Source organism: Calonectris borealis, chromosome 23, assembly GCF_964195595.1.
Source record: "Calonectris borealis chromosome 23, bCalBor7.hap1.2, whole genome shotgun sequence".
Taxonomy (NCBI): domain Eukaryota; kingdom Metazoa; phylum Chordata; class Aves; order Procellariiformes; family Procellariidae; genus Calonectris; species Calonectris borealis.
The window spans coordinates 4,112,420-4,182,399 of record NC_134334.1 but is presented as its reverse complement, the minus strand read 5'-3'; the positions used below and the strand labels follow the sequence as shown (position 1 = coordinate 4,182,399).

At 51.8% G+C, this 69,980-nt stretch overlaps 1 protein-coding gene and 1 long non-coding RNA gene across 3 annotated transcripts; one reads left to right on the top strand and one right to left on the bottom strand.

The window, feature by feature from the left end:
- Positions 1-55,788: 55,788 nt before the first annotated feature.
- Positions 55,789-57,512, bottom strand: HES4 (hes family bHLH transcription factor 4). 2 transcript variants are annotated; one of them, XM_075172400.1, is made up of 4 exons: positions 57,331-57,512; positions 57,074-57,169; positions 56,899-56,986; positions 55,789-56,771 (listed from the first exon to the last, which is right to left on the bottom strand). In XM_075172400.1, the coding sequence occupies exons 1-4, from the start codon at positions 57,439-57,441 to the stop codon at positions 56,185-56,187; spliced, it is 882 nt and encodes a 293-aa protein (XP_075028501.1). In that variant the 5' UTR covers positions 57,442-57,512; the 3' UTR covers positions 55,789-56,184. The 2 variants fall into 2 exon arrangements, with proteins under 2 accessions (XP_075028501.1, XP_075028500.1); XM_075172399.1 differs by having other exon boundaries at positions 57,253-57,502.
- An 844-nt stretch (positions 57,513-58,356) lies between these two features.
- Positions 58,357-61,102, top strand: LOC142092258 (uncharacterized). The gene is made up of 2 exons (XR_012676988.1): positions 58,357-58,597; positions 60,572-61,102. It is a non-coding gene; the product is annotated as an uncharacterized LOC142092258 (long non-coding RNA).
- The last annotated feature ends 8,878 nt before the right edge of the window (positions 61,103-69,980 follow it).

Below are 69,980 nucleotides of genomic sequence, written 5' to 3'. Positions count from 1 at the left end.
AATCCAGACACTTGAATTTGCTCTCTGTTACAAATTACACACACCCAAACGAGGCAGGGCCTCTGCTCTTTGAAAATCTATCCCCGAGTGTTTATTATAGAAACCAGTTGCCCTCTTTGTTGACAGCCAAATTGCAAAGGCCTGTTGGAACTGTAAGGTCCGTGCAGAGCCGTGGCCTCAGCCGAAACACCCACAAAACTCCCTCTCTGCATCTAGCAACACGAAGCTCTCATTAGGTCCTGCTGGGATTTGAACCTAACGCTTGAGAAAGTCTAGCTGTTTCGGGCGTGAGGCTAAAACTACCCCCTCCAGCACCACAGAATACTCTCACTGTAGAGAAAACACTTTGTATTAATATGGGCAGTAAGCCGCCAAGTTCCCAAACGTTTGCAATGCCAGAAAGAACACAGACGGTAATAATTAAATAAGAGAGGCGATGTGAGTTCCCTTTTATCCCAGCAATGCTAGCTAGCCACATTTTTCTATGCCTCTATTGCCTTCAGCTACCTGACTGCCAAGGCTAAGAGATTCGTGTCTCCCTGGCTGCCGAGCGCAAGACTGAAGGTTATCTTGGGAAGGATTTTCCTTGAAGCATTTTTTGTTAAAACAGCAACAATGGCCCTCCCGAGGTAAGGGTTGCGTTGCGCTGCACGAAAGGCCCTGGGCTCTGCCATTAAATAGCTTTGCACCCCGGTAAAACCGGAGCGGAGCCTCTCAGGGCTTGCAGAAGTGGAGTCCTAATGCCGTGTTCCTTACATGCACATATCGCATAGCTGCTTGCTGGGCCGAACGTACGTGCGGGCACACAAAGCCCACGGGTTATCACGGGCAGAGAGTCAGAAAGGTTGGTTCCTGGCTGTGCCTCTGCCTCGCTGTGTGAGTCACTTCCCTTCTATCTCGTGCATTTCCCACTGGGAAAACGGGCTTGATAACCACAGGTGTGTTTACGGGATTTAACTCCAGAGTGACCACAAAGTGCTGTGGGATAGTAGGAAAGTGCAAAGTGCCTCGCTGGAACTGCTGGCCTTTCTCACGGGCGCTTAGCCCTCGGCTCTTCCTTGCTTTTATCTGCCAGGGTTTTGTTAAAGAAAACAGTAAGGGAAACCAACACTTGGCCTGACTGGGCCAGTGAATGGCCAGTGAAATGGTACTGCTAGTGGCACAGAGCTCTCTCACGGGGCATTTTCTTTATCCCTGGGCACCACAAGCTGGGCTGCGTGACCTAGACCAGCAGCAATGCCTTTAAGCAAGCCTTCATGGCCATCACCTTCCTCCCGCCTTTCCACGAAGAATAGAACTTCTCCCAGTGCATCCAGTGCAGTCTGCGAGAAATGCCCCAGAGCAGCGCAAGCAGCAAGCCCGTCTCAGCTTAGCGTTTGCTAGGCTGGAGAATTACCCAGAGCTAAACAGTCAAAGGGCGGTGGCGGAGAGGGAGGTGAAGCAACTTGCCCAGCGGGCCAGGGGCCGAGTGCGGCACAGCCCCCCCGGAGGCGGCCAGCTCAGCCGGGGCGCTGCACCCCGGACGCTGTCTCCCTGAGGGACGGGTGCCACGGCCACATCCCTGACCTCTCCGGGGCCGGGCGAGGAAGCATGCCGACTTTGCTCTCCGGCAATTCCCACACCGAGGGAGTCCTGCACACCTGCAAGGCACACCCTCCGCTCCGCCTGGCAGGGCTGCATGCTCGGGCACCTGGCGAAAGGGGCCCGAAAGCCCGGCTCTAGCCCTTCTTGTGAGGTGGAGGTGGAGACCCCAGCCTGCCCCCGGGAAACGCAGAGCCCCTGCCCCGTCCAGGCAAGGCGCTGGGATCCCTCTTCCCTCCTCTGCGACTTGGGAGTCTCTCTCCCCCTCTCCCCCGCTTTGCTGGTGTCTGCCTGCTGACTGAAGCTGTCATTATCAGCTCAATAAATCTCTGGCGCGGGTTTTATTGAATCACTGCCTGAGGGGGAACAAGCCTGTAAAGGTTGAGGAGAGCAGAGCTTTCCCACGCCTAAGACACGCTGCCGGAGCTCTTGCACACATTCCGGGCCTGCCAGCGCTCCGCAAATGTTTGGACAGCCTTGAACAAATAACACACCTTTAAAGAGGCCAGCATGAAATTTTTCCTCACCACCCAGTCACCCTCCCACCGCCGCTTCCCCCTCCGCCTCCCCCGAACATCGTAGCGCTGTGTGTGTGCATGCGTGTGTGCGCTTGTGTGCGTGCGTGTTTATTTTAGGCTTGTCTTCCCCTTTGTGTTTAGGTTGAGCAGTTCGTGGCTGCGTTCCAGCCGTATTTTGTGGGAGGAATTCTGGCCTCCGCTGGGTTGCTTGCGAGCGCTGACTCCGGGCGGTGGGGGAGGCGGGGGCCGGGATGGGACAGAGCGTGGAAAAGGGAGGAGGTTTGGCTTTTCTCCTGCCCAGATTTCCTTCAGCAGGTAGAAACCAGCCAGCAGGGATTTTCTGCTGACAGCGTGCCAGGCTGCAGTGGTAACCTCTGGATGCCAAGATTTTTCCACCGAGGCCCGTCTGCCTTGCACGCTGGTGTAACGTTCCAGTGACAGTCTGCTGGGCCTGGCACGCTCCGCTTACCCACAGAACTCCTCTAATTAATGCAGTGGCTTCCTTCGCACAGCCCTGCTGATGTGTCTTGACCCTGACCTGAAAGGAACTTCCCCAGGGCACGAGGGTCTGCGGGTGGAGGTGGAGGCAGTTTCTCTGCAATGTGCTGATGCTTGGGCTGTCCGAATGGCCTCTGGAGGGGTGCTGTGCTCCAAAGCCTTCTTGGAGACAGCCCCTGGGATGCACGCAGCTAGCTTTCGCATGGGGCAAGGAGAGAGTCCTGCGAAGTATCCAAGTTTGCTCGGGGGGTCTGGAAAGCAGCTTCAGCAGCTGGGCCAAGGAGGAAGAAAAACACGGATGTAACAGCAACATCCAGCTGAGAAAAGCGCAGCGCAGCTTGCTCCGACTCAGTCGGGGGGGCTTTCCTGTGCCTTCCTGAGGAAAAATGGCATCTCTCTCCGAGCTTTTCCCTTCTGCTCCGCACAGCCTGCTGCCACGGGAAATCCAGCTGGGAGCAGGGAACCCTGAAACCACTCAGGCTTAATCCAAGTCTGTGGTAGGCAAGCACAACAGGCGCACAGGTCCCGTTTTGCCTTTCAGCGAGATGGAACACAGCTGCTGGTGTTTCCCCATCGCGGTGTGCAAGGGGATAACGTCAGGACGGGCCCATGCCTTGCATGTTCCATGGGCATAATAGGAATGCATTCGTGGGACAAAAGAGAAACTTGGAAAGGATTAATAGACCAGACAGCTGCCTGCCTGCTGAGTTCTGGGAATGTAAAACACTGCAGCCATCTCAACAGCTCCTAAAATTCCCCCTGACTCGTTTCCTGTTGCTGCTTTCCCAATGCTGAAAGGCTTGGGCTCCCGTGGATAAAAAATTGGAGAGAATCCAGAATTTAGATTTCTGCCTACTCGATCTTTCCTGTCAACGGATCGTTAAATAAGAAGCAGAAACATTGTATTCACCATACGCTCATCACCAAAAAGCTAAGTGAAAATCCTGCTTTAGGAAACAAGTGACAATTAGTTTGATGGTTCCATGCTCCTTAGGTTATGCCGACTTACCCGAGTCACTGCACACACTAGGTAGCGAGGCACCAAGGTCATGCCTGCTTTGAAGGGAACAGTGTGAGCAGAGGGTAGAAGGAGCTGGAAAGATAAAGGTCTAGTTCTCTTTGGGGAAATAAAGACACAAAATTCATCCACACACGAAACACGGATGCTGCAGGTCACAGTGGCAAAAAGCAAGCTGTTGCATGTACCAGTTGACAGCCCCACCTTGGACCCGCTGGTGAAGGAGCCGAAAAGGTAACAGGTTAAACACCGAAGTGCAGAAGTACATTAGCTGACACATGGAAAGAGCCAGTCGGCAGGGGCAAAGCAGATGAGGAGAGAGTCGTGCGGGAGGCCGGGGTATCTGCTCCGCAGAGGCACGGGGAGCAGAGGGCTGGCCGGGAGCTGTAGGGTCGGGGCACCGTCAGGTGGGAACGAAGGTTGAGGTATGTCGGCACAGCACAACGCAGAGCTCAGTACAAAGTTCATTGCCACCACGCTCATAAACGGCGGATAAGGAAGCTCAGAAAATCTCTGAAATGGATTTAGGTTCCACTGAAATGTCCCCGATTTGCCCCGTGCTGGCCTTTACGGCCCGGCCACTTCAGGTTGCTGTTACAACCCAGTCAGGTCCTGCCACGGCGGATGGTATCAACCTGCGCTGTCTTGATACGCTGTGAATTTTCTCGCTGGCCTTTACAGTCCCTCTGAGTTGCGCCAGGCACACCGGCGACGCGCGGCGATGGGAACATACGCGCGTGGCTGCTATTATTAGCATTAAACAAGAAGTGCTAACGCCATCGGGCAGGAGCTGTTGCCCAAACAACCTGCAGCCGAGCAGAGGAAGCCGCGAGTTCCTGCGGCCCCGGCAGGGCTGGGGGCACAGCACGAGGGGGACGAGAGGGGCGCAGGGTGACCCTGGCCCAACCTTTCCCGAGGCTGCACCCACGCAGCCCTGTCGCGGACAGAAGGACTCGTGGCTCCGGGCTCGGCACCCCAGCCCGCCACGCCCCGCCAGCGGCACGCAGGCACACGCCCGGCACGGGGCCACCGGCCGCACACCGTGCTGCGGGCTGCGTGTGCCCTGGCCTGAGCTGCGTGTGCCCCAGTGTGGGCTGCCTATGCTCCGGCGTGGGCTGTATGTGCCCCGGTGTGGGCTGCGTGTGCCCCAGACTGGGCTGTGTGTGCCCTGACTGGGCTGCGTGTGCCCCGGCGTGGGCTGCATGTGCCCCGGTGTGGGCTGCGTGTGCCCCAGCGTGGGCTGTGTGTGCCCCGGTGTGGGCTGCGTGTGCCCCAACTGGGCTGCGTGTGCCCCGGTGTGGGCTGCGTGTGCCCCGGTGTGGGCTGTGTGTGCCCCAACTGGGCTGTGTGTGCCCCGGCGTGGGCTGTGTGTGCCCCGGCGTGGGCTGCGTGTGCCCCGGTGTGGGCTGTGTGTGCCCCAGTGTGGGCTGCGTGTGCCCCGGTGTGGGCTGTGTGTGCCCCAACTGGGCTGTGTGTGCCCCGGCGTGGGCTGCGTGTGCCCCGGTGTGGGCTGCGTGTGCCCCGGCGTGGGCTGCGTGTGCCCCGGTGTGGGCTGCGTGTGCCCCGGCGTGGGCTGCCTCCTCTGTGTGTGTCACCCCCGCGGCACACCAGAGCTGTGCGTGCCTTGCACCGCTCCACGCCACCTCACGTGTGTGCATCACCGCAGCCGTGCACGTATGGGTGCTGCCATGCGTGCGTCCCCCTGCATCACGCCCGGGCTGTGCTCACAGCCCCCGGCATGGCACCCCTGAGGAATTGCATCCTTGTCCCCTGCCCCACACTGGAGGGACCCTGGGTAAAACAGGAGGCACGAGAAAGCCCCCGGTTCTGTGTCCTGTGAGCTACAGAGCCCGTGCTGGGGCAGACAGGCTGCGTGGCCAGAGCCGGAGGGCTGCAGGCTCTTCTCCACGCTCACTTGTAAGAGATTTGCCTGAAGTAAACTGATGCCAAGAGCCGGGACCCCGAGGAACATGCCCGCTGCGGGGGGTTGTGCCACTGGCCATGCCCACGCTGGACCAGGAGTGCCCTCACTGCGGCGGCTCCCTAGACAAGGACCAGGAGTGATGTGCTGCCAGGCAAGGGCTGGCTGCAGGGCTTCCAGAGGAGTTGGCCTTCTCTCTTGGTGAGCCACGGTACCCGGCTGCGCTCTGCTTTGCTCTGTTTTAACATTGCGTGCCGGTCTGACTCCCAGATTGTTTTTTGCAGAGCAGGGAACAGACTGCCCACTCCTTCTCCTTTCCAGATCAAGTCTAGTGGACACTGGCCTTCACTCGCAAGTGCTGAGATTCTGCCATAGGTCTGGTTTCACCTTTTAAGCCTCTGTAGAGGACAAGGCACGTGTCTTATGGGGACGAGGGGGTTAATACTTCCTTCCTCTGCCGGCATGCGGAGGGACCAGCACATGCAGCTTTTAAGCTGCTTTTGAGTGATGATGCTGGGTGGAGGTTGGGCTGCTTCCTTCAGAGCCTGGGGTTTGGAGCATCCCAGAACCCACCCTGGGCTGAGACTCGCAAGGTTCAGGCAAGGTCTCAGTCTGGTTAACTGGTGCAGCTGCCCCCAAAAAAGCACAGGAACCACTAATTTACAACAGGAGGCAGACAAAATCGTCTGTTTACTTTCAAGCCTTAAATTGTCTGTTAGCAAAGTGCAGACCACAAAATGGGTGGCCCCTTTCCTGGAGAAACTGTGAAAACCTGCTTAGTTCCTGCGCTAGTAAAGCAAACAAACAAACATGACGCGGAGTTGGGTTTCAGCGTGCCTTGCCGCTCACCAGTACACCAGAGCATCTGAAAACAAAACTGAGAAAACCCTGCCTTGCTGATAAGAACCAGCCATGACAACAACTGATGGGAGAACCCAGAGATGCAATTAGGAATTTGAAATGTTTTAAACAAAGGGCAAAAGCAATCAGCAAAAGGTAATTAAAATGGATTAAATGAAGCAAAATCATCTGAGCAAAATGCTGGGAACCAGTCCAGCCAGGCAGGGTAGATAACTATGTGAAATGTGTGCTCTGAGTTTGTGCATTAATATTACTTTGCGCTTCTGCAAATCTTTGAGGACCTCAGAGCAGTCTGCAAGCAATTAAACCTCACAACACCCTAGGGAAGCAGAGGTTATTGTACGCACTTACAAGGTGGCTGTACAGAGAGGGTAGAAGTGATTTATGCTGGGCCCACATGGCAAGTTAGAGACGGAGTGGGAAATAAACCTAGGAGTCCCGAGTCCTAGCAGTTTATTTTACCAGCGAGGTGGGGGGATGCTGCCGTCTGAAGAGAGTATTTTGGCTTCCACAGTAGGCATGGTGTGAGTTCATTCCTCTAAGCTGTCTTGTTTATTTTTAGCACCTAAGTTTATATCAGGAATGACAAATTTGGCATTCATGCTCGGATGTGGCTAGGACAGGAGCAGCTTGCAACAATAAAGTCTTGAACACGCTGTGGCTGCCTCTTCCTCTCCCCCTCAGTGAGCTCTGTGCATTGCACACTTCTGGAAGAGGGCTGGCGTGGCCACGGGGAGCCAGGCCCTGCTTGCCTGTGCTTAAGAGTAGTGGGAAATCCACTGGAGACACTTGCACGGAAGGCTTTGACATTCAACAGTAACAAACAGATATAAGTGAAGGGAGGTACGTTTCGCTTGTCCTTGGGGAAAAAAAAATCTGTCTTATATCTGTACTTAAAAAGCAAACTCATGTTGTTGGAAAATGAATCAGGTTTCTGGGATACTGGCTGATGCATTCACTCCAAGGGCTTAACTCTGGAAAATAAAAGAAGGGATAGAAAAAGAAAAAAAAAACCCCGAGGCTTCCCTTTTCCCATGGGACAGCATTGAAGCAAAGCATAAAGAGCTCTGCATGCCAAGGTTCTCTGACTCCGTATGCTTTGGGCTTTATTTCTTCAGGCGGCAAGCTCTTCGAACGGAGGGCAAAGAGGCATCGCCGCAGAGCCTCTCCTGTCACTCAGGCCAGCTCGCTGGCTTCTTTTTAAAAGTAATTTGTTTAATTGGTTGTCATTTTTATTTCAACACACCTGCTGAAATGGAGGGCTGGGCAGTGTCCTGTCTGTTGTGGAGGGAAGATTAGACAGCAATTAAAGGGGGAGTCCTACTTCGACCTCTTCAGAGTGCAGCGGTCGATCAGTCACTCGGGGCTGAGGCTGCCAGCCTGTAGCTGACCGTGCATGAGCTGATCCTTGTGCTGTGTCAGATCAGGGCCGATGAGTTTCAGTTCTCCATTCTTTAAGTACCTTGAGGGACACAGAGATCTGAATCTCCCCTCCCTTTGAAGATAGCTACCGCTATTTGCATCCAGCTCTTCTAAGAACTAGCCTCCCCTGCCTAGACCTATTACGCCTCATGTTCTCAGTGTGAGACTTGTGCATTTGGCCTCCATTTCTTGTTCTCCAGGCTGCAGCATATGCAGCCGAGCATGTCCTGGGTTGCACAAGGTGTTTAAAATCCCACAGTTGGACGGGCACCGTGGCAGCCATCGCTGCACTGCAAGAAAGCAGACTGAACAGTTAGCATCCTCATCCTGCATCCCACGGATGCCTCCATGAGTTTTAAGACTGCAGAGTCTCAGTTGCACAGGTCTGTACAGTGCCTCCAATGAGCGGATCCTGGGGAACACATCATCCAACATCTAGGAATACCCTGAAGTAGCCGAGCAGGGCCCATACAGGATGCACTTCACTTACGCTTAGGTGATTCTCTGGCTTTGGTTTCCACGTAAGATGCTCCATGGGGGATTGTTGAGCACAAGGCAGGCAGTGAGCAGTTGGGATTAGGTGGAGCAAGGATTAGGTACTCATATGCAATCGCCAGGATTAGGCATTTGCTTGAATAACAAGGAAACATCCAGTTACAGTAAGCAGCATGAAGCATCATGCTTGGGGCATGAACTAATCCAGCATTGTCTGTGTGTAGGAAGACTTTTTGCTCAAGGGCAGTAGGTTATCCAGTAGAAGGCTGCTGTTCTGAAAGGGTATTTTAGGGGCACTCCATCCTCAGTAGTGACTTGTGCTGCTCACTGTCAGAGATAGGAGACTGCACTGAACAGACCATTAGTCTTATCCAGCCTAGCAGCTCCCTGTGTTTTGGCTAGAGCATGCAGATAGGAATTAGCGACTGTGCAATGTTTGTTCTCACAAAGCAGGAGGGGAGGCTGACAGAGAAAGAAATACAGAGCGAGAGAAAAAATAGCAAGGGAGAGAAGGAAGGAAGGGGAGGGAATGTGTGCAAACATATAAATATACATCGCGCTTTCAGGACGAGCTGGGCACGATGGAGAAGTCCCCCCGACTCCATGCCACACTGAAATTTCAGCGCGGTTTTGGGAAGGAGGATGTGCCTGGCTGTGCGGACCTTGGCAGGTCGAAGTGCCAAGTAGATGCTGCACCCCCGGCGTGTGCTGCACGAGTGACAGCGATGGCGAGGGAGGAGAGCGGGAGGCGCAGCGCCGAGCGAGGAGCGAGCGGAGGAGGAGGTGGGGTAAGCGGGGAGGTTGACGAGGTGCTCCTCTGACACACGACAGCAGCTCCAGTCCCGGGCTGCGTGGGTGGCAGCACAGGCTGCGTGCCTGGCTTGCCTTTCCCAGGCACGAAGCAGACAGCCTACTGCACAAAGAAAGTGGTCATTATGTGACTGGTGCTCCCACCTCGCTCTCCCCGCTCGGCTCCCCTCCCTGCTGGAGCAGTCACAGTTCCTCTTTCAGTGCCTTTTCAAAGCACTCGAGCCACCCAATTCATTACTGCGTTTGCACCGGGATGGGATGGGATGGGCTGGGATGGTGGCTGGGCAGCCAGACAAGGAACATATCATTAATTCCCAACACACGGACAGGAGCCAGGCCTGCTCAGGAAAAGGTATCAGGGCAGAGCACACTTTGCTTGGAGCATCAGTGATTCGGGCAAAAGTTGTGCTGAGGGATACTTCTTCCCAGTCAATATACAAACCAGTATAACCTTGCCACCTTGGCACTAAGGTGAGGACGAGAAGTCCAAGCCAGGGGTAAACAGCGTGTCTGGCTTACAGGACACTGAATACAAATGTTTTCTGGATGGCAGGGTGAGGTTGGAGTCTCTATGGTTAGTTTAGTGTGTGGGTTCTAAATAAACTTCACCCTCCAGATTACAGCCTATCTGTAACTGCCAGGTGTGGGTTCACTTTGGGTAATGCATTTTTCATGTTCGTCCTCAAGTCCCCTGCTTGCCAGACGCACCTCATCGAAAGTGGGGTGCGGGATTGTCCGAGCGGTAGCTCGGTGGCTCTGAAAGCTTTGGCCGTCTTTGCCAGCCTTGGGAGAGAGCCTGTTCAAGGTATCGATTCGATAATATAGGTCAGCTTTAGTCATTATGCAGAAGGATCAATCACACCAACCAGGCGCAGTGCAACTTTAATCAGTGTGACAAAATCAGAGGTGAGAGGGAGTTTGAGGTTGGTTTTGCCCTAAATTTTTTTCCCTTTATCTCCACGTCTGCTCCCATCAGTTGGTGAAACAGGATCTAAGCTGAAGCAGCAAAATGCTTTGGGTTTCTTAATGCTATAGCACTGGATGGGCAGGAAAGGTCCAATGATTCCTCCACAGCCTCTGAAATGAATCCCAGTTAGGGCATGAGGAGACTTCGATTCTTAAAATAAAGGGTTTGTTCAAATTCTCATCTTTGTGGTGCTTGAGGATGGGAATGCCACCTCTTTGTCCTCTGAAGGATCAGATCTGAGAATCTGGGGTTTTGGGAGGGCGCTGTAAAAACTGTTACATCACGCATATTCCTTTGGCAGACGTGGAGCGATTTTTTCAAACCGCGGTTCCTGGAAGCAGCTTGCGCTGTAGGGTCTTTCCCTCTTTCTCTGTTGCGCTAGCCAGCAGCATATATCCTATAGGGCCTCTGTGAGTGAGCTCCGAGCCAGGCAGACACGAGCTAGCTCCAAACCGCAAGCTTTGTGGTCTCAGTTAGCACAGCGCCAAGCAAAAGACCATGCAGATGTGCTCTCGGAGGGACATGTGCTTCTCTCATGTAGTTCACACTCTGCCCTGAGTGCTCCTGGAGCAAACAATAACTCTTAAAGTTGCACAAGGAGCAACTGAATTCCCCTTCCATCTCCCCTTCACGCTTTTCTGTAATCTGCTCCAGCTCTGCCAGGCTGACGGGTGAAAAGCAGAAAAAAACCTGCTCCTGCACATAGACCAGTATGTGCAGCTGTAGAGACACATAATTTCCAGGCTTCTTGAGGAGAAAGGTCCTGTTTCCACATAGTCCCTGTGCAGAAGAGAACTGGTGGGAGACAGCGTGTTTCCTTTGCACGGGGCTTATCGTTCCCATTGCCTTTCTGCCCCTCCCTGTCTGTCTGGCAGGCTACCTGGACTGCAAGCAGAGATGGTATCACACAAGAGGCTGATAAGGGCAATGGGGATGTGGCAATCAATGGTCAGAACCTCCCCTTTAATTGGAGCTGCTAGGACTGCCCATCGGTAAACAGATTGACGCGTTTCGCAGGCTTCCCCTGCACCCTGTCTGCATTGCTTTCTGTACTGAAATATGGTATTTGAACCATGCATTTCCTTTGGAAAGCTCCAAGCAGGTGACTCATGCCATGTACCTTGACTTCTCTTTTGCACTGCCAACACCGGTGCTCTCTTTTTTTTTTTTTTTATGGCTGGAATTTGTCCCCTTCGCTTTGACCCTGACCCGGACAAACACCACCCCCATGACACTGGCTTACCAGTGATTTTATGGGAAGTCAGATCTTTTCTTGGTACATGGCTAAGGGGCATGGTGGCAGGGGAGTCCACCCGTATGATTTCAAGAAGAAACTGGCTGTCTCCGAGGAGCAGTCATACAACAGAGCAGCTCACCCTGCTCTCACCCTCCTGGGCCAGAGCTTGCCGGGAGGCTCTTGCTGGCTGATGCCTGTTTGGTGGCAGGTCGGGAGTGGGCAGACGGCTGTGGTCCATTTCCCAGTGGACACGTGTCTTTCTGATGGAGAAGGATGATTTCAGGAGTTGCTAATGGGCGCCGTGATGGTCAGTCCCAACAGAGGAGCCAAAGGCAGAGAGGGACAGAGAGCCTGAGACCCCACTTTCATCCCTGGAGGTGGCCTCTTTCACAGCAGGGCTTCAGCTGGAAAAGCTTCTCCTCTGCCTTTGTTACTTGTTCTGCATACAAAGGGACAGCTTGGGTATGTAGCGCTGTCAACCCAACACATCTCCCCAGTCCTTAAACAACACTTTTTCTTTTTCTTACAGTCTTTACAGTACTTTTGGAAATAAACACATCCTCCTGTTTTAGATCTGCAGCCTGGCAAACGGTAGCCTGTAGAAAGCTCTGCTAATGCCACTGCTGTCAGGCTTGTTTCACTGTATTTAATGTGACTTAACCAAGGAGCACTAGAAGACAGAGGGGCAAAATGTGGCTGGGATGGGCAAATAACTATTTTTGAGGCATCTCACCTTCAGCAACAGCTTGGTGATGGCCATGGTTGTCATGGGGCACATTTACTAACTCCGAGAAATCAGTTTGATATTCATTGAAAGAGCATATGCAGAACTAAAAAGCACTGCAGTGGAAGTCTGTCTCAGATTTACGGTGCCTCTTACATTAGCTAGTTAAAAAAGTAGTACAAACATTTAAACACCAGTGGCAGTAAAGATAAAAATGTAAGCTTGATTAGATAAAGAATAAAGATATGTGTTTTATGTTTACACCTGGACCATAACCTTTGTTTGCTTCAAGTTAAGGCTACTCAAGTGCACAAGTATTAAGCAGAGATTTCCTGGAGGCCCAAACACCTCCTAGTGTAAATGAACTTTCGGGGTGTGGGTGCGCAATCACTTTGAAAACAACCTAAGCGCTTGAGACTTCCCTCCTGCAGCAGAAGAGGGGCAGAAAGGAGGATGGGAGCTCTCTTTGGGACAGAGGCGTTCGAGGAAGCCCCTCTCGGTGGGGAATTCAACCAAGCTGTGGGGATAGTGTCCTCCAGCAGAGGGGCAGCTTGGGGACGGGGACACTTTTAGCCGGTGCAGCTAGCTCTGACTGGTGCAAAGCGATGGGGTCGTTAATGAAGGCTGTGGACTCTTTTGGCTGAGAATTGCTCAGGAAGAAGCAAGACGCAGGCTGCTGTGCTGCTGGGTCTCTGCCGCTGGGATGGCAGTGATCTGGTGTCACCGCTCCCCACGGGCCCGGGAGGGTGATAAGAGGCACAGGACCTCCCAGGGAGAAGGCGTGGGTTATCACATGCCTGGAGCCGTGGCAAGGTGGGTGCAAAGAGCACTTCCCCTCGCATCCACATCACAGCCCGCCGGGTGCGAAGCTGAGGTCGTATCAGACTCCTCACCCACGTAGCAATCTCCTGCGTGCGCTGATGTGCAATTAGCGGTGTCCTCCTCACTGTCATCACCACAGCTACTGGAACAACCAGCCAAGCCCAGCTTAGACCCACGGTCTGACAGGTCTGGTGTCCCTCCTATCTGCCAGGACCAGGTGTTGTAGGAGGGACAGACCCTTGTATCTGCTTTCACAATGGATGCAATTGCCACTTCCACTGCACAAGTCCTGATTTTTTGGCTGTGTCCTCTGTTGACATCGAGGTTAAATTAGTGCAGCTCCGTGGACTTGGTGGCACTGCCCGCCTCTAAGACACGTGTCAAGGGCACAGAGAAGCAGGCCTTGGGGACACGGTGGCACATGCCTCTCTTTTTTTTGCACACGTCAACCGAGCAGATTCCATTTTAATGTCACGCCTGTGCGGTGGTGGTGCATTCCTTTGAGCGTTGCCATGTGAGGCCAGGATGGTGTTTGGCTGCGGTTAAAGTGCTTTATCAGTTTCTGAAGTCACTCTGTAAATAGCGGCAGCCAAGAAGCCGGAGGGGGGGGAAGAAGGGAGAAAAATAAAAGCAGGAAGAAAAAGGGCTTTGTTAATTTTAATAGGGTGTGTTATGTTCCTCCTTCATCTCCCAGATATGCCACACTTGGCGATGACAACCCTGCTTTATGGAGACCTCGGTCTCCCCTAGCCCCCCCCCCCAGCCTAGTTAAAAATCCCACACCGCATAGCAGAGAAGAACTTGCATTGCGCTTCTGGCAGGCGAGGGTAAAACGCGGCTCTGTTTTCATCACGGAAAAGCCTCCGGGCGCATATTTTTGTAATTAGGCTTTTCTGCTCAGCAGTTTTTGCAGCTGTGATGACACTTGGGTGTCGCCCCCTGGTTTCTCACGCTCTCCCTGCCAAGGCGCGGAGCGGCTGGGTCGCAGCCAGCCCCGAGGTCGGCCGGCCTGGCGGCCCCCGCGCCGCCTGCACGCGCTGAGGAGAAGGCGCTTTTGCTCTGCCACTCGTGGAAATGGGCCACGGTTCCTCCTCGAGGTCACTGCTAACGCCTTCGCTCGCTCGACTCCGTCTGGGAACGGCAGCGGGGCGGCAAGCTGGGGGGCTTCGGGGCTGGGGGCTCTGCTCCCTCCTCTGCCTCGGGGTATGCTGCCATTTCTCCCCTTCCTTCCAGCAAAGAAGAGGTTTCCTCTTCCCCTTCCACTGACTTCCCCCCAGCGCCTGGCTTTTAAGCAGGCTTTTCTTAGCCCGCGGAGCCCCTGGGGAGCCTTCCCTCCCCTGCCTGCCTGGGGATGAGGAAAGGAGGAGGAGACGGGAGGGCCTGGAGCGTGTCCCGCGCTCGGGGGGTTGCGAGGCTCCTTCCTCCCCGCCAGCCCCAGCTCCGGGAAACGGCAGGCGTGAGCTGGACACCGGCAGGCTCCACACCGCCCGTCCGCCCGCCCGCCCGCGCTCCCTCTCCCCCTCAGCTGCCGGCCAGGAAACCTCGCTCCAGCTGTGGCTTATTAAAACCGGAATGTCTCTGCGGGATCGGGGAGAGCCAGAAGGATCATTAATAACAACTAACTATGCTGCCTTGCGTGCCAGCCCGGGCCTGAAACAGCAGCTCCCACACAAGAGGCAAGAAACGTGCCCCCCCGGCAGCGTCGCTTTATGGCTGCGCACCCACCTCCCCAGCCCGACGGCTTGCCGCCGTGCCCCCTTCCCATCCAGGGGCAAGGCCGACGGACGTGCTCCTTCCTGCCAGAGCCGAGAGCGGGACGGGGATCCCTTCGCTGGGATCCCACGCTCATTAAAGGCATGCAGCTTTAGTGAGAGATGCAATCTGGTAGGAGCCTGACCCCTCTCCGCTCGCCCTCCCCCAGGGGTAAGAGCTGACCCGAGCGATGCATCTGGAGCGGCAAAGCCTCTGACCGGATGCATTTTCTGTCCTAAGAAGTGCTTTAGCCCCAAAGCTCGGGCTCTGCACTCCGATGTTGAACTACCGAGTGATCGCAGGCAAGCAAATTTGTTTCTGGCCTCAGTTTCTCCTCTGCCTTCCTTATTTAATAGTGCGTTATTTGGAGGGGGGATGGCTTCTCTCTACTTGCAGGAGCCCTGATGTTTCTTGTGTTCCTAGCCTCTACCAGAATTAACATTTAGTAGCGGTCATAAAGCATTCAGTGAATTTGCGCTTTTTTCCTCTTTGTGAGTACATCGGAACTAGATCCTTAGTTCTGTGATTGCAGACACTGGCCCAGAGCCAGTTCTCATGTAAGCGGGTGGATGTCATCTCACTGAGGCCACTTCGCTCTGCATTTCAGCATCCATTGCACCAATTGACTGCCTACGCTTTGGTGAGCTGCTGGGCTTCCCCATTTCAAAAAACCTGGATTATAAAGAGCAATGTGGCAAGTCTAACTTGTATGAATACCATATGCCGCTAAGCAAAAGGAGACTCTGGCCGTCCTTTTGAAGAAATAGGGACGTACTCCTTTCCAATAGCTCTCCCATGCACTCCATGAAGTGGAGCCGAGGTTCACAGCCCCGTTTTTGTCAGGTAGTTTTTCATGTCACTTGTTTTACAGTTGCCATCACACCATCCATACTGATGGCAGCAACAAAGAATTAGATCACAGAATGGGCTTTGGGGACCGGTGTGATTTCACCTCCTCTAGCAGAGCTTTAATCCCTGAGAATTTTCCTGGTGATCCTGCTATATCGAAGCAGGATCTATTATATAGGAAAATACAGGTTTTCATTTCACACAGGACTTTCCTTCTAGTGTTGCTTGCAGAATGGTAGATTAAGCAACCAGGTACACCAAAAAAACACCTTAAAAGCATAGCAGTTAAAAAGCAGATCGTCTTTTGACACCAGGCTATTTGTTATAACAATGAAGGCTCTAGACATGCTTTTTTTTTGTTTCAAATGAAAGCTGATTTTTTTGCTGAGGTCACTTAACTCCAGGAGCTGCAACCTGGAGTAAAACCACTTCATACTGTAAAATGCTCTGCTGAAACAAGACTTACAGCAGCATGCTTTCCCTGAAAACTCAGTCTTCTGATAATCAGGAAGAGGAAAGAAGCCAGCAGCTTTGAAAGAGCTTACTAAAGTGCTCTCGTTTATTCTTACTACTAAGTCTTGCATGCCAGCTTCCTTGTAAAACTCTTCTGTAAAAAATATCTAGAAGGAAATTAGAGTTAAAAAAAAAAAAAATCAAAAACCCCTCTTTCATACCAATGCACAAATCAGCTTGTTCAGAACCAAAGCAATAAGATGCATTTCTGGCCTTGGTTTTATTGAGTGACAGGGTGGCTTTATTCAGAGCAGAACAAAACAGCAGTTTCTGTTCAGGAGCCACATAATCTGCCTCCTGGGTGGAATTTGCACTTGAGATGTTGCTGGGTCTAGAGTTTGTGCTGTCCTTTGGCATGAGGGATTGCACCCTCTGAGCTGCATCTCCACATGTTTTGGCATATTGCTCAATTGCGTATTCTCCTCTTTCTCGCATTATGCCAGCAGCCCAGGCCAGCTCCATGGTTGTTCAACCAGCCCCAGAGAACTCACAGCAGAAGTTAATTTGGCCCCTCTGGCTTTTCCATTACTATTTTAGTCAACTGGCTTCAGCTGTAGCTGTTTCCTTCTCTGTCCCTGAGAGTGGAGAGACTGTTTGTGGGCCGTGGTGGCCAGCCCTTGGAACCAGGCCCACGTTAAACACTGTCAGAAAACTGTGTTGGCACCACCAGCGACTGCTAGGATTCCCGTAAAATCCGTCTGGCATCTGACTCCAGAAGTCCAGCCCTGCTGCACTAGGGGTAAGCTTAAAGCCAGGGGCTGGTGAGGGAGGAGTTGAGGGTTTTGTTTGGGCTGAAAGATGGTTGGTTAGGTCTACTGTGGGTCTCTGTGCTGTTGTTCCTACAACGTACCCCAGGTGGTTTGGGGTAGATTGCAGGGGAGTTGTTGCATGAGGTTGGTGGCCCAGTACGGTGAGCAGCTATTCCAGCTGCGGCACCACACGAGTGCACGGCGCTGCGTGTGTCAGGATGGTGCTTGCCACATTGTAAGTGGAGAAACTGAGGCAGGGAGCGGTGCTGGCACTTGCTGAGCCTGGAGCAGGCTGGGAGGACAGCACGGTGCGAGGAGGTTGCCTGGGGCAAGGCAGAGCCCTGTACCTGCAGCCCTTCTGTTCACGTGGACTGGAGTCAAATGCTGCTGTTCATGTTGCGGAGTGTGGCTCCCAGACATGTTTTAGTGTCATCCTCCAAAACGAGTTCTCTCTTCTGCACCCGTGTCCCTCAGGGGCACAGCTGGGCACCACAGGGACAGGTTATTACTGTGCAGAATCCCCCCCCCGCCCCCCGGCCCTGCCACACTCTGCTGCTTGGATTTTGGGCAGTCATGCAATGTCTGGGTGCCTCAGCTCCTTGTCTGTCCTACGGCACTGCTGTGAGGGGAATACAGCGCCTGGAAACCAAACAACTTGCATATACTGAAATACCAGGATCGGGCAAAATACGCAGTTTGCTTAGAGAGGGGAAGAGATGGGGACTGGGATGGGGCCAGTGCCAAGGTAACAGCAGCTGGTTTGACCAGGGCGCTCAAAGCGACTGGTGGTTTTGGCATGGCTCACGCACGTCAGGCTTTTGCAAGATCCCTGTATCACTTCTGCAGGTCTCAGTCAGGGAAGGTCCGCTCTGACCGCTTTAGTATCGACGGTTGGGGATCTGCTTCCAAATCCCTGGTGCAGCGCGGGGGAGTCAGTGACAGAGAGCTGCTGAGGACGGGCGCTGTGGCTCAGCCCGTGTTTTGTGGAAAGGATATATTATATTACTTAGGCTGAACGCTGCTTACGTTGGTTTGTGCAAATTCATGAATGTCTTTAAACCCCAACAGACCCAAAGCTCTGTAAATGAACACGCCGCTCGAAACTGGCGGCTCCCAACCCCGGCACAATTATGTAAAATTAAGTTCCAAATAAATTGCAGAGGGAGAGGATGGGGGATCAAGGAAGAGAAGATTTTGGAAAAGCCTGTATAATTGGCCTAGGCCTTTTGACCCTGTCTATTATAGAGGATCTAAGGCTCCTTCATTACCCGGCTCCACGTGCATTGTAAGTGTCAGCTCTCTCCGTGAGCAAGCTTTTGGAGGCATTTAGAATCAGACAAGTGTAGAAAATCCTCCGAGCTCTCCCAGATAAAGTCCCTGGAGGATTCAGGTCTCCAGGCCACTCTTAGGCCTTGCGTTTGGCCTTTTCATTTTGGCGCACAAACCTGCCATTAGTCACTGACCCTTCAATAAAGCTTAGTCGGAGTTCAGTGGAGGCGAAGGAAATCACACAGCCTGCTCGCTGCTGCTGCAGCCGTGGGGAGGGGGGGGCAAAGGGTGCCAGCTCCAGGACACTGTGAATTGTCCTCTTACAAAAGGAATATTTAGCTGATGCCATTTCTATGAAATTCCTTTCTCTCTTCTTTTTTTTTTTTTTTTGGTCAGAGTGCAGCTTTTTGGGGGAGGGTGGTGCAGACAGCAGAGGTTCTTACGCATCCCGCAGCTACGAAGCCCTGGCTGCGGGAGGGGCGAGGAGAGCGTGGAGCTGGGTCTGGATCCTTCCCATACAAATTGGCTGTGAAGTTTACAGCATGCGGTGGAGTCCAGGCCTTCCTCCACCGCTGGGGAACCACGTTATTAAAGAACTCGGATCCCAGACAGCATCCTTGCTGCTAACCCCTCCAAACCATTTGCTTTGAATGGCGCTGGCCCTGCTGGACTCCAGCGCCGGGAGGAAGAGGAGGTGGTGTCCCTTCTGAGGCTTTTCAAGATATCTTGAAAAACACTCACGCGCTTTGCTCGTGAGTCTGTCGATGGGAAAGAGCCTGTGGAAGGAGCCCATCCAACGCGCGTGCCTTTTCCTATTTTGAACCATGCTGTGCTCGTACGTTAACGGGAATGACGGCTGTTTGCACCAGCCTCAGGGATAACGTGATTAGAAAGGAGTAGCGTTACAGGATTCACTATGGAACAAGGACCAGAAAAAGCGTGATTTTTTTTTTCTTTTTTTTTTTTTTTTTCTGAGCCCAGATCTTAAAATATTCTCAGGGTACATTAATTTTCTCTGTGCAGTGCAGCTGAGTCCTTGGGACAGTCTGTCGTAATAAGCAGGTACGACAGGTAATAATACAGATCATTTCGCTCAGTCGTTAGCCGACGGTTTAACAATGGTGCGTCTTTTCTGCTTAAGTGGCACGCAGGGACACAGTTGCATTTTCTAGACTGATCCACAGCTGTTAGCAGGTGAGAGCTGGTGTTTGTGAGCCGTGTTTAGTTTCCTTCAGACCTCTTCCTCTCTCTCATGATTGCTAAATATTTCCAAGTGATTTTTACAACTGACTGATGCCATTTTTAAAAATAGCCTTTTCATGCATTTAATATTGCCTACTTTTGAGGCAATATGTGACACAGACCTGTCTGTTCCCGGCTCTGAGTGTTTCTCCAAATTTCTAATAAATCAGCAGTCCTGCTGTAGCTGACACAATTTTAGCTCATTGCCAAATGGGGATGAATTATGATATATCCACATTTAGAAAGAACTTTGAGATCTTCCAGTTACAAATAGCTCCCAGAGAAGGAAGAAGATTCAGTGAACCTGACAGGCACTATTTATGAAGGTTACAGAAAAGCACTATAGACTGATCTGGACCATTTTTACGATGATATGTTTCTAGGGTATCTCTGCTTTGTTCTTGCCAGCAATGGTTTGGGGGTGCCTTCCTTTGGTTTCTTTTGATTTTCTTCTGCCTTTGCACTCTTCTTCCTTGTCTTCACTAACTATTGCATTTTATTACTCATGGTTGAATTTTGTGCTTCAAACTGTGAACAAGATGACAGGATGTAGCAGAAAGTGTCTTTGGGTATTGTGGATTGGAAAGCATCTGCCGCATACACAGTTGTAGGAAATCCTTTGCTTGATTCATTTAAAACTAGCGTGAAAACAGCACAGGAGCAAATTCAGTAAAGGCTAACCCCCTGTGTTTCGCAGTGATCTCACGGGAATTCTCCTACCGTGCTATGTGTTGGCCCTCGAGGCACTTAAAGACGAATGACACTGCTGTCCCCAGACATTCAGAAAATCACGAGTCAGCCCTATATGTACATGGAGATTGGGAAATGAAATTTAAAGTTGTGAGACTTAGAAAAAAGCGATGTGGGGTTCGATTGGCCTTGCAGTTTTTTAGCCTCTGGTTTTTCCTCAAATTACGTTTTCAAGCTTTCCTCTTTCCTCAAGCCACAAGGGCCGTATTTTGATGACTTTTTAAACGAAAACTGAGATTCTCACACAGTCATATGATGGCAGAAACTGTGTCTTTACACAAAATAGAGCGTGAACTGTAGTAAAATGTGAGTTTGTCTACCATGAGAGCTCAGGATTTTCAACGAATGAGCAGTAATGACCGATTTAAGTGTGTGGGAGGTAGAGTAGCAAACAGGCTGAGTATGGCCTAGGAAATTTCAAAAAGTTTCATTAAAAACCGAGTGTGTACTTGAAGCTGTACCTGCTGCAAAGGCAAGACAGTCTTTGCCAGGACCTGCTAGATGCCACGGAGTGATCTTTCCATGTAGGATTTGAGACCCGACGTCCGTGTGGTTGTCAAAAAGGAGGAAAGGAGCCGGCCCTTCTCTTTGGCGAGCCGGCTGAGCTGTAAAGGTTAGCAGGTTTGCAGAGCCCAGCCATTGCGGTTCAGTGCTTTCGAATATTCAGAGCTGTAGCTGAGAGAGATGAGTCTTGGGCTGCGTTTGGATGAAGGCTTGGCTTAGGTGTGTGGCCAGCAAGTAAATACAGGTGCTCAGGAATTCTCACCTTGCTCCCAAAGTCAATTCTGAACAGAGAACTTTGGCATGATAAGGTGAAAGGAGTCTCCACGCCTCAGTGTCCCCGTCTCGGCAATGATGCTCTATCACTTGCTGTCGCCAGAAGTGCCTGCTGTACAGTACGCTGCGGAGGAGGGCCGGATGCAGGAGGAGTAAAAGGCCAGATTCTCCATTTTTGATTGTAGGCTCTCGGTTGCCTTTGGTCAGGAGCTGCCACTCGGCTTATTTACAGTGATGCTTTGAAAGCACGCGCGTGAAGGTTTATCGCTGTCAGACTGACTTGTTCAATAACACTTTTGTTTAGGTTTTTTTCTAAGGTGAAATGCGACACGGTGTAAAGGGGTCAAGGCAGCAGGGGACCCCGCTAGAGAGGAGGGCGGGAAAACAGAGGCCAGAAGCCATGGCCATCCATATATTATGAGAAAAAAGAGAAAATAGCCTGGGCTTTGCTGAGTGCCCCCTCCCTAGCTGCGCCATCCTCCCCTAGAAACAGCTCTCCCTACTCTCGTGGAGGGAGGGGGGAGACCCAGAATTCGGTTCTGCTCCGCCGCTGCTGAGCCCCGTGGCCTTGGAGGAGCCGCTTTCCCTGCTGGTGGCTCAGCTCTCGGTGCAGAGAAGAGCCCCTGAGGTTCTGACAGGCAGAAGAGCCGCAGCAAGGACGGTAACGCACGGATATCCTTGACGGAAAGGGCAGCCGAGGACGGCGCTTTGCTGCGGCGGCACGGGACGGGGACCCGCGGTGCTGCTGCTGCACGGAGAGCTGGGCACCCTCCTCGCCCCGTCCCTTCCCGTGAGGGATGCTCAAGGTCCCTGCCTGCGTTATGGCCGCATCCAGGGGGGTGCGGCGGGAGAAGGGAGGGGAGATAGCTACATGTGTTTCTTCTGCAGCTCAGTTTCAAGGAAAATTTGCCCTTTCACAGTTGCTTAAGCGAAATGTCAGCGAATGCCAAATGCCCGGAGCCACATATGCTTTACACAAGAGAGGCTCCATAAATCAGGGAGCAGTTAGTGGGAAAAAATCAGGTTCCAAGGAGGAAAGCAGTGGGATACGATTTTTTTTTTCTTAAAGCTCGGGCAGCAGTGTTTCAGTTTATTATGCGGCCCAGCGGTGAAGGAATTCATCACATTGTCACTCCCCTTCTTTTTTTTTTTTATCTGAGAAGAGAGTGAGAGTGTGTGTGTGTGTGTATACGTGTGTGAGGTGGGGGAGGACAAAGCGGCCGTGCAATCAACTTTGTATAAAATTGGCGCCGTGTCCCGCTCACAATGCGGGACAAAGGCTGGGGGGCTGGTGGCTCAGCTGGGAGTCAAGGCAGCACAGCTGTGACCAATGCCAACACAGTTCCCGTCAATATGGAGTGACCCTGGCTCTTTTTGCAACCTGCTTCCAGGCTCATCTCCAATAATTCTCACAAAAGACGGGAACAAACAAAACCTTTGTCAGCACTTCCAAGACTTTCCCTGGAAAATCTTAAATATTTCATTAGACTCTTCTTGTCCCTTTCTTTCTCTTTTACCTGATCTGGGCTTAAAAAAGCAAATGTGGACGCTAAAACTCTCGGTCAACAAATGATTAAAGGAAAGGCTTGAAAGGAGAAGGGATGGGTTTAGTAGTGGGGGAAGCTGCTCGTGCTGCTGTCCAGCGTGGAACACTACAAAGGCAAGAAAGAAAGAAAAGAAACTCTCCCGCTTGTTAGTTAGCACTCGAGGCAGGTACAGTATTTTTTTAAACCTGTTTACTTAGAGAGGCCCGGACTGAAATACAGTAGCCAGCGGGGCCGGGAGGGCTGGGGGTGTGCGGCGGCACGGGGCCTGGGGCGAGGGCAGGCTGTGCGGCCAGCAGAGAACCTGAGCCCCGGGCTCTGCAGCCCTGCGGCTGGCGGGCACCGCGCCGCCCATCCCGGTGCCCCCAGGAGAACAGCACCGCCGAGCCGCGGCGCTGGCTGTGGCGAGGGAGCGCTTCGGGGGCTGCCGTTCTGGAGCAGGTCTTCTAGCCGGCAGCGGTTCAAACTCCGCCTGTCTTTGACGGACCCTAAGAGGTGCCGAGAGGCTATGGCAATACGTATGCGAATCGGTGCCAGCCTCCCTGCTTTCCCTCTGCCATGTAACAGCTCCGAGGAAAACACCATGCCGCTCCTTTGCAACCCGAATAAGCTTGAGCCCGGTTGGGTCAGGAAAAAAAATCAAAGCGTTGTCCCTCATCTGGGAAGAAAGCTTTGGGAAACCAGCATTCGGCCTGTCACCATCACGCGTCCTCTTTGACATTACCGGGTTGCTCACTCACACCAGCCCGGTGCGAAACCAGGGAAACGGCATCCGAAAACGATCCTGCATGCCAACGCTTAGGACGACGGGCCCTGACTCCTTTGGAGGCAGACTTGGCTGAAGGATGTAAACGCTTCAGAACGAGAAGGAAAAGAAAGAAGTCAAATCCTGCCTCCCCTAACCTTGACCAAGTCTGTAAAATGACCCTTTGCCCAGGTTATGAGGGCTCCGGTTTGCTCCACAGGCTCTCCCAGGCATCCCTGAGCTAACAAAAGGATCTGGTTACAAATATTAAACACTTCTTAATAACTCTGCCATGCCATGAAACAGAGTCCATTCTGGTTCGCTAAATGACTCTGAAAGGACTTTTTTTCCCTCCCCTGCTTCCCTTCTCTTGCCTGGTTTTAAATAGGCCCCGAGTGGTAGGAGCCGGCACAATGGCATCGCTCCGGCTTTGTTTCAGCCTTGATTTAGCCACCCTTTTAAGGACCCTACTGAATAATTCAGTGTTATCATTCAGGATGACGCTGGATTATTACAAGGATTTCTTCCCTCCCTTCCCCCTCCTCCTTTCCCCCCCATAACCTTTAAATTCTTTTCACACGTGAATGGGTTCAAAGGAAGTCGTGTAAGGAAAACACACAACGAGGAGGTTGCTGCTCTCCCCCTCTGCTGTCAGTTTGATAAATATAATGTGTCACCAATTAAAAACTCATTGCCATTCTCCTGCTGCAGCCATTGCCTCGTTAAGGTCCTCCTCCCGGGGTGGCTCCCAGGATCCGCTGCTATCATTGTTGATAACAGAGGGCCTGTTTTTTTCCCATCCTGGGCCATTTCAGTGCTACACATTGGCATGTAAATAAGTTATTCACTCGACATCACTTTCTGATAGAAAAATGACCATGAAACTCTTTGATTTTGGGTTTGCTCTTGTCACGAGCGCACAATGAAATCAAGAGTTTCAGTTTTGTGTCTGTGGCTTGTGGAGGGCTTTTTTTTTCCTTCCTTTTTTTTGGCTTTTCTCTTTTGCAACTGCCTCTTTTCAGCATTTGTATGGAAATTGTCCCATCACACAATTTAATGCGGGCATAGTTTGACCTGGTAGGTGTCCCGACTTCAATATAGCAGATTGTTGTTTATTTTTGCCCTCCCCAGGAACATTAAAAAACAATCTGGGTCATCAATAAAAAGTTGTTTTCTTTTTTCTTTCCTCTTTGCGCTATTAATGCCTTTGAAGAAGAGAGGTGTGGCTGGCACCAGAGACCCCCTGACTCTTTCCCATCAGGGAAACAGGGAAGGGACCTGACTGGGACAGTCCCACAGCTCTGCTTTGCTGCAGGGTGCAGCAAGGGGGAGTAAATTCCAGGGAAGGCCAGTGGTTATGGACGGCAACCTCTCCCTGGAATATTAACGCCTGCCTTCAGTCTCCCTGCTTCCCTCTAGCTGCTTTTCCCCTAGGTATCTGTGTTTGTGGCATTCCGGTTTGCTTCTCGGAGCAGTTCACAAACCAAATGCATTTTGCACTCTTTCCCTCTCTTTTCCCCTCAATTCGTGGCCGCTGGGCACCTTCCCCGGCAGCCAGCTCCAGCGGCCGGAGCCAGCCTTCTCTGGAAACCTGATCCCCGGTCACCAAAATCAGTGGGAGGCTTCCCGCAGGCCAACGCATGGCAGTGAAACTGGGTCTGCAGCCCCGTCGTTCCTGCTGGATCCCAACACGTGCTCACGCAGTCTCGTGTATAGCAGCCAGGCGAAGCGGACGGAGAGAGTTTTGTAAGAGGTGTTAAATAGCACGCCTTCAAATGCCTCAGTCTGGCTGAAACCTTTCCTTCCAAACTTCTTTGTAGCAGGAGTCGGTGCTGTTACCGATACCCGTTTCTGTGAGGCTGTGTTTGTGTTTCTCTTTCTGTGTTTCTCTTTTGAGATGACCAAAACCTTTGCTCTTTTCTCACTGGAAAAGCTCTAGTCTTTCATCACAATGCCACCGACTGTCTTTTCATTTGCTTGCTTATTTTTTTGGCAAAAAGCTATTCTGTTATCGTTGGAGAACGGTCCAGGACACTGGTAAAAGGAAGAAGGTCTGGGTCCTTGGCTGCTGTGTGCCTAGGTTTCAGACTGAACACTGGGACCGGCTTTTGGGAATCCAGTTGGACTGAAATACGGGCACCTACTCAGCTCCGCTGTGGTCAAAGCTCCTCATTTCATCACCTTGAGAGCTTCAGTGCTTTGCTCTCGAGTGACAGCAACCTGGCATGGAACATTTGAGGCAGGGAACACCATGACTAAGCTTAGGGGCTTCCTCTTTTGCCTCTTTTTTTTTAAACTTCAGCAGAGCTTTTGGAGAGAGATTGGAGAAGCTTCCATTTTGGGGAGCTGGGACACCGGTTTTAGTAATAAGGATGATTCTGTGTAGCGTTTGAAGTGGAAATGCATGCAGATTTGAAGCATGTATGCTCCCAGCAACGTTCTGGAAAGCCTTGATTGTAAGAACAATTTAATAAAGCGATGAGTTTCTCCCACCCACCCCACCCCCTGCTTGCCCGTCCTCTCTCCAAGGCTCAGCCTGACATCTCTGCTGTGAAGTTCCCCCTCATCTGCCAAGCACTACCTTCAAGACGGGGAGTTCCCTGGAGCTGAAAGACAAAGGATTTGCAATCAAAGCCTTGGAATAGGGAGGAAAAAAAAGAAGAAGGAAAAAAAAGGAAGAAAAAAAAGGCTTCAGAAAGTTTTTCCATGTACATCCATGGGCAGCTTGGGAGTGGAGGGGGGAGAACTGTGGATTCTTCTTGCCCCATTCACAGTGAGGATATGTGGACACAGCCCTGGGGACACGGTTGTCTCCCATGACCCTGGATCCCCCAGCCAATGGATCTACTAAGGCACATGAGTATTGGCTGCCAAAGTTTTTTATCTCCTTTTGTGGCCCTATGATGGAAAGAAGATGATAGAGTTTAATCGTGTAGGACACAAACTTGCCTTTATATGCACTGTTGTGCCTACTTGACTTTCAAGAGGATGTGCTCTCTGCTTTGGTGCAAACAAAATAAGGATCAGGCTCTGTGGGTGAAGCAGGAGGGAGGGGAACAAGGTGTGTGTTAGAGGTGGAACTCTTACTCTATATGCCCAGTCTCACTGTCCTTTTTAAACTAAATGCATTTTGAGAGAGTTGAGAAGTAAAAAACATTCCACAGCAAAAGTCTGCAACTAAAGTAAACTGTATTTTCGAAAAGCCCTAAAAGCGAGGGGGGCAATAACCATAGCCTTGTTGGGGAAATGAGAGAGAAGATGTGGTGTAAGAAAAGCAATCTGGAGATTAGAGGAAAGAGAGCAGGACAATCTTGTTTCCTTCTCGCAGATCTGCAGTGCTGCGGTAAATCCGTCCCCAGCAGCTTGCTGGCCGGCTGGAACAGGGAAGCCAACAAAGCTTGGGGCACTCACAAAAATGATTGCAGCGTGTCTTAAAAAAGTACAGCCCTCACGGCATCTCTGAAAGGCCTTTATGAGGTTTGTCTCCTTGCGTGAAAGGAAGCGCCGATTGCTGACACAGCTGAAAAGCCACCTCTGTAACCAGCGCGATGACTTTTGCCTTTCCCCCTTCTGATATTATTTATCTCGCTCTTGGTTTGAAGTCCCCAAAGCCAGGATGAAGCCCCGCGTTTCTGCCCACCCCTCCTCCACCCTCGTTATTCTTTAACTTTCTAAGGCGACTGTCCTCTCTGTTTACCCGGCTGCAGTGCCAAAGGCGAGGGTGCGCGGGGACTGTTTATCTGCTGTCAGTCTATAACGCAGCATCCCTCACCCCCGGGGTCACCCGAGGGATTGACACCTTAACCCAGGGGCCTGGATTCCGCGCTGCCCTCCTTAGAGATGCACCAGGCTGTCAGTAACAAGGCCACAGGTTTATTCAACTGAGATCTCCAGATCTCAAAAGATAATCTGGGAATAATTGGGACTTAAGGAACTTGTGGGAATCTGATTTTTTTTTTTTTTTTTTTTGCAGCGCTGCCATTCATGAAACAGATGGACATCTTATTTCTCTCTAATTTGATGGGCTTTCTTGACAAAATGGCAGAGGTTGCACTTTGCTACAATAATAACCTGCCACTCAGACTTTGTAAGGGGTTTGTGTAGATTTCTTCTTAATTAGACCGTGTCTCGCTATCAGGGAGGAGATGCGTGCGTGTGTGCGGAGCGGGGATATTCTGAGCAGCCTCTCTGCATGACGGAGCCTAGAAAAGAGCGGAGAAAAATCGGGGGGCTTTCATGTTTGTGTCAGTTTTTTTGTTTTTTTTTTAAAGTCTCATTTGAAAAATAAAGATTGGGATGTGAGCTCATTGTCTAGATGATAATGTATTCATGGATTTGCTCCTTCTCCCGACTAAACAACAGTGAGGGGCAGCTTTCCATGGGCTGGGGGGCAAGTTTGGAAGCTTTGCAAACCATTGGGATTACTCTCAGGTTTGCAAAACCCACTTTTCACTTGCAAAAAACTTTCCAATCCTGCCATTTAACCCCTGACCTTCTCTTCTGCTTCCCTTTCCCTCCTCTCCCCCACCAAAGTAGATCCTCTGGTCAAAGCATGGGATCCGAGTCTCCTCTCAAGCACACTGGTGTAAGTCAGCAGTATGCTCTTCTTGCTATCCGCTATGCAAGTAAAAAGCAATTGGGAACTTTTTTAATTACTCAGATATTCAAGCTCCTTAATCAAGCTCCAAGTAGTGATGACTGGTTAAAGAACCAAACAAAACCCAACCACTGCCAAAAATAGACATATTTGATGTTATTTTTGTTTACCTCATTTCTGTGCTTTTAGAGACTGTGTTTTTAGCTTTTCTCTGTGGCCAGATGAACTAGCGATTTACTTGTCGAAAGCTGAGCTTCTTGTGCAATCGCTTGACTTCAGAGACTAGGGTGTGAGAAGGATGCCCGGTACCGTGAGATGGTACCACTGCAAACTGTAGCCTATTCTGCATACAGGGAAATGAAGCAGCTTCATGCTCTAAGGTGGGGTGAGGGTAAGGCGGGCTTGACAACTTCATTAGCGTTTCCCTCCCCTCATGTTCAGCGCTCAGAAACAGAACATAACATTTGCAGGATGCAGAAGTCCCCAAGGAAGGAGGAGCCAGCAGAGGTGACAAATAATCATATCCTCTGTCAATAACGCCGTGGCATCTTCATTCAATTTACCCTTTCTTCAGGTTTTGTCAGCTGTCAGAACCAGGCTTCCCACAACAGGTCCTGCTCCTGGCAGGGCTGTCTCTGCGCTTCCTTCATCTATAGCAAGGATGAAGGGCTTTCTGAAGACGACCTGAAAAGTGCATGTCCCGTGTGTTTTGCGCTGCTTTTTCAGACAACAAGTTGGCTAAAGCTGACTTCACGAGACATTGTCAGCCCCTGCTCCGAGGGAGCTGTTCCAGCAGGATCTATTGAATGGGAGGTGCAGCTTGCACAGGCACCAGACTTTCACCAAGGGCTCATCTTTCGCCTTATTAATAGACAATTGTTCCCATCAAGAATCAAAAACCAGGCGGATGCAAGCTGTCCCCCCCAATAGGAATTTTAACTCGATGAGAGTAACCAGTATTGGGATAACGACCCTTTCCCCCCGGCTTTGTGCATCTGTGCAGCAGACTGCACGAGGCGAGGGTTCTGGCCAGCATTTGTGGCCTGCTTTCGTGACTGGATGGCCCACGTGCTTTTTGCCACATGAGTTCCTTTCCTTAGCAGAGGATGATAGAGTAAATCCAGTAACGATTCGTTGAGTCACCATGTCTTCACAGGACTTCGCTTTATCTTCTACTGTCTGTCTCAAGGGTCCAATCAATTCTTCTTCCCAGAGCTGCTTCTGGCTGGGAGCTTTGTCTGGGATGGTATTCCTGGGAGGTTTTTTAGAGGATGTTTTAGGAGGTTTGGGCTATGTTTTGTAGAATAAAGGGTCTGCCACTTCCCCATCCTACCTAGGAACGCTCGGCTACCCCGGGCCGTCATTAAGAGGCTACCTTTCGTGCTGTTGAGGCAGCCCGGGGCAGTGTGCGAGAAGGCACTGAGCACTTCGTGCCCCCCGTGCCTGCAGCCCGGGGCACCGAGGGGCCTCCAGCAGCCCCTCTCTGCCTCTTCGCTGCACGGCCATGCCGGCAGGCTCTGGGCCTCTACACCGCTTGATTCACCCCCCTCGGTGCTCACTTCCCCTAAAAACTAGCTAAGGAAACGAACCCCCCTCCTCCATTGGGATCATTACTGCTAAAATAAGTTTTCTCCCTGCTTCCCATCAGCTTGGGCTCAAGATGTTTTCTCTCTGACTCTTAGCCCTTTGCAAACCTCCGGGGCGACTGCGTTTAAACAAACCACAGCACTACCTCCATGCTGCAGAGGAGCAAAAGTTTAAAAGAAGGTCAGAGCCGTCGTACCACCTTCTGCAAACACAGCCCTGACATGCCTACATGGAGCCGGGCTGCGGAATGGCTGCCAGGAGGCTCTTCCAGGATTACAGGCCTTTCCACGAGCGGGTACCAACGCGAAGGACCTCAGCTTGATTTATTCCTTCCCAGAGATGAGGTGGCACGAAGGATTTAAAGAAGCCTATCTAATAGAGTGCTGGAAATTATAAATCAGTGGGGCTTTGTAAAGGTTATTACTTTAAACAAAGAGGGGGCTGAATGGAGCCAATTAAACGGCACCTGAATTGATAAACAAACTGGTTATTGTAGGGGGCTATTCTGCAGCTCTGGGGGTCCCCCCTTGCTCGGAGGCCGGGATGAATGCGGAGCAAGGCCTGGGGAGAAATTTGCATGTGATTGGAGTTTAATGGGCCGCAACAGGCCTCCCATCCCATCGCCATGGAAACCGGCCCTTTCTCAAGATTTTAAACAGTCTGAAATGTCCTTTTATTGTCTGCTTCAAATGTGTCATGTGAGCCCAACGGGGTGGGCGCTTGTATGTATCAATTTGTTTCTGTCTCCGGGCATGGCATTGCGAGGCCATGAATATATGTGGGGGGACGCGGGGACAAAGGGCCCAGCTGATGGGGCTCCATGGAGACCCCGCCGCCCCGCGCGCAGGAATGGTGACATATGGTCCGGCCTGACCCCGGGCAGCCCCACAATAGGCAACCACGCTGCCCCGCTCAGCCGCGCCATCCGTCCCCCCTTTAGCGCTGGCTATTCATCCCTTGGCCAAGTCAACTTGCCGAGCCCGCTCCCCCTCTTGTTTGGGGTTTGTTTTTTTTTTTTTTAAAATCTCGGCCGTTGATCACTAGAGTCTGGCAAAAGGAAGAATGAGAGAGAGAAAAGAAATAAAGGCAGAAAGAAAAGGCTCTCCATGTCCCAGAGATGTTTGCTTTCCACTCGATTGGAAGCTGAATGGACGTGAACATTGGAGCGGCACGAACGCTGGGCAGGAGAGGGAGAAATGTTCTCCAGGATTTGAACGGTTAAGCCGGGTCAGGCTGAGGGTCCACCTGGCCCTGGGTCATCTCTGTGGCAGTAGTCAGCATGAAACGCGTCTGACAAGGACGAGGAACCTGAGGGGATATTCACCCCCGCACCCAAATTCGAATTTTTCCAGGTGACTTGCGTGTCAAACCGGATCGTTTTGCATTGTTTTGCCTCCCTGACAAAAATGTGAACCGTGTAACTCTGAAACCTGTTTTCCTATAAACGCCCCACCTGTGAGCTCTGCTCAGCCCTCAGTGAATCCACCGCGAATCCACAAGCAGTGAATCCACAAGCCAACGGTATTTGCATGTGGACGTGTAATCCAGTCGCCTGTTGCATTCTTCCTCCAGGAACATTTATCCGAGGGAGAGCCACGGGTATGGATAATTTATAAATGAATCCGAAAGTCAGACACACAAAAGTCGTTAGAAATAGGCTGCCACGCTAACGTCGTGCAGGCACTAGTCAGAGAACTGGAAGGGAACCCGGTGAGCAGGCATGCCAGATGCATCCAGTCGAACAGCTCACTGTCAAAAACACACGGGGACTGGGCTGTGAACAAACAGGAGCTGGCAAAGCTGGGGAAGAAATACTTCTTTCAAAATAATGAATCGACTGAAGAAAACTTTCCATAAGCAGGGAAAAATGAAAAATCTCTTCAACCATTCACTGCAACTTATTTGCCAAACTCTACGTAATGCTCACGATATAACGTGGGTACCGTTTGTTTCTTAAGAAGAGAATTTTTCCGAATGTGACTATGAGACAGGATGCTGTCTGTGATATTAAAAGATCAGTCAGTTCTTCATTGCTTTCCACCCCTAGTCATCTTCTGCTTTCAAAGCCATCCTGTGTTCTGCTGTGGACATGAAACTGGTGTTAAAGGGGCACTGGAGGTAAGCTGCCTTTCATCTCTGGGGTGTGAGTTTGTCTACAGCTGCATGACGAGAGGAAGTTATTTCCTGGCAGTTTGGTAGTCTGCATGCATCAAGTCCATCAGATCTGAGAGAGCAAAAAATCTAACGTCCCCTGTACCTCTTGTCTCAGAAAAGGTACAGCAGTCAGAGCATAAACTGAGAGGGAATTCCTGAAAGTCAGGACTGAAGTGCGACATATCTATACCACAGGCTGCTCTTCAGGAGACCAGGAGATCTCTTCTAACGTCTGCTTGAGCAGGATCTGGGCTATAGGAGATCTCCTGCCTTCTTGATCCCAGAGCAGGTCTTTCCTGCTGCATTTCAGGCACTTGCAGATCAGTTTATTTTACACGTTCTGGGTGTTGTCCTCTCCCACCATTTTGCTTTCCCTACCAGAGGGTATGAGCAGACAGAGCAAACCAGCTAATAGCTGCTGAACTGAGCCACGTTAACAACTTGCAGCAATGCATATAGTTAATGAATAGAGCTTAGCTCATTTGTGGGAGCTCAGTAAGTCGCTCTACCCTGTTCCTTGCAGGTGTCTGTGCATGTCTAAGATGCAGGTAAACGGCTTTGCATCAGGGTAACCATATGGTTTTAAAAGTGATTGAAATTAAACTGGTGCAATCCCCTCAGTTTGGGGGAAAAGGGCTTCTTTGGTCTCATTTTTCATTAATAGATTCCAGAGTTGAGCTTAGCTTGAGATTTAATGCCTTAATTTGAAAGCTACCAGCTTCTCCTGGGGAAAACTAGTTCTTATCCTTGGAAGACCTTACTGAAAAGTCTTTATTCATGATATCTATTAGCCCATTTTGATTTGGCTTGATTTTTTTAAATCCCTTTTTAAAGGAGTCTGATCCTGCTCTTAAGCTTGGATCCATGGAGGTCAGGCAACCAGCAATACATCTGCCCATGACAGCAAAGCACCCTCTCTTTTGCATGTAACGGGCTTACCATTTGCTTAGGAGTGATTTTCCTGCCAAGTTTATTGCCATTCCTTGCATTTGAAAGAAAATTGCTCTTATTTAGCTGGTGGCATCTGAGCAGGAGAATAACATAAAGCAAAAGGGAAGGTTAAAATCTTGCAAAAGGCATTCACCTGCAAGATGAAACTGTAGCGTAATGGATTTGTTTTCACATCATAGCCCATAAGTCCAGCGAGTTTCATTTTTAAACAGGATCTGGGTAATATACCATGTCACCAGCCCTCTGCAGAATGATTTAATTGTCGGCTAAAGAGAAAAGGAAGGTTGTAAGGTGAGACTGAAAGAGAGGAAGTGACGCCAATACAACATCACATCCTGACATTTAGCACGCTCTGCCGCTTCAAAGTTCAGGAATGAATCCTTCTCTCTTGCTAGCTAATTACCCAAGGTACTTCCAACATCCCTTCTGCTAATCAAGAATAGTGCATGCTATAAATGTAGAGGGAGGAAATGGCTAGCATGCGACATGTGGGAATTGCACAGGTTAGTCTTTCTTTAGTCTCTGGAATTGCTGCCTAAAAGTGCAGATGCAACAGCACCCGGCTGGGCATACTCTTTAAGGGATGGATGAGAGGAGATTTTCTGATGGAAAAGGGATGGAAATCTGTACAGTGAGGAAACTACTGTCATAAGAAACTTCTTCCTTAGTGAAGTCTGTTGTACAAAGCCTGTGCAGAAGGCTAAGACTTAGTTTCTCCTTTGCAGGCTGGGTAAACGCTCAGTACTGTGGAGTTATAAACCATAGGAATATAACAAAAATTCCTGATTTATGGCACCCATTTGGTTCTTAATGGATTAATGTTCTCTGTGTTTCTCGCAGGCTTTAACATTTGTGCCCGTCGTAAACTGCATTTTTCTCTCTTCTGCTCTTGTTTGCTCTCCAAATGGCTGCCCTCACCCTCCCACACTGGGTCGCAGTCCCTTCAAGAAAGTCAGTTAACAAAGCTGCTGCCTTGTGGACTCTGTGTCTTGACAATGTCAGTAAAGTTCAAACGCTGCGAACAGGCCTGGGACAGAGTGGGACTGGAGGATGTGTTCACCCAGGCCTGGACAGACAGAGGTTGACACTGATGCCGCGGAGGGTTTTAGCTGAGGGATCAAGACTTATTTATTTTAAAGTCTGTAAGCAGCACAATACCCCTGGTGGGCCCCAGGCTGCTGAACACATCTCCCCTTGTAGTGAAGAAAGTCATTCTGCAAAGAGACGACAATGCGGCCACACAGATGCTTATTCCTGCTGTGAGGTCCACATCAGCCTGGCTCGGTTTAACACTGAAAATACACAGAGGGGTGCTAGCTCTTAAAGGCAATATTGGCCATCTTTCTCTTAGTTATGTCACTGTATTCCTCACCTGGGACAGAAATGAATCCAAATTCAGCTCCGTACTCATGGTGGTCAGTCACTAATGAGTCAGCTTTCTTCCCAGTGGGTGAGGATGCAAAGTCCTTTGCCCCTAACATATACCGTACCCGCCACGCTCAGGGTGGCACTCCGGTGGGCACTCTTAAGGTTTAGCAAAAGTGGTTTGGTCCAGGTGCCACCACAGAAGCTGTGAAAATTGCTCAGGATCTTCACCTATGCAGCAATTTTGGGGGGGGGAGGGGAAGCCCAAAGCATTGAAGAAGCCAGTGCAGGGGCTGGAAGCATCTCCATGCTGCCTGTCTGTGTTACTGCACTGGAAGGCTGTTTGCTCGGACAGCGTTCAGCCCTAACACAGCTCTGGGCTGAGATAGCCACAATCTCTTAGCATGGCTCTGCATTTCATTGCTCCTTCCTTTCTGAAGTGCCCTTGCGAATGCCAGACCAGCCCCAATCTTCCTGTCACATTGGGTCAAAAGCTTTGTTAAAAGTGAATTAGCCAAGCTGTTAAACCCTAATAACTCAAGGATTGCTCCTCACAGCGAATAGTAATTCCAATTACCTGCTGGGGGAGGAGAGTCTGTTGTTGGTGCTTCTTTGTGGGGTTTGTGGGCTGTGTGGCTGGGGTGTTGCTGGGGGTTCTCCAGTAAGCCTTCATGCACTCTTACTGACCATTTCCGTCTCGTAAAGCTGAGGGAGGCAGCTCTTGCAGGGGCCACTAAAAGAAGTGATGTGGGATGTTGATGTCTCTCCTCTTGCACTACTGTGATGAGCGAGTCTCCTCTGATGATCAGGGTACCTCTTACGTTGCTGGCTCTTCCAAAAAGGAGGTCCCAGCAGGACTTGGGGGTCTGGCTGAAGTGCAGGCTGGGTCTATCCCAGCTGCACTGTAAGCCTGACCACATCGTGCTGGTCAGCACAGTGTGGCAGCCCTCTGGACGAGGCAGGGTATTGCTTGGCAGCACGGTCCCAGCTGCAGCGTAATATTGCAACTTCTCTCCTCTTCTGGAGCCTCGAGCAGCACACACAGCAGCCTGGTGGAGCACAGATCAGGCCAGCTTGCTGCGGCTGATACCTGGGAACCTGGTCTGGGCAAGAAGCCATGTGCAAATATGTGAGATGGAGGCAGATGTGCCGACCCCTGCTAGTTAGAACATATGTCAGATGGTGGAGAGTGTTTCCAGATCTCAGCTGGGGTGACTGGGTTCATTGCTAAGGAGTGGGCTAACAAAAGTTGGATTCAAACTTTTACAGCCAACAGTGATGGTAACTGTGCTGGCAAAGAGCTTAAAATGCAAGCCAGGAAGCGGCCTCAGCCCCAAAGGATGGACATACCAAAAGAGAAGAAAGGGCTATTCAGAGTGCGTCAGGATTCCTCTAAAGCAAAGTGTGCACCTTCCCTCTCCAGCCTTGTTTTATAGTTTGGTACTTCTGGTGGAAAGTATTGCAAGTGAGAAAACATCTGGGCTGGAGATAGGAAAGCGTTCGTTTAGGTTCTGCGTGAGACAGGTGAAGGTTTGAGGAAGAGCCGCCAGGGAAAATCAGAGGCATAAAGGTGCTGAGTTCACTGAATGCAGTTGTCCTGCTCCAGGACGTGTAGCTGAAAGAGATGGGTGAAGGCTTGTGTTTGTTCTGGGCCTAAATTGCAAAGTGGAGATGGAAAAAAAAGTGAGGTACCCAGCCCGCAGTTCACGCGCAGCCCTGTGTTGAAGCCTGCGGCAGGTTCGCAGGTGGTTGGCAGCCTTCATTTTTCAGATTCGCTTCATTGCTGTCCTAGTACCAACGAGTACCCCAAACAGAAGTGTCCGGGGGGCTTAGCCAGGATCCCCAACAGCCTGGCCAGGTCTCTGAAATCAGACGACATGGTTCCCATCACATACCAGTTTCACATTCGGGGAATTACACTGACCTCAGCAAACCTGCACCTGATTTACACTGTACTGCTAATTTTCACTACCGTGTCATGTCCAGCCATTTCTTCCTGTAACCAGTAAAGGGGACTATGTGCCTAAATGCCTTTGGAGACCTGCAGCTAACTGGCACTTGCACCAATGATGAGTGGCAGGAAAATGCTCTTTTGCTGAGCCTAAGTCCTGAGCTTTATCCACAGGAGCATCCACCTCCTTGAAGCCTCAGCAGAAAACGCTGGTTATATTTAGCGAACATTTGGCAAATTCCTGTCGCTAGTGCACCCCTTTAGTTTGAATGGACATGAACAGACCTTGGGGAATCAAATACAGAGCTGCACAGTGAGTTTTTGCTAAGTTTAAAGCAACCAGCAAGACACAAACGTTCTTTTGTTTCCTCAAAGGATCGAATAGTGCGGGTTTTTTTTTTCCCCTTCTAGGAAAGGACGCTGGCAGCATATATAGTGGAGGGCCCAGCTATTCTCGTTTGTCACGAGATGGGAGATGAAACAGGAAAATGGGGAAGACATACACCCAATGTTCTGACATGTTGCCTTTAGGAAGAGCTGAGCTGCCCTGGGAATCAAAAGCTAAGCCAGAAATCCCAGGCATTTCCCAGCTCCCCGTTGCATGGCTGCTCCCATTCAGAGAAGAATCCCTTCTCTTTAAAGAGAGGGCTTCAAGTGTGTCTAATTTAGTCTCCAAGGTGGGCACAGGAAATTGTGGATGAAGCAAGGCAAACTGTTGTCTGTGAAATTCATTTGCAGTCCTCCATAGAGTCTGCTAGACGTGCTGCCGTAGTCTTTGTCCAAACCACCAGTTTGAGGGATTACATACCTATTGATTCTATGGAAAATACTTTAATATATGTGTTTGGTTCTAAGAGCAGTACAAATGATTTCTTTCCTCATGAAAATCAGCTCAGTGCTATTAACAATAATAGGGTTTGTGTCTGAATCGGGGCTCTCTCTGTGAGCTGGTTTAATTTAGGAATATCTACATTGCAAGCACTTGAAATGATTCTTCCTCGCACTTTTTTTTCTCAGACGCATACTGCTATCTCCATATCCATGTAAAAGCTTTATAGTCCAAATATTTTTTATGTATCCTGCAGGACAATTCCTATAGCAAGTGCTCTCTCCAATAAAAATGTTTTCAGGATTAGGCTATGAGACCACTATGTGTGTGTATGCTACAGGAAAAAACAAATCCATACTTGTAAACAGACAGACTTCCTACCCTCTTCTGAGCAAACAGTAGTTCCGACCCAAATTTACCCTCTTTCCGAGAAAAATCCTTGTTAGTTTAATATATTTTAAGTATTGTGTAAATGTCAGCTTGCTTTCTCTGAGGCTTCCAAAAGACTTTCCCAGCAAGATCCCATGGTGTCCCGCTTTTGAATTTCCATTGCTTCGGAAAGGCGGAATAAACTCTTTTATACACCTGAGCTGAATCTCTTGGGCTTCACATATTTGACATCATGATGAGTTAGCAGAAGAGCTCTGCCTCTCTCTGCAGCCACTAGAATGTCACAAGATGTTACTGTACCATACAGAAATAAAAGTGAGACGGAATTGCTGCTTAGAAAGGGTGAAATATCTGTTTTTTCAAACGAAAATCTTTCTGCAGAATGCCTGCAAATTAGTCTTTGCGAGTTCTGTGACTTGTCTTTCTCCAGTGTCTGCCCGAAATATAATAAAAACTACATCAAAGGCAGAGAGAAGGGCTGTGTCTCCTTCTACCGTATAATCTTCGTGTTTGGCTGCTGCCCGGCTGCTTGGCAGCATGTGAACAATATCATAACCTCTGTCACTCCCATTGCTGGGTCCTTGCGTGCGTCACGCTCGGACACGCAGGCGGCCAGGCGCGCGCTGAGCCAGTCCAGCACACCTTATCTGTCCCTCCGGTCACTCGCTCTGCCGGGGCACGGGGAGGCATTAGCGGTGGGGGTGTTCTGGGACAGCTCTCTGCTTTGGGGTTTCTCTGCTGTTAGGAAGCAGAAGCAGGCGTCGCTGTGGCAGAGCTTGGTGGCTGGGCTGGAGGAGGTAGATGAAAGCCAGTGCCAATCTTTAGGACATGTGTTTCAGGGCTGCTGTCACAGCTCCTACACGAGGAGCTGTATCACCCTAAAAGCTGCTTCCCCAGAAGTTTCCCAGGATGTAGGGTGCATTTAGACTGCGAGAGCCTGCTGTCTGAGGAATAAGATAAGCATGCCAATGCCAAAGCATGCCACTGAACTTGCTGCTGTTGGCTTCAGTGAGTTGGGGACCAGCTCCAAGCTCACCGAGTGGGAATATTGCATTTGTACAGCACCACGCACAAATGCAGTAAGAGCTCTGAACTGGAAAACACAGATGTGCTCTAATGGCTCTCTGTTTTGTTTTGAGGCTTAGCCTGTGTTTATATGGAATATATAGGTATGAAAAATGTAATTTTTTTAACTTAGCTTGTTGCTCTCTCCTGCCCCCATTTCTAATAAAACAGGGGAGATGGAGCCAGTTTTGAGTTAATGCCTCCGGTAGTGTACAAGTCCCATCCTTCCTCCTCTGTTTCCTCCTTCCCAACACCACCCTCTCAGCCACACTGCTCACGAGTTGAAGCACAAGGTACAAACCTGGAGCGTGCAGGCTTCAGAGCTGCACTCTGAGCAGGGGCTTAGCCCCACGCTGCTCCTTGCTTGGACACAACACAACCCTACAGAGCAGCAGCTCCTTGGAGACATCCCTGACCTGGGAGGAACCAGTGTGGAAGTGGAGGAGCCTGCTCAAACCTCAGGGAATTTCCTACCGGGAGCGGAGAGGGGAGCCACATACATGGCGAGTTGGAAGGAGTTGCTTTTAATGATGGTTTTATTTCAGTAATCATTGAGCAAATAATGCAGCCACGCCTGAGTAGGGACTGGATGGGCAAGATGAGCAGGTCCCTTCTGTTGGAGTGCTAGCACAAATGAGTCAGCAGGTCAGAGAGATCAGTACTTGGGCACTGGCATCTCACCTCCGTGATCAGTTCAAGGCAGCTGCTCAGGCAGGGGCTGTTTGGAGTGACTCAGAAGCATGACAGACCTGGTACCCCACTGGGACACCTCTGAGTTCCCCCTCACCCCCATACTTCTGTGCCGTGCCACTGTGTCTTTTGGATCCCAGCCACGCTCTGCATCAGCGGTGGCTGCATGTTACTGGTGGTCCCTCTGCATACTTCGTAAAGCTCTCTGGGTTATTCCTCTGCAATCTTCAGTGTAATGCTGTAATGAGCAGGGTGAATGGGATGCGCCTGGACTGTTGTAAACGAGCAAATCTACAGTGAGGTCTGTGAAACTGTGACGGTTGATACCAGCCAAGTCTGTGACCCTCGTGGTACGTTGCTTTGTCTAGGGACAGCTGAGGAGGACTGGAGACACTTTTGTGCAGCTCCTAAGCAAAAAAGCCCTTTCTCTCTTCAGCCTTCCTCTTCTTCCTCGTGGTTCCTTTCCACTGCTCTTGAGGGGACCTTCACGTAGAGAGCTAAATCATTCCTTTCTCCCTGGGAAACAAATCCCTCGGCAGATCAGATTCCCGCTTTTCATCTCTGTGGGCCAGACAGCCAAGACAGGCCTGTGCATCCAAGCTGCTGTGGGGATGACTTTGGGATGTAGTGCTTTTCTGGCCCTTACTTTGGTACTTATATGTGAACAGAGCTCTCTAGGAAATCTGGCCTCCTGTATATACTTAGGTCCCCTGTGCTTCCTCATGAATCATTAAGTCCATTCCAGCAGTAGCCAGGATCACAGCCTGGCTTTGTGAAGTCTCGTGAGGCTGTGCAGTGATATCCCAGGGAAGAGAGGGGATGGAGAGCGGGGCGGCGGCGGAGGTGGCAGTTCAGCGTCTTGCTCCGCTCTCTGCTCAGCTGTGTGGGCGCGTAGCTGTCACTACACTCCCTTGCAAGTCTTTGGCACCAGTGAAGTCCACAGCATTCACTGGACACGTCCTCTTTGATACAAAGAGAATGACTGCTCCAAAGCAGCATTTCTCACCAATAGAAAAAAACATCCTTTCAGTTCTCTCACCCTTCGAACGAGCCCTGTAGCTGCTTTGGACGTTCTGTCTCAATGGCTAACACCAAGTGGGGAGGAAAATAAACTACCAAACAGAGCGACAAGAAAAAAATAAAGCCCTGGAAGATAAAAAAAGCAACACATTTAGAAGACAACTCAAGGGCAGGCAGTGATGGGCAGGAGAAAGCCTGCCACTTCCAGTCATATCAGGGGAGAGGAAAGCCATACAGACACTGTGTTATCATCCTTAAAGTACTCAGGTTAGGGAGAATTATGACAGCCGTGTTCGTGATGCATGTGAACATGGGCAAAGAGCAGATGAGGGCTCTGGCTTCTCCTGGCAAGCGCGTAGCGTGCTGGCTTTGGGCAGCCGGCGAGGCGAAGGAAGGTGTGGCTGCTGTATGAACGGCGTCATTCACCCCTGAGCCGCAGCAATGCAGCCCCGGGGTGGAGGGTTTGTGTTACCAGCCCGAAGGACGAGTGGGAAGCACGTTTGTCAGGCCACTGCCTGCATCCAGAGTGGTCGGCTCACCTTTTTTTGGGAGCGTGGCAGATGCATGGCTCGAAAGCTTTCCATATCGCTGTACTCTGTCAAGTGCTTGAACACCTCTTCTCTAGGTGATTCCCCTCCTGAGGGTGAAAACCCCTGTAATTGCACCAGTGTGCTTAGGAAAATCACTCATTTCTGTGCAAATTAAAGGTCAGTTCCTTTTTTTAGGAGAGTCAAAAAGAATAAAATCCATTGTGATTCACTCCTGGGATGGTGAAAGTGAGCTGGGAAAGACATGAGCAACTACTTAATCCCCTTCCCATAGCTCCCAGGCAGTTAGATACCAGAGCTAATAAGTGCTCCCGCAAAGAGCCCGGTGCCCGGGCTGGGACGGTGAGCAGAGGTGCTGGGCTCTGTCACACAGCCTGGCAGCAGCGGGAAGCGGCTGGGACACGTGCAAGGCATGTCTGGAGCAGAGAGAGACCCCCCGAGCTGGGAAGGGTGCAGGAGATATTGGGGTGGCAGCATACCACACCTGCGATTTCCCTGGTAACTCAAACCCTGGCTGCTACTTATGCACAGTGCAGAGTAGCACTTGGTCCTGCACGGACGCCGTGGCAGGAGCCCTTTCCCCAAAAGGGCTTCTGGAGGAAAAGGAGAAGTGATTTGCAGAAGATCACCTGGCAGGGCAGAAGGAGGGAGTCAGGAAAGAGGAGCATGGAGGAAGGCACTTCATAGGTAGGGAACAGAAGGAAAAACTTGGGACGCAGAGAGGAGCGGAGAGAGGGAGAGATTCACAGGGCTCCGAATGGGAAGCTGAAGCATCCAGCCAGTAACTGCTGTGTGAGCCCCAGATCGGACTTGGGGGGAAAAGCCTCTGCTATCACATGCAAACAATTTAGCTCGAGAAACATGGTTTTATTGCCTGCCGAGTGCTTTTCCAAATGGGACCTGGAGCTTTCACACACTTCTCTGCCTCTTCTGCATTCTCTTATTCCTGAGAGGCAGAAGGATTTTTATCTTCATCCAGCATTAAAAAAAATCCATAAAACCAGCTGCCTTAAAAAATAAAGCCCCTTTCCTAGTCTATGCTAATAATTTACTATTATTCCAGGTTTTATTACAAGCTCTTTCAAGGGCTGCCCAGAGCCCCATCCGTAAATAGCACATAACTCAGGCCATGAGGATTTCCTCCCCGGTGGGACTTTTAATGTCTAAACCAGAGGTGTCAAACAAGCAGCTCAAAGACCCGTTGCGGCCCTGGAGAGTTCTACATCTGGACTATATCTCAGTGCTTAACACATTAGCTTTTGCCCCAAGCAGCTCCGGATTTCCCTCGTCAGTTTGCACTGAACCTGAGTTAGATTTGATTTAAGAGGCTAAGCATTCAAAGGAAAAGAAAAGGTACCTGCTTAAACGTTCAAAGTGCTGCCCTGAAGGCTCCCAGGGTTTTGGAGCAGGGTGCAGGCACATATCTCCCCTGAAGCAACGCACATAGCACCCGGACCTGCTTGGAAGAGAGAGGGAGGAAAGGGCTCTCTGTGCCAGGCGCTGGTCCCACGCACCATCCCTTCTCTCTGGTTATCGTCGCATCTACGCGCAACCTGCAGGCTCGTGGCTCTGTGCGCTTGAGAGCTGTGGCTGCCCTCAAAATCCGATTCATCTCTCTGGCGGAGGGTGACTCTGCCAGCCTGGCCGCTGGGGCCAGCCCTGGGCTACCCAGCAGGCTGGCACAGGCAGCACCGCGAGCCCCGGCTGTGTGGGCAGAGAGCAGGGAGAGAAGCTGTAGCCCCTGCGTCCTGGCACGGGAAAGGGAGCACCGGTGGTTCTGTGTCCTCCTTTTTCTCTTGCAGGAGACGGAGCGTGGCCTCAGAGGGGGAATTTGGGAGACTCGGACTCCCTTCCTGCCTCTTCCATTACCTTTGTGGGTGGCACTAAGTTGTTTCCTTTTCTGCTTTCTCTCTTGCTCGGTCTCTACCTATTCTGATGACTGGGACTGTCCCCTTCATCTGTTCACATACTGTCCGGCACAGTAAGGCTCTGATCTCAGCCGGGCCATTAGGGTACAACAGTATAAACAAGTAAACCACCAAAGTGCATCTTGCATGCAGAGAGTTGGAGAGTGTGCTGCATCCCTCCTCCTCCTGCTGCAGAAATGTCTGTCGCCAATACTAAAAGCTATTTTAACGTTTCGGGACTAATTCCTTTCTGTGGCTTGATTAGAGCACTCTTTAGCTTGCTGATTCCAGTCCCAAACTGGGCAATTGGTCTGGTGTGTCGATGAAAAGGGTGCTGGGGGTAGATGATGTGGGTCTCACAGCCCCACAGCTCAGGACCCAGCCCAACTTGGATGCTCAGCCCTGGGATTTGTCCCATGCGGAGTCCTTTGGAATCAGGCTTAGCGGAGAATAAAGAAACTCCATTTCTGTGTTTTTTCCTGTCCTAACTCTTCTTGGTGTGTTAAATCCTGAGCCCATCCGTGGCCTGAGCCTGCCCGAAGTACAGTATTTCATGAGATCATGACAGTGGGATTGTACGGTGTCGGTTTAGAGGATGGGCATTCGGTTGTAGCAGCCTCCTCTGAGCAGCCTGAATTCCTGCAGCCCTTGCAGAAAGAGGCTCAGGTGCTCAGCACCAGCCAGGATTTGGCTCACCCCTTGGGAGAGCGCTCCCTGCTTTCAGTGCAGCACGGCCCCGACGGCCGGCAGCGTGTGGATGGATTTACCCACCACAAAGGGGTTGGGGAGGGTGCCCAGCCGTCCCATACGCCCCGAGGAGGCCCGGTGCTTTTGTCTCTTTTCCGTTCGAGGCTTACGTTTCAGCACTCGCAGAGACACAGGCGTGCTGGAGAACGCCCAGACAACCCGTCCCGTGCTCCTTCCACACGGCACCTGCTGCATTTCTAAAGCGCTTCTGCCCCAGATGCCTCCATGTGAGGTCCGGGTGGATCCTGTTAAACTACCGGCAGAAGGCAGAAAGGGCACATGGCTGCTAGCTGCAGGTCTGCAGGCTCTCGAGCGACTCTCTGCCGCCTTTCCTCTCTGTACGCCCACTCCCTTCCCCCTGCCCCCCTCCCCGGTCTCCTTCTCCTCTGCCTGCAGCAGGTTGATAGGCGAAACCTGCTGCTCCTGCGTAAGTGTTGTAATGACATTAACAATCTGCCACCGGCAAGTTTCCAGCGTGAGGCGAGCAGCCTCCGCTCCGAGCGTGCAATCTTGGCAGGCTGACACTTTCCCATGCCTTCTGCCCTCTGTCAGCGGGGAGGTGGGCCACTCCCAGCCTGACAGCTCCGACAGGATACCTTCACAATGACTGAAATAATAGACCTAGCGATGGGAAAATGAGGCCAAGAGAACCCAAGGGTGAATTACAAGATGAATAACTTCCCTGAAGCCACATCGCAGAGCATGCCTTGGCCTGCTGTTGATTCACCAGCTGACTTCCCCTCCTTTGCTTCGCTCCACCGCCCTCTGCTCCCCTCCTGGGAGACAGACCTGTCTGGATTCCGTCACTCGCCTAAAATAACTGAGAGGGTTCAGAGAGGAGAGGAAAGGCAGCAGAGAGGACAGGCGCAGAAGCAGCATAGAGCAAACCCTGCAAAGCGTCAGCCCTGCGTGCTTGAAGAAATGCACGCTCTGAGTGGGACTTTTAGAAGTGGCAACTAGATGAGGATGAGCAATTTGGGCTATTGCCAGCAAAAATTGCAGAAGTTGCTTTAGTTGGCTGTCCACGTCCATCCTTTCTGGCCTTACGCTCCCCGCTTTAACCTAAAGCTTTGGATGGAGTTCCTGAGCTGGTACCAGCTCTGGTGCCAGAAAGAAGCAGTAGCGTCTGTTGCTCTAGAGAGAATTATGTGCTCTCCAAGCTGGGAACCCCTGGCCGTCCAGCTGGCCCCAGACAGTGAAGTCAGACCTGCTGACAGAGGTGCAGGTGCAAAGGAGCAGGGCAAAGAGGGCAGCACCACACCACATGCAAAAGTAAGTGTGGCAGCAGGCACCAGAAGGGTCCCCTGCCCTCCACGGTGGAGAGAGACGGCTGCTTCAGTTTTCGAGGAAGCAGCCAGTCCTGGGGCTAAGCAGTGAGCTTAGGAGACAGCTCATTATCGGGTGACTGACGTGAGGAACCCTGCATATTGCAGCAGCCTGCAGTGTCAGCACAGGACTGTCTTACAATGACACTGGGCTGGTGCTAGTCTGCCTAACACCTCCAGCACTTGGACTTTCCATCAGGATGCTATTAGCCACTACGATGAAACAGCCCTAACAGAAAGCAATGAGCTTAATGTTCCCCAACAGGTAATCAAAGTGAATGCCGGTACAGCGTTATGGCAAGGTGCTCTGCCATGACACTTTAAAACTTGCTTGCTTTTTGCCCTGGGTTTTAAAATGCACAAGGGCTATGTCCAGTTGGAGATGAGTCCTGTTTCTATTCACATTCCATATTCTGCAATTCGTATACACGTCAATCAAAACTGTTGTTAGCCATAGCTGTCACATCAAGTCCATGTCTAACAACACGAGTGATTGACAGCAAAGTTTGTTATCTGTGAATGTGTCATCCCATCCAGCACCCAGTGCTGGAGTGCTGCCTGACAGGTCATCAGTGGGAGACTTCCATCATCCATATATTATGAGATGGTTCGAACAAAACATTTTTCAGCTAGTCTCAGACACACACATTCTTCTGCATCCCTGGTAAGCTAAGATATAGGATTTGACAGTGGAAGGGGGCGGAGGCCGATGGACCTTGGTCAGACAAATCCTGGAGGGTCAGCAAATGAAAACAGGCTATATCCACTTCTGTCCTACCTCTTCTGAAGGAATTTGAGGCAGCAGGTTCACAAAGAAACAGAGTATGGGAAGAAAATCACTGCAGAGGAGCAGACCCCTGAAGGCCTTTCATTAGAAAGCCCCAAGATATGGTGGCTTACCAAATTTTTACACAGACTGTGAGAGCTCGAAAAGAGCGCTCTCATTTGGCTTCTTGCTTTCTTATTTTCCATAAGAACCAGCCCGAATCCTCTTCTGCAAAGAACTGTGTGGGAAAAGGAAACAGTAAGTAGAGAGTGCCCCATGCTTGTCAGCCAAAAGAAAGTTGGGATGAGTTCTGAATGGAAGTTTGGGTTACCACTTAATTGATTTCATATACTAGTTCACTGGCCATAGAAATCAGTGGAATGGAAAGACTCCAGTTAATCTTGATAAACTTTGAGTCAGGCCTTTGGTGCAATATGATCCCAAAGAGGTGCTTGTTTCAGGCCCCGATAAACGTTAGTAGGGCAGTTCACCCCTGAGAACAGCTGCATGCAAAACAGCGAGAGCTCGGGGATAAATCACTCACAAGTCAATGTCCGCAGTTAAAGTTTCAAGCGATATGAAAGTACAGTCGCTTCTTAAATGAATTGTTTTAAGCTTATTTTTCTTTTTTATACTGTAATTATTATTTCGTGTGAATGCTTTAACGCTAGGGTGTATTATTATGACAGATCTTAGACAAAAAGATTGTTTCCAAAACAATATTTTTCGCAACTTTTTTCTTCCCAAAGACCTTTGAAAGCCCATCCTCTCTGTTCAGATTTGGAATTAAAATTACATCTAAAGTGTGGTAGAAAAGCTACATGTCCTCTGGGATAGAAATTATGGCCTCCAAGGAAGCATAGCCACTAGCAAATTCATGGCCTGCAGTCAATCGGGCTCAGGAAGAGTTTGCTCTCAGGTCCCCTGCAAACTTTTCTATCCATTTGATAGTACTAGTGACTCTGGGCTGGATCTTGATTCTTGCTAAAGCCAGTGGAATTCTTGCACTAATATATATCAGCTGTATGCACAGTCCCTGGGAGGTATCTGTGTCTGCATCCCTGCTTGGATGCAACAGAGAGGTGATACCTATATCTGGACCCATACATACAAATACATCCTATTTTTGTGACCCCAGGAATGGGATTGCATCATGGAGATACCTTTGGAAGCCAAGCATACATTAGTTTATGAACATAGAGGTCAGCGTATAACATTGTGTATCACAGAGATATTAAAGGCAAATCATAAAATTAGCTTCCTTCATCCCACACAACCCTCATGTTTTGGTTTCCTGGTGAAGAGACCCAAAGGTTTGTTTGGACTGTAATTAGTGAGGTTTATACAACTTCATTTGGCTCAGGAGAAGTTTAAACCCAGCAAATGCAGAATTAAATCCACAACTGGCTTTATAATTCTGCTCTACTCCACTTAAAAATAACATTCGCAAACACTTTGATCTGCTACATTTTGAAAGCTACCAAATTTGATACATGGATTTCCAGTGAGGTGGCGGGCAGGAAAAAGATCCTTGACGCTTTTCCAAACACTCCAGTCAAACACCGCTGAAGACTGAATAAGGCTGAGTTTGTATAAAATCCCATGTGCATTAGCGTATCTATTAGATACATAAATACAGATGGATGGGTAGCTAGCTAGGTAAATAGATGAACAGACAGATACAGAGAGGGGCTGGGAAAGAAGAATAAATGGGCCAAAGTCTGAAATTCACCTCAGCCCGTGCGCTTCCCTTGTCCTCGAGGGCTCTTGGCCCCCACAGCAGGACACGGAGAGGAGGGTGCCCTGGGCTGTGCTGCCCTGGCATTAGCTGTCGGGGGTGTACTCCGTTTCTAACCCTGCTTCCCCGTTCAATGAGCAGCCATTCATTCAGAAAGCCGTTGGTATGGCAGCCTTCTTGCCGGACAGATACCCATTAGCTGGCTGTAAACTACAGATCAGCGCCGGAGCTGCCGACAGCAGCAGGCAGAGCTACGCTGTCTCCCCCGGTGCCGAGGAGCGCGGGGCTCTGTGCATTGCATACCGCGCTTAACGCGCACAGGGCTGCTAAAAGCAGGCCCGGTCTGAAATCCCTCTGCCTGTGCCACAGAAGTGCTCGCTTTGTGAGAACCCGTGCCTTTGAAATTGCTGTAAGCGCTGCAGGAACACGACAAGGCAGGCGCTCGCTAATCCGCAGTAATTTCAGCCTGGCAGAGGTCCCTTGTCACCTTTCTAGGGAAGCCATTTGCATGTTCTTGCGAAGCAAAGCAGACACCTCTGGCAAAGCACATGGGGTCCCGGTCTCTGAGTGGGGGGCACCTGATTGCTGTATTGATTTCAGCCACCACGCTGCAAGCCTTACGTATTCTCTGCATATTAAAATAGCATTGCAGAGAGACATTCCCCCAGGACACAAAAATGGATAAGTAACCTTCCTTCGCAGAAGGCGAGGCATCTACCCGTTCTTCAGCAGCTTCTTCTTTCATGCAGGACTCCTTATGGCTCCAGGGACCGGAGACCTGATGCTGACAGGACTTAGTCCCTACTGAAAACAAAGGGCCAATCTGTAATACACCCGCTGGCTGGATGCATTTTGCTTGGCACCTTTTCTACGGTATTCCGGTAGGAATACTGTAGACATTGGTGCCTTCTGCTTCTGAGGAGGTAAAGTAATTGCCCAAGCGCACAGGGAGCAAACAGAAACTAGGCAGCTTGAGCCCCTGTGCCTTCTGCAAAGACGAAGTTGTGTGGAAAACTAACAGCAAGGGATACCTTTCCCGTGAAGCCCTGTGCTGTGGGGAAAGGTACCTCAAACCCTGGCCCAACCAACAGTCTGAACTCTTGCCCTGCTCTGCTTCAGAGCGGTAGGACTCTGCGCTTGAGAGCTTTGCTTTTAATGACAAATCAGCCGATGTGGGAAATCAATTCTCCAACAGCAGGGCATAACGTCTCTCCAACTGGTCCTCTGAGATTTCACAGCAAAAGCTGCTGAAACCTTGGAGCGCAGAGAGAATCCCACAGTCTTGAGAGCATTTAGGATAAAAGTTAAGGTACAAGAGCTCAATTTATCTTGAGCAGAATCTGCCTTCAAAGCCACAATCTGTAATTCAGTAAGACTGGATCCTTTCTACCATGTAGCCTCCACACGAACCATTAGACACAAAAAAGTGAGCTGCCAGTTTTGCTGCTGAAAGCAGAGTTATCCATCCCAAGACAGACACTGATCTGTATCTTTTCATAAAACTTGCATCTCACCTAGGATGGGACTAATGTCACTGATGTCTGACCTCAGACCAGACAAACTCCAAATAGCAACTCATACCTAGAAAATTGGATTCATGCCCTCACTGCTATTGGAGTGATCCAGCTCCCATTTAGGATGTTTCCAGTGAAGTAGCCAGAAGGACCTCAACAGTGTGCAGCACCCTGGTTTTTGGGGAACAAATCTGCAGGAATGTGTCTGTAATACATAAGCTAGCTTTAGTCTATTAGCTTGGATGTAAAGTAAAGCCACGAGAGCCTGAGTTTCAACCACTGAATGTGCAGCCGGGATCCCAGACTTGCTGCACTACTGCTAGTCAGAGTGAAGCTAACCCATGGGCATTCCCGCAGGATGGCACCCACCTCCTGAGAGCAGCGCAGCGATTTCAGCCATGCCCCGTTACCCAGCTCTGGATAGGGATGCACGCACCAGTTACCAGCACGGGTGTGAATTTACGGCGCGCTGCTTCTCCGTACTCTGCGGTTGTCTGTGCTCTCTCGCACTGCAGAGCACCCAGGGCAGGTTTTGCTGATGGCACTGGTACACTGCGGGTCAAGGGCACACACCGGTAGCATGGACCCGGGGAGCAGCTGCGGTGCCGCTGTTTGCTTGCAGGCAATAGCCTGTTCTGTGTCCATACCACAGCTGCACGATGCATTAAGTAGCGCTTTGTTTTCTCCTCCGGACTGAGCCACTTGAAGTCCTACCCCTCAAAGGCCGCGTATAAAGAAAGAAATTATAGAAACAAATCTTTCTACTTGTGTGTTTTCTGGATTGCCTGTCTTTAATTAAGTACCCTCCTTGCTTGCAGGACGCAAGCAAGATCCATGGCTGTGGGATGGAGTCACACTCCTCTGAGAGCAGAGCTCCATTTTCAGCCAAGTTACATTACCTTGCCTTACGTTAACACGTGTTGTCAGCTATTTTAACAGTAGTAAGACGAAAAAGCTTCTAAAGGATGTCGCTGTGTCTCTTGTTAGTGGGCTGACCTTGTGCTTCCAGAACGACATGTGTGCAAGGGGCAGAGTCAGCTTCAGTCCTCCTCTAGCCAGGGGCCAGGGCACTTCAAGACTTGTAAACACGCTGGTACTGAAGGGCAGTCCACTTTGGCAGGAGGGGGAAAGGCAGCGAGGTCTGTAGCACAGGTCACATTGGTAGGTGAAACAATCACCAGCCAGGATCGTTTCTAACAGCTTGCTCTTTCCAATCAAGCTGAGTTGCTCCAAGGCAGTTGACTTTACCCTCCTCCCAGCCAGGTCACTGCACTTTGGTCCCCACTAAAAATAACCAGGCAATAGCTGTGTCTTAGTCTATTTGAATCTTAAATAGCAGTTTGTGTCATCTCATAGCTTTTGTGTACAGTTCTGCGCTGTTGTCTTTCCAAAGTTGTTACGCAAAGAAAGCAAGGAAGGTGGTTAGTAGCGATGGAAAGATAATTGCCATTTGGACTTAGAGTGGGAAAAGCTGTTCACAAAGCAAAATGTGCTAAAAAATTACTTGCTGGCCATTCTTCACATCCTCTCCAATTTCTTTGGGTGTCAGTGTCTTGCAGCGCAGGGTCCCATTCCTCGACTGGAGGTTTAAGTTGATGCCCACATACCACATGCAGGTAAGAGCAGCGATAACCCATGTCACTGCCTTTGCTGTTAGCGTTTGGATTTGTTCCACCTTCTCACTTCTTCACCTCTTGCCTAAGACCTAGGATGCAGAGGGACTGGAAGATACAAAAGGGGACCCTACAGAACCCAAGCAGCTTTATTTTATGATTCACAAAGAGAAGGTGGAACTTTGGTGTAATTTTTGTCCTCCTCCTATACAAGGGGCCAGGTTCTAAACTCAACTATATCAACCGCAAGACCAAAATCTGATCCTCTCTCTCCAAACTGATGCTTCTTTGTGTTTCCAGAGAAAATCTGTGCCCCTTTGTGAGCAGAGCACTTCATACTTGTTTTATCTTCTCCAGAGTTGGGAGGAGAACAAAATCTCTAGACATATAAACAGCCTTAATGAGAAAACTATAAACCAAGATCTGCCTGCTTTCAGAAACAGAGTTAAATATAGCTTCTAAATGCTGCTAATTGATTTTAGATGTCTGGGGAAAGCTTTTGCCTTCACACCATCCCACCCACGCTGCTCAGCAGCTCCTCACCTGCCCCTGGTGCTCCAGCAGGCACGGGGGATCGGTAGCAGAGCCTCTGCGCCCAGTATTTGTCACCTGTTTTAGCACCCAAATGCTGTCAAAAACCCACGGGCTGCTCGGAGACCCTGACTTAGGCCTTTGTTAAACCCACGTGGATTCTCATGCCTTCTTTCCATCTGCTGCAGTCTATTTTTATGTTTTGGCCTTGAAATCTTTCTCTTCTTTGAAAACAAGTCTGTTTACAAATATTTGCCTCAGAAAAGTTCTGCTGTTCAAACAGGCAGAAAGAAAAACTGCTCATCTCTGCACGGGCAACATATACATCCAGATGTGTATGGTCTTGGAAGTAGCCAGAAAGGCCCAGTTTGTGAAAGAAAGGATGGCTCACCCCAGAGCTGTCTGCTAGCAAATCGGAAAATAAAAAGAAGTGCAAAGACAGATGTGAGTTGTTTGCTGTCTGGGGCAGTAAGGAATAAGCTGTGGATGCATGGTCGATTTTTTTACTATGCAAGAAGTGTAAACAACAGGGTAGTTCTTGGTAGAAAATGACTGTAGAATATATTCCTACATCCTCCATAGACTTTTCTGTGCTATCTCTGAAGTGAGACAGGTTATGGAAAGGATGGAAAGTAACCTTCTCCAACTGAAACACTTGTGGAGGAGCCAGGAATTTTGCCATTTTCCGCCCAGTCTGTGGCCAGCGCAGTGGAGGTGGAGGATCCCAGGGGGATTGGACTTGCTAAAAACTCAAGCTGAAAACAGACTATCAAGGCTTTAAAAACTTAACACTAAGGACTGGTACCTTATCAAGGACGGACACTTTTTATGTTGCTGTTCAGTTTAAGGTGCCTTAAAGAGGTTGATTTTTAAAGAGCAAAACTCAGCAGTTCTTGTAGATCAGACTTCCTTAAAGCCCTGCTAGCTTTTGCAGAGCCTGGCTGTGACTGATAAAGATCCACATCTCATAGGTGTCTGCGATATAGACTGCACTTTGTGGCTGTTGTCTTGAACTTTAGAGTAATGAATGGGAAAAGGTTGGGAGGTTTTCGGGGGACACCCCCCCCACCAGCCAGCATTACCAAGATCTGGCGGGGGTTCCTTAATTGCTTATGCAGCTCTGCCTAAAGATGCGATGCACATATATTGCACTTCTAATCCTGCCACTGAAATTATAAACATCTTGCTATGCAGCGAAATGGAGATACTGGCCCCACGTCGTCTGATAGAATAAAGAAATAGGAACAATTACTTTATTTTCAATCAATGTATTCAGATGTAAGAGACGTCCTGCTTACAGGGACTGAAGTAGGAATGGAAGAGGTCCGCAGAAGTGTACGTGCTAATTGGAATGCTAACTTCTGGCCGATCATTATACAATGGACGAGCTTTCAGTGCTTTTAATGTGTGTGGGATCGGGCTTGCCTGTTGCGTAAGGGCTGTTCCACAGCCATACAGGAGTGATTTATCTCTGGGTAATATGATGGGCTCTTGAATTGCAATGAAAAACCCTTTCTTTAACAATGGTTCGGGGTAACCTTATAATAACCTCCTCCACCTTCCCCAGAGAAATGCTTCAGTCAGATAAAGGAATTTGTTATCCGCACAGAAACATCTGCCCCCTTCCTCCGAAAGGACCGACTTAGAGTGACAGTTACCCTTTCCGCACCATTCTGCATCGCTTTTTAAAGCAACAGCAATATCAAGCTTGGACGGAGGGTGGTTTTTTTTTTTTTACCTACCGGCTTTGGTTGCGGAAAGATCACCTGAGCTGGATTTGTAGAGTTGGGTTTTGTTTCATAATGATGGATGTGCTGGTTAAATGTAATGGAAGAGGCGAGATAGCAGAGCAGAAATTTGGCGCCAACTGCCTTGCTTTGAAAGAGCCTGCATTCCAGCCTGCCTAAGAGGGGCTAAATGGAAAGATCTGATTAAGCGTCTCAGTGTTGTGACCCTGACCTCAAAGAACACGCCGATTCTCTGGAGGAACTTCATTTCAATTAATCAACTTAACAGCCTGAGTAAATCTGGCTGCCTCCATTGAGCCAGAGGAACCTCTCCCGCTCCTCGAGGGTCTCGACCCAAAAGGACGAGGCGGTGTGCGCCGGCCTGCCTGCCTTGGCCGCCCGGGGTCGAGGGGGCTGGGGATGCCCGCGTCTCCCTCTCCCCATTCCTGACCGGCAGCAGGCCGGCTGTGGAATAACGGGGAGACAACCCCGGAGCCCCCCGTCCCTCCGTAACGCCGCCGAGCCCCTCACGCAGCCCTTGGCCACCATTAGCAGGGCTGCTGCTGGGATGGGACAAGATGGGGGGGGCAAGACCCCACGTGGAAAGGGAGGGGTGGGCAGCACCCCCGCACCCCGCGGGCCTTGGCCTCCCCCAGCTTCTCCTGGCTGCAACACTCCCTCCCGGGCGGGGAAGGGGAACGGCTAAGCAGCACGGAGAAGGAGCTGTAGCTGTAGTCGGAGGAGGCGGAGGGTGAGGAAGGGGCTACGTGAGGCAGGGAGCGGGGCGCAGGCAGGAGGATAACCCCAGAAAATTTCCTCTGTAGGAAACTTGTAAGCAGAACACAAAGGCACCAGGGCAGGAGATGGGAAGGGAGACTCTCTTTCCTTGCACCGAACAGTACGTCTTAGGGGTGCCTGTTGGGGCCGCAGCGCTCTGGAGACATAGCTGAACTACCGCTAAACATTTCACTGGCTTTTGCAGCTGGAACGAAATTCCCTGCTCTGGTTAGCCTGCTGCCGGCTCTGGAAATGGCTCGTTAACAGCTATCCCCCTATCTTTCCCCTTGGAACAGGGTAGGGCTGTTGCAGTTAAGTTCAGCTGCAGGAGGCATCACGGGCTAGCTGAGTTTCACTGCTGTCTTCCTCCCACCTCGCCTTGCTCCACCACACCCAGATCATGCCATCGCACCCATGGACTTCTGGCTGCCTGCACTCTGCCTAACCATTATCGCTTTGGCGCTGCGTCCATCCCTTTGGACTTTTACCTTTCAGCAGCGGCATACTTTGCTCTTTTACTACGCCTTTAAAGGGATAAGACCAAATCTAGCACAATCTGGAAAAGGAGCTGTATAGAAAGCCTTGAAGGAGCATGGCAGCCACCCAGTTGTAGAGGAATAGCCCGGCAGAGCCAGAAGAGCAGTTGCAGACGTGCAGGGTCTGGGTACAACCCAAGGGCCGACGCAGTGACTGAACCCGAGCTGTACGTCTTCTGAAGCCATCTGGAGTTACGGGCAACAACATCTCTTGCTGCAGAAGGATTTTGAGCTTCTGGCATGCAAGTTTGTTAGTGCCACGCACCTCATATCCAGCTTTTGTACCACCGGACCTAGGCACAGAGAAGTCTAGGACTTGCCTGAGGCCAAAAAAAGGAGCAGGTGACAGTGCTGGACATAAAATTAGGGTGCTGACCACTGGGGCTCTGCTCCCTCACTGCAGTGTTTATATGGAGGCTGAAATGCCAGTGGTACCCTTTGTGCTTGCATCTCGGGGTCTGACTTAAGAGGCAGAGCAGTGACTGACTGCTTCTCTCGCGCTGGGAGATGAGCGTCCCAGAGGAACGCCACGGTATGTGTCATGTTTGCACTGCTGCAATCATTCAAAACCCACTCAGAAAAGAGTTTTTCTTCTGTGCCTGAACTCAGCAGTGTAGCGCTTGGCAGTCTCGTTTTTGGCCTGGATACCTTGTCAATAAAAGAAATTTGCTGAATCTAGGGGTGATCTGGAGGGGACTGGGCAGTGAGGGACAAGTCCAGAGACATGGTGCTGCCCCGGGGAGGTGTACAGTTACACGCAGGCGACAGGCAGGCTTTCATCTGCTCTTCCAAGCCTTCTTCAGACAGAAGAGGAGGGGTAGTAACTGGCTGTGGGGGATGGAAGAGAATTGCTGTAACATGATTTTATGTCTGGGATTGCATAACAAAGCCTCCTGGGAACCTCCTGATTCAAATGGATACCTAGTTCTGGTTGTGCGATGGAGGACTTTCAGCATTGATCGATTGCCCACGCTTTGGTGCAGAGGGATTGCTGGACTGGATCAGTACCAGGCTCCGAGCAGCCTGCACTCCTGTATCTAACCTTGGCTGAAATCTCATGAAGGCGTAAGAAAGCCTTTGGAAGCGGATAATCTGCTTTATATACCTGCCAACACACACATATACAATGCCTTCTTCTCGCAGAAGCTGCAACCTGATTGCTAATAGAACTAGACCTTGAAAGATGAAATTGCATTTCTAAAAAATCCCTAGGCCTGTTGAATTAATTGGATGTTCTGCAAACATCAAGTCATTCTCTGAACTGTGAAACGCTGCCGGTCCCACCGTGACCCAACGCGCCCAGCCCAACCGCCAGGAAAAACCCTAGGTCTCGGGGAGGGGGGAGCAGGAGAATCAGCTTTGCCTGTGGGGACCCCCAGACTGGAGGACGGAGGAAGCCCAGCCGAGATGGGTTATGCCTCTAGACGTGGCTCTGGCATGCACGCATGTCATCTGTTGGCTTTGCGCTCCAAGATTACACGATAGCCCCACCTCATAAATTTGGAGCAAAGCACACAAAGCTTTCCTTTCCATACTGTGCACTCAGTCTTAATGGTCTTTCTCCACACCACGGCCTTATTAATTGGTGACAATTGGAAGTGGTTAATTCTGTGTGTGTGAGGCTGCAATTGCTTCCACTTGGCCAGGATTCAAGTACTGGGGGTGAGTCAGAATGGGTGGCAAAACTGTCTTTTCCTCAGTTCCCTTGCTTACTGGAAAAAAAAAAGCCACAACCCCGAGTTATTCTCTTTTATGAGGTAGGCATTGTGAGGCCAGGCAATTGAATTTACAACAGCATTGAGTATCAGAGTCTATCTGGCCCTGTCAATGAGAGTGGCGAGAAAAAAAAAGACACACATTAACCCTCAGCTCCGAGTTCCCAGGCGTTTCAATAGGGTTCCCAACTTCCCAAAGAGCCCGCTGCATACTCGATGAGACCCTTTATACCTTCTAATTACCCTCCTCACAATAGGGACAGACTCTCTTGCCTCTTTTGTAGGCGAGATAGTAACTTTTGCGCACACCACCCCCACACACGCAATCCCTACGGCAAGGTGGCGAGGAGCAAAATCTTAAGAGCAGCGTTATTTCAGGAGCTCTCGAGCAGGCAGCAAGCATTTCCTCAGGTTCCAGGAGCAGATTTTTAGGAATCTGTTTCTTCCGAGTGGGAACACGACACTTGCAAAGCTCTCGGGAGACATTTAACACTGCCAGACCCCCCTCAACCCCGTCACCTTCCCCCCAACTATTTTTCACAGGAATCCCTTCCAATAGCCTTATTTAAGGCCATAAAAGCTCACTCCTACTTTTTTGAGGGGGTTGCACACGGAGAATAAGCTTGTCCCTGCCCACTCTCACCCAGCAAAATGAAAGGAAGGGGGGGAAAAAAATTTAAATCTATTTCAAAGAGTTTATTTATTTAAACACCTGCAATTTTTTTTTTCTTTTCTTTTTTGGAAGTCTCCAACACAGGCACGCACACACACACAGACAAACGGGATACAAACAACTTTGGCATTATACTTTTGAATATTTGTTACAAAACTATTTCTCATTTATTTTTTTTTAAAAAAGTATCTCAAATAAAGGCATTTTAAAGGAGTAAAAATACAAGTCGAGATCCCAACCTCTGAAAATAATAAATAGCACGTTCATAGTGAGGTCCTTTTTTCCTTTCTGTTTAAATCTGCTTAAAAAACCCAAACATAACAGGGCTCCATACAACGGAGCCAACAGAAGAGTTGGTTTTTTTTTTTTTTGGGGTGGGGGGGGAAGAAATCACTTTAGGCAAGTCACCAAGGCCTCCACACCGATTCACTGCGCTCTCCGATGGGACTTCCCGCCTGGGACGCTGGAACAATGCTGCCCCCAAATGATGTCAACCCCTGCACCGGGGATGCTGACGGGGTGGCGGCCGCGTTCCCTGAGCCGCTGCCTGCGGACACCGGGACGTTGGCATTGGCATAGAGGGGAATAACTGGTCCAGAGCTGGGAGGGAAGGCCGGGTTCGGGATGAGAAAAGCAAACTGGCCGTCGGTAGCAGGGACGAGCTGGAAGCCCCCGTAGACCTTGGGGGACAGGGCTTCGGTGGGGTTCAGTTTGCAGGGCACGGGCACAGCTCCGGCTGCTGCGGGGGGCAGCTGGACGTGCAGAGGCTGCTGCGCCAGATGTGCGGGCTGGCCGGACGGCGGCGGCGGTGGCGGCGGATAGTTCATGGCCACGATCTGGCCCAGGCAAGCCGAGAGGTGACTGAGGAGGCGGGTACGCACGTCGGTGTTCACCCCTTCGCAGGTGGACAGGAATCGCGTCACCTCGTTCATGCACTCGTTGAATCCAGCCCGGTACTTGCCGAGGACGGTGGGGTCGGCGCTGAGCGCAGCTGGAGGGTAGAGGGGGCGGCGGGTGAGCGGCAGGTCAGGAGCCCGGTGCCCGGTCCCCGGTGCAGAGCCCTCGCCCCCCGCCCCCCTCCCCGGGGGGTTCTTACCCCTTCTTAAGGTTGCACTTACCCGTCATCTGCGCCCGTTGCAGGTTTCGCAGGTGCTTGACGGTCATCTCCAGGATGTCCGCCTTCTCCAGCTTGGAGTGCCGGGAGCTCTGCGGGACGAGAGCGGTGCTGTCAGGGCTGCCCGCGATCGGCCGGCCCCCCGCAGCCCCCCACCCCACGCCGCCGGCCCCACTTACGTCCTTCTTCAGCGCGTCCAGGATGAGGGTCTTCAGCTGCCCCAGGCTCTCATTGATCCGCGCCCGGCGCCGCTTCTCCATGATGGGCTTGGAGGACTGCGGGGAAGAGCGGAGGCGGTGAGGCCCCGGCCCGGCCCGGTCCCGCCCCGCCCGGCCCCCACCCCAGCCCCGGCACCGACCTCAGCACGGCCGCGGGCTCGCCGCCATCCAGCGCCTCCGCCACCGTTGCTGCGCCCCGATCGGCACCCGCCATTTACCTTCCGGTGCTCGCTGGCGCTCCGCGGCTTGTCCGGCGTGTGGCTGGCGCTGGCCGGCGCCCCCGCGATGGGCGAGGCGGTCGGCTTCTCCATGCCCGTGTCGGCGGGCATGGCGCGGCGGCAGCGGGCGGGCGCGTGCGGCGGGCGCGGGGCGCGTGCGGCGGCTGCGGCGCGGCGGGGCCGGCAGTGCGGGCGGACGGCGCCCCCCGCCTTTATACCCGGCGGCGGCTCCCCATTCGTGTGAAACCGCCGCCGCGGCCGTTCCCACACTCCCGGTAACCAATGAACGCCCGACCCGGACCCTACCGCCGCGCCGCCCGCGTTCCTATTGGCCGGTCCCTTCGCCGCCTGTCCGTCACGCGCGCCGGCCCGCCCCGCGCCGGCGGCCGCCGAGCGCGCGGCCACGTGGGGGCGGCGGGGAGGGAAACGGGGCGGTGGGGGGGGGAGCGGGCGGGGCTGCCCCGGGCACCGCCGCTCCCCCGGGGGCTGCCCCGCGCCCTGCACCCGGGCCGGCGGCGGCGCCGCGCCCCGACCGAGGCCCCGGGCGGCGGCGCGCGGAGCGAGCGCGGCCCGGCGGTGGCGGCGGCCGTCCCTCCCTCCCTCCCTCCCTCCCTCCCGCGCGCTGCTTGTGACACCCGGGCACGGGCTGGCGGCGGGGGGCCGAGCCCCGGGGGGCTGCGGGCGCGCCCGGGGCCGTGCCGCGGGCGGAGGAGGCGGAGGCGGCGGCCCGGCCCCGGCTGCTGCCGGCGGCGGCGGCGGCTGGCGCGGCACGCGAGGCCGCGACCGGCGGGCGGCCAATGGGCGGGGGGCTGCCGGCGGCGCTCACCGCCCATTGGCTGGCGGCCGCCCCCGCTGTCAATCAGACGGCGGGCGGCGGCTGGGCGGCGGGCGGCGGCGCTCGTGCCTCCGCCCCCGAGACGCGGCCCCGCCGCGCGCCCCCCCCGCCGGAGCACGTGCCAGAGCGCTCCCGGCTCCCGGCTGCCCGCGCCGGGCGCGCCCCGCTCGCGGCGGCCATGGGAAAACCCCGCCCCGCCGCGCCGGGCGCCGCTGGCCGGAGCACGGGGCCGCGCCGCCGCTCGCCCTTCCCGGCGGGCGTGCCGTCTTCCTTCCCCGGCCCGGGAAGCGTCGTGTCGTTCCCCCCCCCCGCTCCCGCCGCCCCCGGCCCCCGCTCCGCTTCCGTGTGCAGCGGCGGGAGGGAGCAAAAGCCGATGCGCGGCGCTCGGAGGCACGCGTGGGAGCCGCTGGGCAGGCAGCGCGGGGAGGGGAGGTAAGCCGGGGTTCGGCGACCTGCCCGTGCGCGGGCGTGTGCGCAGCCCCCGCGGCGTGGGAAGCCGAAAGCAAACCGGGGGGCGAAAGCCCGGGCACCCAGAGCCCCCAGCGCCTTCCCCTGCCCACTGTGAAAGCTTGTGCCACTCGAGTACCCCGCCACCCCCCTCGGTGTAGCCGCTCAGGAAAGGTCAGGACCCCCCTGGATCCTGAGACACCCCCTTCTGTCCGCCCCCCCGAGGAAGAGCTTCCCCGCCCCAGCCCTGTGGGTGCGGTGACGGGGCCCGGCATGGGGGGCTTGGTTAGCAGCACCCGCCGAGGTGCCTGCCGTGCCCCCCGCGAGGGGAAAGCCGGCCCCACGCCCCACTTGGCTGCTGTTTCTCGTTAAGGCGGATTAGAGCGGCGTTCTGCTCCCCTAACGAGAGCGTGATGCCAGGGACGTGACGTCATGCCAATGGAGATGCAAAATCTCTCTCCTTTTCTTGGGCTACCCCCCACAGACGGACTGTGGGGGTCCCTTCGGTTGCCCCCGCAGGGGTGTACAGTGAGTCTTGAATGCCGGTGGGCAGCGCGGGCACGGCAGGGGGCTCGGCGACGCCTGAGGCTGGGCAAAGCGGCTGGGGGGATCTCAGCCGGCACCCCGCAGCTCGGACCCGAGCCCTTGGTGGCTGCGTGGGTCACGGTGCCCACGCGTAGCCCCGCCGGGGCCAGCTGCTGGCTCTGCGGGGCCGGGGTGGGCTCCCATGCTGTGCTACCTCCGTGCCCGGCACAGCGCAGCCCTGCATCAGTCAGTTCCTCTGCTCCCATCTCCAAGTAACTCCCTTTAATGCGGAAGTGCAATCGTTAAGCAGCCTTCAAGCTCTTGGCTAATTTCAAAACCTGCCTATTTAAAGACCTTTTTAGAGAATGCAGCATACGTATTAAATATCTGTGCTGCAGGCTTAAATCTTTTAATAATCATAAATTGGGTATTAACTTTCCATAGACCAACATCTGAAATTCAGAATGATATCTTGAGTTGAAACGCATTATGCCTTTTTTCCTTTTATTACCAATTCTGAAGCAAGGATAAAAGAGTCAGTTGCTAAAATTTTGCAAACCGTCATACGAAAACGCGTTTGATTCTCCCTCTGCAAACCAAGCATGATATGGCTTAGTTTGGGGAAATTTTTTTGGAGGAGAACGTAACCACGTACTGCATTTAATCCCTATTGTTGGCCCGTCTCGTGCTTTGCTTTTAATTTGCTCCGATGAATCATTCTGTTTGCCTTAACCGTTTCTGCAGCCAGGGCTGTAATTTGTGCTTTTCCTGGCACTGCTGCTGCACTGGGCTGCGCAGACGATCCCACACCTGAGCGGTGGCAGCCGGGGCGCGAGGACAGCCCGGCAGTTCTACCTTCCACCCGCTGCCACCCGCCTGCCTTGGGCCGAGCTGGGGTCCTGGGGCACCCCAAGAAAGAGCTTTTCTCTGGTCTGGAAGCACAAGTGCAATGAGTTCGGTGGCCTCAGCCTGGCGTGGGGTGGGGAAACGCCAGCAGGCTGCAGAGCTGCAGGAGGGCAGCCTCCGCGGCTGGGGCAAGGGGTGGCCGCGGAGCTCCCCATGGGACGGGCCAAGGGATCTCCCATGCTGGCACTGGTGGGCGCACCGGTGGAGCCGCGGGAGCCCTGCTCTCCGTCCCTGCAGCGTGAAGGGAAGGAGGAGAGCACTGGCACGCCTGCCAGCCGGAGCTGAAGGTATGAGGCAGTGGGAGAGATCTGGTCCCGGGCACGGGGCTGATGTCGGCTGGTGATGGAGGGTTTGCCACCCGCACCTCGCCAAGGGAGGCCAGAAGCAGGATGAGAGCCTGAAACGTGTCCTGGGCTCCCACCTCCCGGGCGCAGGGGAGCGGGAGGAGGCCGGTGGGCTCTGGGCGAGCCCCTCCAGGGCTCCGTGGGCCTTGCAGGCAGGCAGCGACGTGTCTGTTTGCCTCTACAGGTGCTCTGGAATGGCTAAGAGAGGTGCTGGAGGGACCCAGAAGGCCAAATAGAAGGAAGGAAGGAAAAAAAGAAAGAAAAACTCTAGGGAAGATTTCCATTCTCATTGCTGTATCAGATTCTGAGCCTTACATTTCAGGTGCAATTTTAGGTGGTTTGGCACATACAGACTGCAAAATGCACACGGATGAGACGTACTGTATGAAACAGCATCATCTTCCTGCAGACATCAAAGGATCTAGGGGAATACATTTACTTCAGGATCCCTTTCCTCTATCGCACTAACACACACGTGACCACAGAAACAGCAATTCTTGGCTGAATTGTGATTTTTGGTTTGTGGGAGGTATGTTGTTTTTCTGGGTAAGCGCTACTTATCTAAATGCCCGCAAAGTCTAGCCTATTCCTTTGCAAAAAGTGCACCGAGGTGCGTGTTGTCTTACTGAAGAATAATAAATGTTTGCTTTATAAGTCTCATTGGAAAGGTTCAGGAATCTGTTTCCTTATGAGACCAATAAAATGCAGAACAACAGCCCTTTGTGCAATCTCCCTTACTCATGTAAGAATACTGTGAGGAAATAACTAATAACAAAAATAGTGTCCCTCCTTTGACAGTTAATCCAGAATGCATTAATTACATAATTACAGTGAAAAAAAATAACATTAAACGAGCAAGTTTTTCAACAGAATCTACATCAAATGATGCAATTCCCAGGCTTGGAGCAGTGATTATTGACTGTGCTCCTCTCCAGAGAGAATTCTTCTGTGTCTTCATGTGACAAGTTGGGAGAATTTTTCTCATTCTAAAACTCTGACATAACACATAACCTTTCTCCTCAAATTTCAAATGTGTTCAGGTTTCAAAGCTCAGTGAAATCTGGGGAAAGACTCTCATCTCCTTAAGAAACTTCAGATTAAGCCAGAATTCTGTCCTTACCCCAGGACTGGTATTTTGGAGATATTGTGTTGCTTCCACCGAGTCTCCTTCCTACGTCAGCCCACATCCCGATAGCGTTGCAGTTCCAAACCCCGAGCCAGAGGTTGATTGCAAACCCCTCCCGGCGCTGGGAGGAAAGCTCCACTGCAGTTTGGAACCACGTTCCTGCAATGACTCTTCGGGAGCACCGACGTGCCCAGTAACACCCATACTGGAAGATAGCTGTGCAGTGGCCAAATTGGTTCATTAATTGGATTCTGCAGGTGAACCAAAAGCCCCTCTCCTGCCCCCCTCCTGCTTTGGGATTCGGTGGGCTGTCGAGGCAGTGGTGTTAAAGGAGATAGGGATATTTCCCAGCAGGTCCCCGTATTTTACATCCCTTTAGTGGCAATTTAGCCTGCACAGTGGTGACGGGATGGGACACAAACAACCCGCCTTCCCCTCTGCTCCCCTCCGTGGGGGTCACTCCGGCCATATTCTGCACGGGCGAGAGAGATGGAGCTCCACAGCTGCTCCTGCTCGCAGCTTCCCATCTCCGGGGCAGGCTCCCCAGGCTGGCAGAGAGCACAGAAGGACTGGAAAACTCCCCCCTGGCCCCAGTCCGGGGGGTGAGGAGCAACTGGATGTCCAGTTTGCAGCTGGCTTCACTTTCAGGAGGTTTGCAAGGGCCCATCGGGACTGGCCGGAGCGTGCCAAGTCCCTGGGGATTTCAGCTGCCTGTGGGATGTGGGAGAAATGGGGGGCTGTTGGGACATCAGGGTAGAGAGTGGTGCTGAGCAGAGGGCGGGCAGACTCTCTTCATCACAAAGGCTTTTCTCCTTATAAGCAGCTTTTCTCCATCACAGGTCATGCGCATCTTGTTTACGTCCCGTTTTATCGTCGATGTAGTTCACTCGCAAGGTCCGTAGGAGATACCAAAGACACAAAAAGCATGATTGGTGAATTCCAGTGCAACTGGAATTGCATTTATTCACTTGCGTTTAATACTTTCTCGTGCAGTTATTCACTTGCAGTTAGTACTACTCTGGCTTGGTATAATTTGGCTTTTACAGCTTATGTCTCCGGCAACCTGTCCTGAATACGCACGGGGAAAGTGAAAGCCTTTAAACTGTCTCTGGATGGAGACCTGGGATTTTCCTTCTTAAGGCTTATGTGAAAAGTCCCTGTGATTCCTCCCTAGGCATGGCCTATATATTTCATCTTGAACCCTTAAAAAACCATCATGTTCATACATGTTGTGTTTTTAAAAAAACAGCTTAAAGGCTCTTTCCGCCTGAAGACTGGCAACGTGAGACAGGTTATTAATGCTAATATTGGTGTTTGATTAGAGGAGAGAGAACAGAAGAGGACAAACTGCTCGTAGCGATCTCCACTTGTCCTTGCCCAGCCCGGATATGCCCTGGATCTCCAGCTCTCTTTGATCACTAAACCCAATTTTATTACAACCAGGCTTCTAAAATTTTGAAGCGCAACTCAAAAGCTTGCAGCTGGGGTGAAAAGGCTCATAAAAGGCTCGAGGTTCGAGGGGGCTGAATGCAGGTTTTGTCTCCTTCCCCAGTCCTGCCTGCTTGTGCCCCTGGCCGTGCCTTGTTCCCCCGGCACTGTTTGTTCTGGGTATTGTTGGGCAGACAGCTGGGGCTGTGTTCAGCCACTCCAGCGCCTGTTTGCCCAGGGATTGGGCTGTAATCCCTCCTGGATTTCCCTCTGCTTGATCCCATGCAATCATCCCCCCCCTCCCTCCCGCCATACATCACTTTGGATAGTGTGTCAAAGGGAATGCTGAAGGAGAAATTAAGACATTAAGGCCTGGCAGATTGTGAGGAGGTTCTTTAGCAGGCTATAATGTGTAACAAATTACAGTACAGCCTTCTGCCCCCGAGCATCCTTTTCAAACCTAGCACGGCCTCTTTTGTCCCTCTGGAGCTTACGGCTCTAATCAGCTGAAATTAATTATCAGGGTCGCATGACTCGCAAAATCCCCCAAACAAGCCCAGGGCCAGAAAAGGGGTTCGGGGAAACACGAAGCGGTGTTTTGCCTACGCCTGCCTCCCTCCGACCCCGCGGCCCGTTTCTGTGCTCTCCGCTCCTCCGTTTCTCTCTGGTGCCTGTTAGAATCGCCTCCCAACAGCTTCGGGCAGGGAAGAAACTCGGAGCCATCTGCGCCTTATCCACGGAGCCCGGGTGCCTTCGCAAAGGCGAGGGCTTGGGAGGCGAGGCCGGGTCTCACAAGGCAAAGGCTCTTCCTTAACCGTCTCTCGGGGCGTGCAAAAGGTTTCCCCCGTTCCTCCGACTGCTTGCTTTCACGTTCTCTGATTTCTGTGCGCTTCCAGAAGAGCGCACGGCACGTTCCTTGCGTCCGACACGTGCTGACCACTCGGGCTGCACCGTCATGTTGTGCACGGGAACACAATTAGAATAAACCGAAGGCATTCTTTCGCTCCGAGGAAATGTCAGGGCTCTTTCAGCTAAATGTAAAGATATTTCTAAGAAAATTACTGTCTGCGCTAATAAACTATTATTCATTGTGACTGCTGCTATTAAGGACATCCTTTTCAGGGCTGCGAAACTGGCTGTGGGAATGCAACGATGGTAACGCGGTAGGAATTTTGCAACATTAGAAATGGAGATTTTCTGGGGCTCTTTTACTATGAAGCAAATGGGTTTTAATTTCTTTTCTCACCTCCCTTCCTCCTTCCCCGCCCTTGGAAATTTTAGCAAAAGAAAATTGCAACTGCATACACAAAAAACCTTTCTGAAGACATTGCCCTGGTTTTGTCTTTCAGCGCTGAGAGCCTCCGTTGAGCTGCAGCGATAGAATAGACCAGCTGATTGAGACAGATGTTCTCTTCTTTAGCAAGTGCCAACACTTTGCCCAAACACATATTTGCTGACTTACCCTTAACTGGAAAACATCTTGAAAAGGCGGCGGAGATAAAAAGGAAGGGAACGAAGCCGCGTTGTGTCCAGATTTAACACAGCCCAGTGCTCCATTCTCTAAAACCAGTCCTGGTTGAAGAGGTCCCTTTCACTGGATCCTGTTCATTTGTTGACGGATAATAGGGGCTGAGTTGCGGCAATCCGTGTGCAGAAAGCAGAAAATAGAGTCAATTACATCTGTATTAGGTGGCCTTGGGGAGAAAATCTCCTTACATGCCTTCCACTGATACTGTTCTTAATTATATTGGCTAAGGAGCTGCCTATGTTAAACCCAAGCACAACTCGAGCTGCTCTAAATATAGAGCCTAAAATATCTCCTGAGAAGGTAATGGTGGTGACGTAACTTTCCGGCAGGACTTTAAATGAGGCTTTTTATTTTGCCCACGATAAACATCTCAAAATGAGATGGGGTGATGATGCCATCACCCCCTGTCTGTGCCTGGGGCGCCTGACCCTGCACAGCCCCTTTCCTCCTAAGGAGGGGATGAAGCTCGCTCCGGCCCCGGCACTGAACGCGGGATGCGGCACCACGCCGGCACCGAGCCCGCGGGGGCTCCGCTGCAGCTTGCCGGGTCCTGGGCCGGCAGCACCGCGCATTGCCGGCGGCGGGGCTGCATGCCTGCGCTTGCCCAGCCCCTGCTGTCGCTAGCCCTGAGCAAAGCAGAAGAGGGGCAGGGGCACTCTCAGGGGTGAAGCACCCAGGCGGGAGGGTGCCCGGTGAGGAGCAGAAGCGGATGACTCAGGATCTGCCTCAGGTTCAGAGCAGAGTCCTGAAAACCTGTCCTTTTGCCTGTTTTCTCCTCCCCGGGGGAGAAATGAGCGGCTGGGACGGGGTCTGCATTGCTTCCCTCTGGGGCTGCCCAGCCGAAGCAGCCCCCCCGGCCGGAGGAAGAGGAGCCCTGCTGCAGCCTTCCCCAGCCCAGGGCAGGCTGGGCAGAGCGGGGGACCACGGCAGCCGGGGCTGGAGGGCTGGAACAGCCTCTCAAGACCTTCAGCTCTCCCAAGCGGGTTGTCCCGTTGGTCTGCTTCTCCGCTCCTCGGTCGGGTGCTGCCGTCTCCTGGAGTTTGGCAGAGCGCAAGCATTGACTGGGGGTGGGGGGAATGGTACACGTACGCTTCCTAAGGGACCTAGGAGCATAAGTGATACACGGCAGCGTCTTTTTTTCTCAAGGTTTTATGTAGAGTAGGCCTCCATAGGCCTATGCCATCCAAACAACCAGGACAAGTATCTGCGGTATTTCACAGCCCCTTTCATTTTGGTTTCCCTTAATCTTATTAAGTGTCTGTTCCCATACCTGGGGGGAAAAAAAAAAAAAGCCATCAATTATATTTGCTTTGCCTTTGAAAAGATTTGTCATTTTGCCATCTGTAGGCAAGCATGCTCTGCAACAATAGGTTTTGTTTGACTTCTCTAGTAAAAAGGTCCCTAGTTTTTTTTCTTGGCCCCGTCCACAGCTTGCTTTCCCCCCGCCTCATTCTTTTCAGTGGGCCTGTTGATGAGCTTGGCCTAATCAGATTAACTCAACCCAGACACAGCAGTGGCAGTTTATTCTCTTTTAAAAGGACTCCACGGTTTCCTACAAACTTTTTGTAAACTCTTCATCTCCGGCTAAACTCTTTTGTAAGCTGTATCCAATGGACTCTTTGAGAGCCCCACACTCCCCGTCAATGAAGACCTGTTAGAATGGGTCACTAATCCAAAAGAGTGGAGAAATGCCTTTAAAGCCGTGCACTGATGCATTGGGAGCCCTGACTAGCACCCGCAGAAAGAGAGAATTGAAGTCCCAAATAGCTGGAACATTTAATTTGATTCCTAAAATAAATATTTTGAAAAAGTCCATCTTGTTTACAAGGCTAATGAAATAAGCTGTTTTCCTCTGAAGTTCTCCGGGTGCTAGGACACGCTTTGGTGTCTGTTCCTTACCCAGCCCACCCTTCCCTCAAACGAACCCACAAGGAGCTCCGAAGAAGACAGAAAACAAACAACAGCTTCTTGACCGGTTTTTACAGATCTGGGTGTTCACGCCGGTTTTCTTTTGCCCGGCGCCGGGAGAAGATCTGTTTGGGACCTTGACGCGCTGTTCCTGATCCCGGTGGAGGATCCTCGCTGCCTCCGAGAGGCGTTGTGTGATGCTGCTGCGTTCGGGACTTCTCCCTTCGCTTTGGGATTTTGTTTCCATCCCGCTGAAACCACCAGCTGGTTCCTCTGTTGCCGGTGGGAGGGTCGAGCGGCCTGGGTGCGCGTGTAACGCCCAGCCACGCAGGCGTGCAACCCGCAGCCCCCCGAGCTGGGGTGAGAGCCGCCGCTCCCCGCTCCCTCCAGCATCCCGCTCCCGAGCTCGGGGGACAAGACTGATCTGCCGTACGTAATTTGAAGGTTTCTGATGCACCGTGGCTGGGAAACAGAATATCCGGGATCGTTCCGTTGCTTTTTAGCTGCAGATGAATGCGGCCACAACGCCCAGGGTGGACACGCGTGGCAGAAAGCATCCTTTTCCCTCGGGGAGGTTGGGTGCAGGTGCAGGCCTGCCTTCGGCCACACGCCTCCAGCAGGCACAGCCAGCCCCGGTGCAGCGCTGCAGCCAGCCACGATGCAGTGCCGCAGCCAGCCCTGATGCAGCACCCCAGCCAGCTCTGATGCAGCACTGCAGCCAGCCCCGATGCAGCGCCACAGCCAGCCCCAATGCAGCACCACAGCCAGCCCCGACACAACACCACAGCCAGCCCCGATGCAGCGCCACAGCCAGCCCTGATGCAGCGCCACAGCCAGCCCCAATGCAGCACCACAGCCAGCCCCGACACAACACCACAGCCAGCCCCGATGCAGCACCACAGCCAGCCCTGATGCAGCGCCACAGCCAGCCCCAACACAGCATCGCAGCCAGCCACAATGCAACACCACAGCCAGCCCCAATGCAGCACCACAGCCAGCCCCGATGAAGCACTGCAGCCAGCCCCGATGCAACACCACAGCCAGCCCCAATGCAGCACCACAGTCAGCCCCAATGCAGCACCACAGCCAGCCCTGATGAAGCACTGCAGCCAGCTTCGATGCAACACCACAGCCAGCCCCAATGCAGTGCCACAGCCAGCCCCGATACAGCGTGGCAGCCAGCCCCGACACAGCACCGCAGCCAGCCCCGATGAAGCACTGCAGCCAGCCCCAATGAAGCGCTGCAGCCAGCCCCGATGCAGTGCCACAGCCAGCCCCGATGCCAACCCCAATGCAGCGCCGCAGCCAGCCCCGGTGCAGCACCGCAGTGCCGGCCAGGGCCGCACGCACCAGTGCGGTCCCCGCTGAGCCCTTCCTGCGCCACCGAGTCGCAGGTGTCTGAGCCCCAGAGGCCGGTGCTTCAGCAACCGTTGTGGCTGCAAGCGAAAGGGGAAAGGGGGGACTGCCCGAGCCAGCCCCACGGCGTGGCTGGTGGGTGCGGAGACCCATCTTCCCGCGCATCCCTGCAAGCGCAGGAATGGGCGTCCTGCAAAGCCAGGAAGAGGAGGGAGCCCAAACTCTCATTCTCCCAGCCTCCCATTTCTCTGCAGGTACGCATTGGCACTTGTGCTGGTAAAAAACCCCATATAGGCACACGTTTCAACTTCTAGAGATCCTCTTACTAGCATCACACCAGACCTTCTCCTTCCGAGAAGATTTTCACATGCTCGTGATTGGCATGTCTGAACAACTTCATTGTGCAGAGGATTTCATGGCATTCAGTGGAAGTTTCCACTTCTTTAGAGTTGCTCAGAGAAGATTAACGTTGTGACTTCATCCCCCTGCCATTGTCACCCTGACTTAGAGTCATTTCATGTCTTTGATAAAACTTGCCCCAGTTAAAAATAAGCAAAGAAGATCCCACAATGCACACAATGAGCAAAACAACTCCCTGAAAAATACCCCATTGTCTTCCAGGAAGAAGACCGTAATTTTTCATGGTATCAGCTTTATATTAAAAATTGCATTGAATGGCAAAAAGAGTTGTCTTAATTGGGCGGGGAGACAGGACACCCGATCTGGCACACCTCCCACTCCCTGCAAAACAGTAGCAGTCGTTAGTCCCTCGCTAGCTCATGGTCCTAGGAGACATTCGCTCCCCTAAGCATCGCAGAGAGAATGGCGTATCTCCAGATATTTCTCATGTGGCTTTTTCTCTCCATACTTTGAACCTGAATGCTCCAAACTTCCACTGAACAGGCAAAATATTAACTTTTGCTCTAGTTTCCGCCTGTTATTCTTACTGAAGACATTATGCCTGGATTAAAACCTGTTTGAAAATAAGATGAGAAAAATGAGTCTAGGATTTGTATTTTGAAGGAAGTAGAACTCAAATGAATCATTCTTAAGCCTGCACTTAACCTAACCGGTTGCTGTAAGGAACAGTGTGTGTGAGGCATGGGAGGAAGGAAAACGGACAAATCCAGGGACAAGTAGCCAAGATCCTGTACAAGTTAATCTGTGAGACCCCGAGAAACTGCCGACGGAGCAATGACGTGCTGTGCTCGGACCAGAGCTAACCTGCAGCACCCATCTCGGGTGCAAAGGAGAGCCATGTCCCTGCAGCAGTGCGCTGCATGGGACGCACTCATTTCGAGGCATTCCCTGAAGCAGCTGGGGAGGGCTATGGCTGTCTGCATGGAAGCTGGCTCCAGAGCCCCCGTCAGCGCATCACCGACCTCAGCTCAGCTCACAGCAACACGGCATCCTTCCCCCTTGGCGGCGGGGTCAGCGAAGGATTGAGGTTGCCTTTGCACACCGACTTGTTTGTCAGTAGAAACCCATTCTGTAGACCAACCCCCCCATTTCCCAGCCCATCCTCTCCATCCGTCCGGGACTGCCCGTGCAGGTTCCTTACCATGTCCCGGCCGACGTGCCCGGCCAAACAGCTTTGTCGCTGCTCCAGCTGGATCATCGGGAAGGAGGCACCCGGCTCTGCACCCCTCGAGGTTACGCGTGGATGAAAGGGCTGCGGTTGCCGCCTGGCCCGTTTGCAGTACTCGCCCTTTATCGCCCGACGTTAATGGTTTATGGCAATTGGAAGCAAGCGATGAAAGGGAAGCTGCTCAGGCTGCAGAGGGCCTTTGAATGACCCTCTTCGTTTCCCAGGATGGAAACAAAACCAGCCCCTCCGGAGAATGCCAGGGCCATTTGGCCAGCTCAAAGGGATGCTGGGGGAGCTCCACTTGCCGGGCTCTTGCCAAGGGTCCCGGTGGCCGCGGCAGGGCCGGCTGGTCAGCCCAGAGGCTCCCCAGGCTCCCCACGGGGTGGGCTGTGGCCTCGGGCTCGGGGCACGCAGCGGGTCTCGCCCCCGCCGAAGTCCCCCACCACTAATCCAAAGCCTTGTTCTGACCCCCAAGTTTTATCGACAGGAAACCTTTTGTTTAAAAAAAAGAAAGAAAGGGAAGTGGGGGCCCGTCTGGCTTGGGAGAGTCAGGTTTTGTGCCTACCTTATTATGTGCTAATTGGGATTTTAACAAAGATTGTCCCATCATGTGCAGGTGGCCAGTGACAACGTGCCTGTGACTGAAGAGCAAGTCTTGA

Coding starts and splice junctions, on each gene's coding strand:
- HES4 (XM_075172399.1), bottom strand. CDS start 57,441: ATGCCCGCCGACACGGGCATGGAGAAGCCGACCGCCTCGCCCATCGCG. Junction 57,170..57,252: donor GAGCCCGCGGCCGTGCTGAG/GTCGGTGCCGGG, acceptor TCTTCCCCGCAG/TCCTCCAAGCCCATCATGGA. Junction 56,772..56,898: donor GCAACGGGCGCAGATGACGG/GTAAGTGCAACC, acceptor TCTACCCTCCAG/CTGCGCTCAGCGCCGACCCC.